This window comes from Hypomesus transpacificus, chromosome 11 (genome assembly GCF_021917145.1).
Source record: "Hypomesus transpacificus isolate Combined female chromosome 11, fHypTra1, whole genome shotgun sequence".
NCBI classification, from domain to species: domain Eukaryota; kingdom Metazoa; phylum Chordata; class Actinopteri; order Osmeriformes; family Osmeridae; genus Hypomesus; species Hypomesus transpacificus.
In genome coordinates this window covers 4,567,827-4,639,915 of record NC_061070.1, presented here as the reverse complement: position 1 = coordinate 4,639,915, position 72,089 = coordinate 4,567,827, and the positions used below count along the sequence as shown (strand labels likewise).

At 44.6% G+C, this 72,089-nt stretch overlaps 2 protein-coding genes across 2 annotated transcripts; both read left to right on the top strand.

Moving 5' to 3' along the window:
- The first annotated feature begins 30,171 nt into the window (after nucleotides 1–30,171).
- Nucleotides 30,172–52,029, top strand: ercc6 (excision repair cross-complementation group 6). Its single transcript, XM_047029544.1, has 22 exons — nucleotides 30,172–30,612; nucleotides 31,005–31,193; nucleotides 31,382–31,610; nucleotides 33,047–33,167; nucleotides 33,880–33,994; nucleotides 34,783–35,527; nucleotides 36,781–36,912; nucleotides 37,446–37,604; nucleotides 38,791–38,926; nucleotides 40,307–40,477; nucleotides 41,685–41,861; nucleotides 45,478–45,594; nucleotides 46,154–46,249; nucleotides 48,029–48,247; nucleotides 48,722–48,832; nucleotides 49,275–49,394; nucleotides 49,485–49,579; nucleotides 49,785–49,930; nucleotides 50,040–50,657; nucleotides 50,849–51,017; nucleotides 51,230–51,308; nucleotides 51,547–52,029. The coding sequence occupies exons 2-22, from the start codon at nucleotides 31,019–31,021 to the stop codon at nucleotides 51,994–51,996; spliced, it is 4,380 nt and encodes a 1,459-aa protein (XP_046885500.1). The 5' UTR covers nucleotides 30,172–30,612; nucleotides 31,005–31,018; the 3' UTR covers nucleotides 51,997–52,029.
- Nucleotides 52,030–54,332: 2,303 nt separating this feature from the next.
- drgx (dorsal root ganglia homeobox) lies at nucleotides 54,333–58,931 on the top strand. Its single transcript, XM_047029445.1, has 6 exons — nucleotides 54,333–54,390; nucleotides 55,130–55,230; nucleotides 55,785–55,886; nucleotides 57,563–57,738; nucleotides 57,990–58,102; nucleotides 58,546–58,931. The coding sequence occupies exons 1-6, from the start codon at nucleotides 54,333–54,335 to the stop codon at nucleotides 58,929–58,931; spliced, it is 936 nt and encodes a 311-aa protein (XP_046885401.1).
- The last annotated feature ends 13,158 nt before the right edge of the window (nucleotides 58,932–72,089 follow it).

The window sequence follows — 72,089 nt, the reverse complement described above, 5'->3', positions numbered from 1 at the left end:
CTGTTCATATTTTAAAAAGAAGATTAGTGTAGCTTCCATGGGCATCAACGCTGTCAAGGCCGCCGTTGGCCGCAGAGAGCAGCCGCAGCTGTCCATTGCCAGTTTCTGGGCTATGGTTGGCACAGCAACGTTTGCGCGGACGTTATCAGGTGTCTCAATACTGCGGTGAATCCCCGCTCACTGAACTCAAACATTCAAATATTTCTATAAACCTTGCCTTTAACTCTTTAATTTATTATTTTGAGCTTTGTTTCTTCCGAGTTTATCTAAGTTCTGTTGTATGGTTGTGCTCTATAGATTTATTTGTAAGCTAGAACTGTTTATTAAGTTTAAGGTTTTTTGCAGATAAGAACTTGAAGTGGCAATGAGGTCTTAAAATATGTTGAGAAGGTCTTCAAAAAGTATTTAAAAGGTATTGAAATTAACTTCAGGATTCCTGCATATACCCTGTTGTTGACGACACAACTGCACAGTCTAGATATCTCAGATTTACAATGTGTTCCCGGTCTTGTAGAAGTGCTCTGCTATGCCTGACTGTCACAATTCACTGGGTAAGAAGGCCATCCGATGTGGACTACGTGGGCTCCTGCGATGGGTCTCTCCAGATTATCAGGTCCTCTGTGAACGTGTCCATGAGGACACAGAGAACATCAGGGCCATGGATGAGGAGATGAGGAGAGGGTCAGAGAGACTTGTGAAGATGTGAGCAGGAAGAAGGGAAAGGGGGATGGAGGCTAGGGGAAGACTGTTATGCAGTCAGGATGAATAATGAACTCATATAGTGTTTGCTTATAAGTAGGGGTGGAACGGTACATGTATTCGTACCGAACCGAACGGTACGGGCGTCACGGTTCGGTGCATGAAATTATATGGAGAATACACGGTATAAAAATAAACAAAACTTGCGTGCATTTAATTAATGTAATGCGGAACTATTGTTAGATACTCGTGTTCTTTAGGAACACCTAATCTGTAGCCCTGCCTTAGCTCTGATTGTCGCCGCCACCTGTGTAGCAGCAGCACTAAAGACGAAATGGCGAGTGGTGGCGACACACGAGCTAGAGGACCCGCCAACTTCGGTTTCCCAGTCACTTAACGCTACTCTCGTACAGGCGAGAGAGTAGTGGATAGGAAGGACTTCGTGAGGAGGTATTCTATGTACTTATTAAATAAGAGATGCTGTATTTTCAGTTGTATAACTCTTATTTCGTTTACAAGTTACATATGGAGTCTCGAGATTATGTGGGGTACTTACTATTTACTACTTTACACACTTCATGCTGTTGCAGCTAGCTCAGGGAAGAGACTGTAGGTGATACAGCCTGAGACATACACAATAAAAAAAATTGGCTTCAAGTTTCAGTGCTCCAGACATTTTTTTGAGACAGTGCAAGACTTTTTTACTCGTACTCGCGCATGTGCAACCTTCAAATTTGGAATGTATTGGGTGTGCACAACATCAGCACACGTTAGCAACGACTCATAGATACGACGATCTGGATAAGAGCATCTGCTAAATAGGACTAATACACGTTCTAGTAAGAAAGCGATATCAGCAAGCCCTCAGCATTGGTACCGCAGCTAAGTAAATAGTAAAGTTGAACATGTCTTTATACTTATTTAGCACTAGCATTGCTGCTACTGTATCCCTGCCTGTGTTTGTGCTGTTGCTCAGCAAGTAGCCTATCGTGTCATGGCGTAGGAGGACTGATCAACAAGCGCATCATACATTTAAGACATTTAGCTAAGACTCTCATGTACAGTAGTTAGTCTGGAGACATGTTTTGCTTTTCCCTCCATTGTACCGAGCTCGTACCGAACCGTGACTTAGTGTACCGTTCCACCCCTACTTATAAGTAAGGAGTGGAAGTAAGGCAAGCGAAAGACAAGTGTCCTCTGAAGAGTGTGTGTGGTAGAAATACAAATTTAATGACAAGACAACTTCACGTTTATTTTCAGCGTTGCTGAAAAGCCTTGTGTAATGCCTGTCCTACGTGGGCGGTAGTTCAGTGTGCCCAGAGAAAATATGTTGTTTTCATTTCCAGTGAAGAAGACACAGAAGGAGAAATGAAAGGAGAGATTTTAAGGGAAGCGAGGAAGCCTCCGTCATCGCTGACTCTCTGGAGAGCTGCAGAGAAAACGGACCACCTGACCCGACACTTCACGTACTGAAGCGAGCGGCTCATAAGGTCCCGTTCTTATCCACTGCCGCTCGGACGGACTCATACTCAGCCGAACTGGCCTCATCCTCAGCGGAGCTGGGCTCATCCTCACCGGAGCTGGGCGACCTGTTAATGGACGGCATTCTCAACCAGCTGAGGGAGTCCTCTCCCTCTGAAAGCCAGCTCACGTCTGACTCTCACCAGACGGAGCCCGTCGTCTCCCAGCATTCCCGCGGATCCCCACTTCAAAATCGGCCGCTGAAGCACTGCCGCCTGTTCCACAGGGTTCCCGGTAAGTGAGAACTTCCAAAAAGGAGGCGATTCGGGCGGCGATCGAGATCCGCGAACCCTCCGCAACCTCCGGGGATGGCGATGCCGGCTTTACCCGCCAGGATGTGAAACGGGAGGCTACAGCGATTGTCCAGGCCTTTCTGAACGACATCCAGGCCCTTTCTGAAACAGCAGGAGGGCCCGGCGCGAAGCCCCAGGCTCTGATGTTCGCCTTCAGGTTGAAATGTATTGGGTGTGCACAACATCAGCACACGTTAGCAACGACTCATAGATACGACGATCTGGATAAGAGCATCTGCTAAATAGGACTAATACACGTTCTAGTAAGAAAGCGATATCAGCAAGCCCTCAGCATTGGTACCGCAGCTAAGTAAATAGTAAAGTTGAACATGTCTTTATACTTATTTAGCACTAGCATTGCTGCTACTGTATCCCTGCCTGTGTTTGTGCTGTTGCTCAGCAAGTAGCCTATCGTGTCATGGCGTAGGAGGACTGATCAACAAGCGCATCATACATTTAAGACATTTAGCTAAGACTCTCATGTACAGTAGTTAGTCTGGAGACATGTTTTGCTTTTCCCTCCATTGTACCGAGCTCGTACCGAACCGTGACTTAGTGTACCGTTCCACCCCTACTTATAAGTAAGGAGTGGAAGTAAGGCAAGCGAAAGACAAGTGTCCTCTGAAGAGTGTGTGTGGTAGAAATACAAATTTAATGACAAGACAACTTCACGTTTATTTTCAGCGTTGCTGAAAAGCCTTGTGTAATGCCTGTCCTACGTGGGCGGTAGTTCAGTGTGCCCAGAGAAAATATGTTGTTTTCATTTCCAGTGAAGAAGACACAGAAGGAGAAATGAAAGGAGAGATTTTAAGGGAAGCGAGGAAGCCTCCGTCATCGCTGACTCTCTGGAGAGCTGCAGAGAAAACGGACCACCTGACCCGACACTTCACGTACTGAAGCGAGCGGCTCATAAGGTCCCGTTCTTATCCACTGCCGCTCGGACGGACTCATACTCAGCCGAACTGGCCTCATCCTCAGCGGAGCTGGGCTCATCCTCACCGGAGCTGGGCGACCTGTTAATGGACGGCATTCTCAACCAGCTGAGGGAGTCCTCTCCCTCTGAAAGCCAGCTCACGTCTGACTCTCACCAGACGGAGCCCGTCGTCTCCCAGCATTCCCGCGGATCCCCACTTCAAAATCGGCCGCTGAAGCACTGCCGCCTGTTCCACAGGGTTCCCGGTAAGTGAGAACTTCCAAAAAGGAGGCGATTCGGGCGGCGATCGAGATCCGCGAACCCTCCGCAACCTCCGGGGATGGCGATGCCGGCTTTACCCGCCAGGATGTGAAACGGGAGGCTACAGCGATTGTCCAGGCCTTTCTGAACGACATCCAGGCCCTTTCTGAAACAGCAGGAGGGCCCGGCGCGAAGCCCCAGGCTCTGATGTTCGCCTTCAGGTTGATCGATGAATTACCAAGAAAGATCAGTCGTTTTTTATGTCCAGTCGTCTCCAGACGAAGCCCGTCATAGGGGGAGGCGAGCCCAGAACGGACGGACTCTTATGCCTCTGTGGCCACGAGGAGAGGATCGAGCAGCCTGACTCAGGCCAAGAAGAAGAGTCCAATTCTGGAGCTCATTGAGGGTCAGAGGTCGACCCCTGTCAAAACCCAAAGGTCGAAGGCCTTTGAGTTTGAACAGGTCACGCTGCCAAGGACTCCGATGGACAACAACGTCGTTTTCGACAGTTGTCCGATCGTCAGACGCACGACTATCAACACGGGGGACGACGACGTCCTTCCGGAAGAGTCCATTGACGGAAGCAGTGAGACCATAAGTCGGGTGGTCGACTCACTCCTGGGCAGCGTGAAGTCGGACCATTGTCTGCTAGCACCCTCAGATCCCAGTGTTAGGTATATTTAATTATTAAGAAGCTCACAGAGTCGTCGGGATCAAAGGTTTATTTCTTGCAAGGAAACAAGTCTGCGTCGATACAGAGTTGCTTAAAGCTTTACAGTAATAGGCAGTTCTTACATACATGGTTCAAAACATGTTACAGGATGGAGACAAGACTTTTCACCTCCCACATGTGGAGGTGAGAGTCTGTGACCCTTGGATGACATTCTGCTACACCAGCTCTTAATACATGCATTTGCAAGACATCAAAGGCTCAACTTTTTAGGAAAGCATAAAGTTTAAAGGAGACATGACATGAAAACTTATGAGGTTATTTAACATTAATATGAGTTCCCCTAGCCTGCCTTTGGTCCCCCAGTGGCTAGAATTTTCGTTAAGTGTAAACAAAGCCCTGCGTGTTCTTCTCCACCTTTGACAAAATGAAGGCTCAATTGCTCTGTTTAAAAATCTCCCCCTAGTGACGTAGATAGGGGGAAGGTTACCTCCCCTCTCTCTGCTTAGCCCGTCCAGATCATCTGGCCCGCCCATGAAAAAGTGAGCTCGGCGAAATCGTTTTTTCCTGGAGAGACATCATGGCTAGCAAACAAACAAAGCATAACAGTTGCTCAGTGTTTGGATGTACAAATCAAAACAAAAGTTTTATTTTTTTCCTTCATCCAAGCCTCTGCACAACCAGTATCTTAATTTTATTTTCGCTGGAAATGCGCCGACACAACTTCCCAAAGTTTTGTATGTCTGCGCCAAACATTTCAGCCTCTACTGTTTCCTCAACTTGAGCCAACACAAAGCTGGCCTTGCTGAAATTAAATTCTGGATCATTACTAAATCTCCTTGGTCAAGCTACAAACCTTGGACAAGTAAGTTAACTAACGCTATATAATTTTGTTGCTTTACTGTATATGGTTACTTAACTTGCTACCCTTAGAATGTGGCTGTAACATTAGCTCTGCAGCTAACCAGTTACTGTTGCTAATGTAAAGATAGATGGCATCAAGTATGTGTGTGAATACAAACACTGTGCCAGTGTTGTACACTTCTTTGTTATTTGGATAAGCGTTATGCTGTTGGTGTTATGGCACAGGCGATATCCGCCTTTCTCCTCATTGAAATTATTTATAAGTGTGCACCTCTGCAAACCAGGGTGATCAGATGAGAATGGCTAAATTCGAGGCATCTTACAGCAACGGGGGCTATGAGCCATTGCGATACATCTGTTGTAAACATTAGCGCATGTTGCCGCCCCTCTCCTCCTCATTAGCATTTAAAGCTACAGACACCAAAACAGCGCGTTGTGGGACTACTCATAGTGGCTATAATTCTGCACCATGGCTGATTTTCGGGAAAGAGACTTCAGATACAGTATTAAGGGACCACTAAGGCCTATATAAAAGCATCCAAAAACAGCATTTCATGTCTCCTTTAAGACGAACAGAAACGTTCCTTGGGTGTCTCTCTTAAGGCCGTTATATGGTACTCCGTACTTCACGATTACGGACACATGGGAAGGGCCTACACATAGATGGAACGCCCTCTCCGTTGTCTCCGGGGCCGTCGGAGAGCTCTCCCAAGCACCGTTGAAATTCCTGTCGATCCGTCATGCCGTGCTGTACAGCGACGGATACCCCTTGGCCGTGATTGGTCCGCTACGACATCATTTCCGACTTCGACAGAAAGGCGTCCAGAAAGGATGAGAACTTCTTGGAGAGAAAGTTTATTGTGAGCTAGTTTATGCTCTACTCTAGCGAATTCAGAAACGTGAGTTTGTTGTCTATACACTGACTGCCACAGTTTACTGACCTAGAGTGGTACATTGTAGTTTTGACTGTACATACAGTTTGTATGGATCTTTTTGTTTCCAATTATATCAGTCTTTTTGTTTATCATTTTTCACATTGGATTATACACTTGGTGGTGGAGAAATGAATTCACAAAACCAGAGCCTTGTCTATATCGCAGGGGTGTCAAACTCATTTTCACCGAGGGACACATCAGCATTATGGTTGCCGTCAAAGGGCCAGTTGTAACTACGATGTAACGTCAGTAACGATGTAAAAACATTGTTTTTTTGTTGTAGCTTTTGTGAACATAGGGCCTATTATGCTGCAATTGAAGTCCGCCTTTTAATTCTTGGACAATCTGCTGTTTTTCTTGGAGGATAAATTTGCACATTTTTCTCAGTGTTTGGTGACAAAATGCAAGCGCGCATAGCGCAAGAGCAAAAACTTTTTTTGCCCTTCATTTGAACGCAAAATAGCTTTTTGAGCTTTATGTAAAATAAACATTGCCGTTTTCCAATTGGTAAAACCTTGTCTAATGAAGGTGATGTCTTCATCATTTATGGCTCCAAATTGTCGACAAGGGAAGGAGAAACATGCTATCTTGGCTGAGTACTCTAACCAAGTTCGAGAGCGATACCAACTTGGGTTGAATGCCCGAGGACCTTGGCTGATAATGCACATGGGGTACGTTCGCAGAACCAGCTGCATTGGAGTGCTGTCATTCAAACCATGCTCGCCTTCACCCAGTTAAACATTGCGTTTAACACTGATGTGCATACACTGCTTTCTAGAGGCGGGATGTCGTCACTTTGCCGTAACACAATCGAAATGCATGGTGAGAGATGTCGTTTATGGTCAATGCACGCTGTTAAGCAGCGTAGACTTATTTCAGCCCATTAAGCTTCCGCGGGCCACATAAAATGGCGTGACACCTGTGCTATATTGTATCGTCTCGTCACATGATCAAATAGAGACTTGCCATTGCACAACAACATACATATTACCCAGCAATCATCATTGCTAATCACAAAAATACCAAAGAAAATAAGAGCGTATTCATTTCATGGAATCGTTTTTTAATAGTTTCTATAGTGCATATAAGATAAGCATATCATTTTTTTATAGAGTGCTACTATTTTCCCCACAAATAATACCTACCATGATAGAGATAAGTTTGCTGTTTCAGGTGGTTATAATGCATTAGACACAGTCTTTAACATAATATTATGTGACTGCACCGGCTGCACTCATCGTCTGACTAGTGACAGCTGGTAGGAGGGTCACACGTGTGATTAGAGGTGGGAGATAAACAACGTCGATTTCTAACTTACAAAGACGCAACAAAGCGTGTTTTCGACAAAAAAACGCTTCTCCACCTATTGTTCTGGCGGTGAATTGTTTTCAGCACCCCCAGCCTTCAGAGAACCATAAAGGCAACAGAAATGCTAATTAACCCGTCTTATCCGGCGGCCCGCCCATCCGTAACGGAGTCTGAGTACCATACTGGCACCTTTACGCTTATCCGTATTGGGGTGCAGAGCCAAACATGACAAACATATCATACACAGCAATATTATTTTCAGACTGCATAACAATGTTGCTCAAACATTTCCAACACCCAGGCTCAACCCAGCCAGGGTCGGGGACTTACGTGGAGCAGGATGGTTGTTTCTCTATCGAAGTTTACGTTTAACACACAATTTATACTTTTGCATAAGTAGCCTACTACTTGCTACATGCTTCGATAGCCAAACTAATGTCCTGATGCACGTAACTCTGTCAAGCTATTGCATTTTGTACTTCTGTCGATCAATTTCTTATTTCTTGTTAGTTACTGCATCCAACCAGTGACAAAGTGTAGTACCAACCATTTCCGTTTTGAGTTAATGTTGTGTTTTTGAGTTAATGTAATGTCGTTTCCCATTTGGGGGAGTTTGTATTCGTATTGGGGGGAGGTGAGCAAGTCAATCTGTGTAAATCCGTGTATCATTCGTTCTTTCATTTTTCAATTGACAAACCAAAATCGAATAACCAAATCGAAAAACAGGGCACTAACCAAAAATGATGTTGACATTTTGTTTTTGGTGACCCGGAAGTTGTTACTCATACGCCCGTTGGCTGCGCGCAGTTTGCAGTGTAACCAGTGAAACCATGGAAACGAACGGAGCGTCCACCAGTGTTTCATGGCAACAATGTTACTAAAATGATCAAATGCATTCAGTGACACTCAATTTCTCTTATTTTCTCCGAAAAATTTTGGTTAGTGGAAATTCTGATTGTTACGATAGCCACATTGGCTGGTGATCTAAAACGTTGTAGCGAATGGCTGTACTTTTCAAACAGACGGGCCAACTTATGGCCGCAAATTCATGACTGGCTATTTATCTTCAATGGAAGTGCATGCAGGAGAATGTCGAGTTGGAAAAATCCTAAGAGAGATTCATCAGCCATACCATGAATTCCAACGTCAGGTAACTATTCTACTATTTCAGTTGATTGTTATTCAGGCTTATACAAATATATAACCATCTTGATGTAGGCTACATTACCTTTAGGAATAGCTTAAATATATTTAGGAGTTGAACTTAAAACAACTAGAATGTTATAACCAGCCAATGCAATATTGTGAGCTAATGTGACAGATGGGAACCTGCATTATCTGGCATATTGTCATAATAATTATATCTTTCTTAGGGTGCCCGTAATCTAAATCCAGTCCCATATGCTGAATATATTGGCCACAAACTTCATCTGGATCAAAATGAGAAGCTTGGGATTGTTCGGTGTGACACGTTTTGGCAGTTGATGGCTACAGCAGCAAAATTGTTGCCAATGCCACCATGCCAGTAAAAAACAACCTTGTGATTTATGATGAAGTTTAAAGGTGAGTACATTTAAAACCAGTGGCGAACCGTGAGTACTACAGCTGGGCCTTCACCTCGGCCATCACCGCAGAGAAAAAAATTAATCGCGGAAAAAAGCAACAATACGATTAATTGAAAGGGTTAAACAAGTGCAATCCTTTAATTAACGATGACAAGGATGTAAACAAATAGACCATAACGTCAATAACATTCTCCGCAAATCCAACCACACACTTATGATACGTTTGATATATTGATTGATTTACTGATTAGACTACATATTGAATTAAAGGCAATTTGCGCTAGGACAACCTCCGCAATGAATACAAATTCCTGAATGTCGATTTAGCCAGTAATCTTAATCCCTTGAAATAATAATCAAGGTGATTTATAACACAGGCCTACTTTACACGAAAACGAAGTCCATTCGTCGGTCTTTCTTTGCGAAGTGGGCGATGGCGCGTCAAAAAATTTGCCCTTTGATTTGAGCTCCAAAAGAAGTCCTTTCTCTATGGACATGAGTGCCAAAGCTCCCAGGCGATCCTGTCCAGTACTGTTCCTGGCGTGCGTCTTGATGCGCTTCAGAGCCGAGAAAGACCGCTCCACGGAGGAGGTGGACACGGGGATGGTCAGCACCAGGCAGGTGAAGTGATACAGTTGCGGCATGCTCTCAGTCAGCTCTTTAAGAGTCAGAAAGCGCAGCAGGTCTGATGGGCTCCTTGCCTCAAAGTTTGTCATGTTGTACATGACCGTCAGTTCAGTTTTGAGCCTGGAGAGGTAAATGCAGCCCGTAGTTTTCTCAACTCAAACTCAAAACTCAAGAGTTGGGGAAGTTTTCTTTGTATGAGGAAAACTTCTTGGGGTCCAGAAGGGCAAGGAACATGAGTTTTTCATGATCCTTAAACCTGTTCCTCAGCTGAGTGAGAATGTTGTCCAGGATTTCACTGTGTAGCTCACTGTGTAGCTGCTGGTACGCTGCGCGCACATCTCCAACTCTCCGTGCCCTGCGCCCGCTGGGAACCCCGACTTCGCGCTCAGTGTCCTCATATATGGAGTCAAATTTTGCCTTTTCTCTCTCTGTGGTGCTGCAAAAGTCCTCGATGCTGGACAAACAGAACTGCATGTCATACTCCTTATTCTGCAAGATCCCAAAGAGCACGTCGGAGTATGCGAACACGGAGTTGAATGTGGCGAGGAGAAAGCAGAACTCGAAGCCCGTCAGCAGTGCAATGTATCCATCAGCGCTGTGAACAGCATCATCATCAAAATCATTGTGGTTGTCAACAATTAATTCAAAAACCTCTAATAGTTCTTCTCTCCGCTCATACACAGTGCAAACTAAACGTGATGAAAAGTTCCACCGTGATGGAGTCACTCTGGGCAGTCTTCGCTGGCATATTTCATCCAGTAGTTTTGTGCGTTTGGCTGACTTTGAGAAAAAGGCTGCGAGGCCACTTACGTGGGAGAAAAATATTTTGCACTCTTTGATTTTAGCAGCACTTTGAGACATGACGAGGTTCAGAGAGTGCGCATAACAGTGAACGAAGAGAGCTTGTGGTATTTTTTGCTTTATTTTAGCTTGGACCCCATTCAGTCCAGAAGCCATGACTGCAGCGCCATCGTAACACTGGGCAATTACCTTATTGGTGCAGGCACAGTCCGCCAGAAACTCCAAAACTTGACCAGCTATGGCTTCTGCGCGCTTATCACCACTGACATCACCAAACTGAAAAAAACGCTCCTTAAGACCACCGTCAGTGGTGTAACGCAGGACATATGACATCTGAGCGGTGTTACTTACATCAGTTGTCTCGTCTACCATAACGGAGACAAAAGGCGTGTTCCTCACTTCCTCCCTCATTGCTTCGGTCATTACATGTGCCACCGATTGAATCAGGTCATTCTGAATTTGGCTGGAGGTGCCGATGAAAACAGTGGCAGAATCCAGATGACAGCGCAGAGGGCTGTCATACCCCGCCAAAAACTCCAGCAACTCCAAGTAGTTCCCCTTGTTTTCCGAATCTTTACTCTCATCATGTCCTCGAAATGCCAGCTCTTGCTTTCCAAGAAATGTGACGACATCGATGAGACGTTTCAGGATCTTTCTGTTCTGCCTGACCCCGTTGTTGTGGGCCGTAGTATGATTACGGCGCTGCTGGTCTAGCTGAAGATCAACTCTTGTGTCCCCAAAAGTTTTCAAACTGACCGTAGCTTAAAGGTGTGCCACAGAATTTTGTTGTCGGTGTGCTGACTTCGTCAGATTTGTCAGGCTGACAAATCCGCCACTGACCCAGGTGGATGACTTGTCAGTTGTAAAAAGTAAACAACTCCAGCAGTACAGCTTGTTTGTTTTCTTACAGCCAGTCATCCATGGATATCTCAGATAATTGTCAGTCTTGAAATGCCTTTCTACTTTCTTAACCTTTTCTTTTAATTCCAGTTCTGGATTTGGTCTTCCGTTTTTTATTATTTCAAGTTTTTCTGTGAAAGGCCGCCTTGAAAAAGGCAATGCTATCAAGCTAGCCACAACGTCACTCTCGTCTTCTGTAATTTATCTCTGTGTCTCAACCGCTGTCACCACTCTGCAGAGATTCGGACTTCATGAAGGCCTAAGATCGTTTTTTTCTTCCCGCCAACTTGAACTCAAAGCGTGATTGGTCGATTTGCTCTCTTCACACCAAAACACATAGCTTGGCCTTCCCCGGGATTCGTGAAGTCCTAACCAATGAATGAGCCAGCTAACTGGGCCTTAATAGAGACGGACGATTCTGATTGAATAACATGTTTTCAGGACATGAACTTGACAGTAAGCTAAACTTTAGAACATAGATGAGAGAAAATGTATTAAATGTATTGTATTAAATTAAATGAGATAGAAAAAATATATATATATTGAATACTTTATTATTAGTATTATTAGCATTAAATGTATTATTATTTATTATTTGTTTAGGCCTTCTCTGAAGGCGTAGAAGGCCCTGAAGGTTCCCCACTGTTTAAAACCAAGGTTATTAGCAAAATCTTGTCTGTGCTATATTGTCTTTTCAGTGAATGTAATGCCTTTTTCTTATTGGCTCAGTTAAGTTCAGTGCAGCTTTGAGCAGATGTACACATTACTTTACTTCAGATCTGCAGTGGTCAACCATGGGATCTGGGACCAAGTCAGAGTCGACCATGGCAGGAAGTTTTACATGTGCAAGTACATGCAAGACAAGCTGTCAAGACACAGACACAACCTCAGCAGGCCACAATACCTCCAAACAACATCAACAAGGGCAAGTGTTTTGTAGAACTATAATCAAACAGAACTGACCGATTGACCGATTTCTTCAGAAAAAAAATGATTGAAAGCATTTAAAATGGGAATTAATTTTACTTGCTTAAGAAACCCCTTGCGCTTTGATCGACAATTACATGTTTTAACGTCAACAGAATCTTAGAGTGGAAAGGATGCGGCCTGAGGTGAACAATCGAGTGAACTACCCGTTGAAACAGGCCCTGGTACACCTGCTGGACCAAGAAGTAATACACATGGAGGACAATTTGACTAAATTCTGCATCTCAAACCTAACATGTCAATTAAGTCAAATTGAAATAGGCAGAGTGGTGCAATCATGGAATGCACACAGGATCCCAGGTATGCTAAACTTAGGCCTAATATCCAAAACACTTCAGAAGCAGTGGTTACGTTTAACAGTCCAGCCACACACAACCTAAACGGTTTGTTAGTTATTTGTTACCATGTTTCCTGTTTTTAGGCCGTGGAATACCCAATGAACTTGCAGCTGTTGTGGCTGTCCAGCTACAATTTCTAAGGAGCGGCTGCCCAGTGCTAGCCTGGTCCTAACCAGACCCTTGTACGTTTCATTTGTACAGAGGGTCTGGGATCTCTCAATTGACAAACGTTAACTTCCTTGAAGGCGGGTCCTCTGTTGAAGTTTAAAACTATTGGATCCGCCCAGAGCCACTCTGATTTGCCATAACCAATCGCAAGCGTTCGCCTTAGCCAACTCCTTCACCACTACTGTAACGGAGCTAGCTGCCGTTGCTGGAAAATCAAACTTTTCCCGAACCCCGTGGGGAGGAGGGCCACAACATCATGGCCACCAACAAAACTCAGCAAGGAATGTTCTTGCTCCGGCTTTAACATTTAGTCATTTAGCAGACGCTCTTATCCAGAGCGACTTACAGTACGTACAGGGACATTCCCCGAGGCAAGTAGGGTGAAGTGCCTTGCCCAAGGACACAACGTCATTTGGCACGACGGGGAATCGATCCGGTGACCTTCTGATTACTAGCCCGACTCCTTCACCGCTCAGCCATCTGACTCCCATCTGACTTTAACCTATATTCAGCAGCGTTGCCACAACCGCAGAATAGTTTCGCTCGCATCTTTCTCCGCCGCCATTACTGAACTACTCAAACAAGTGCACGACATTAACGTTATCGTTCTCAGCCACTCCCTCTGTTCGCTGATTGGACCTACAAAAAATGTGTTTCTGGAAACCGACTTCAGAACCGACATCCCAGACCTAGTACAGAAGCAAAATCTAAATTGAGCGGAAGTACGTAGGAGGGCAGAGCCAGGCTAGCCCAGTGCCTCTGTTGTGGCAAACATGTATAAGCAAGAGTTAAGATCCACGCTGACTTTGGTGTCAGTTTTTGGAACTGATCCCTTTGTATCTGAGGAGGATAGATGTTGTGCAGAGCAGAACTTTGCAGAGAACTTCCCTGACATCTCTCTTCTTTTTAATCATGTGGTAAACAATGACTATACTCCTTTCCAAGATGCCTTGTTGTACCTCATAAATGTAACCCAAAGATATGTCTGAAAAAGTAACAGAATGTGGTGTGTGCTTTTTTGCTGCATAGTTCTGCTATGTGGTTTTGCTCTTAAAGAAATCTAAGCATAAATATTGATCTCAAAGTATTATGTAGCTGCCACTTTGCCCCCAAATTGTCAGTTGAGTAATCTGGCAAATAAACTTGTATTGCTTTGAACTCTGTACTTAAATTTTGTTGATTTAAAATCTGGAATACAAACACATAACACTTATCACCAGTATTGTCAGACAGTTTTACATTAAACTTTAAATAAAACTTAACAAAAATATATACATAAAAGTGCAAATTTAAGCTTAGCTTTCACAGTATTGAAATCTGGATACAAATGTTTGAATCTCAACTATGCAATTCAAAGACTGTGCTTGAACTGTAGACTTGTTAATAGAAAACCAGAACAATTCAACTTACAACTATGCAAGCCTGCATGCTTGCATACTGCACAATGTTACTCCTGAAATCTGGATACAAATGTTTTGTTTGAATCTCAACTATGCACTTCAAAGTCTGTGCTTGAACTGTAGACTTGTTAACCAGGTGCGCACTTCACACATGAATGCATCGTTTGCAACCCTTTTAACATGAAACCAGGCCTCTTGTGTTTGGATTTCGTCCATGGGCAAATTAAAAACCTTTAATACAACTCCCTTAACACTTCATGACCCCAACCTAAGGTTTTGTACGAAATAGTTTTCTTTAATTTGAGGTTTATACAATAAGTTTCATGCACTGTCCATGCATCCATAATTGATTTGTGGATTTGCCAATATGATAAAGAGTCAAAGTGCACACCCATACACTTATCTTTCACTATCCCCATGCTGTCTTACCCATTCTGATTGTGGCATCATCCTTTGTCCAAGTTGTTCGGAATTTTGGAAGAAGAATCGCAGCTGCCATCAACTCAGGGTCTACTGACATGTGGCCAAAATGATTTTCCAGTCCCACCTGGAGAGCATCCACCAAAGACTTGCAGTACTTCAGTGGCAACTTGACTCTGTCAAGTTTGGCGGTCAGCAGGTTGACTGTTGGAAGTAGCCACCCCATCTGGGCATTTGCCTCTGCTTGCAAGATGTTGGTTGCCTGGGCGACTGGGCTCATGACAGTGGCATACTCTTCAAGGAATGCGAGTTCAGCTGGATTGAACCTGTAATGAAAAAAAAACATTATAACACAGTCTTATAACACTATATAACAATTTCATCAGATTCAACAAAAAGGTTCAATTATGATGAAATAATAAAACACATAATTCTTACTTAAATCGGAACCTTTAGGTCTGTGCAGATGACTCTGATGGCCCCCCTCCCTTGTCTTTGATTATCCTCAACAGTCTTTCCACTGCCAGGAACAAGGAGTTCCACCTGGTAGCATTCGGGCGCAGCAGTTGCAGGGAGCAAGCATTTTCAACAGTTTCGGCTGCAAGTGCGGATCTTCCACATTTGTTCCAAAGTGCATTACACTTGCCATATGTTGAACGGTACACTTTCTTGTATGTCTCATTGAAGGTTGCTTTCTGGGTATCAACCGTAGCTATAAGGTTGAGTAGGTGACAAGCACATCGCTGGTGCTTTGGGTGCTGGAACTCCAAACCATCATCTTCATTCAGAAGCGCCGACACATCAACTCCACTTCTTCACCCCCCTCTTGATCCTCTCCTGGTGGGGATGCATTTTTGTTCTCATCATCTCATCTCATTTTGCTCTCATCTCATCGGCGTCATCAATCATGGAGCGCAGGGTCAGCCGTGTCATAATTTTTGCATTAGGCTGCAGTTCCTTCACAACATCTCTAAATGGTTCTTGTTCAACCACACAGAATGGCTGGAGCCCTTGGACCACATACTTCACAACAGCTTTGTCAATGGACCTCTGAGACACAGTCATGGTGTTCACTAATGTGGTCTGCTTGCTGGTGGACTTTAGCTAGCCCCACTTGCTACACACACTTGCATGCATCTCCAACTCGGTTCAAATCGTAACCGTCCGTTTCCACATGTGGTATTCCGCCTAGGACTTGTAGTAAGAAAATTAATGTTTGGCTGTCAAGTAGCAAGTTCAGTTGCAGTGCAGCGCTTATATAGCAGATTAGCTTGTGACATCTCTAACACTTTAATATCTCATCCATATGACATTTTTTTGAGCGAGCCTATAACAGTTAAATCACGATCCCCACATAGAGGCTACTTGGCGCTTGTTTCGAGTTCTATTTTAACTTATTAGCAGCTAGCTAGCTACCTATGTGTTCTCTATGGATTTTCCGTTTGTGTTAGCAGCAAACTACTAGTAAAGCTAACTAACAATAATGGTCGAGAGCTTCAGTTAAGACCCCACTACAATATTCTGTTTGCCCTGACAGTGTTCGTGTAGCATATAAACAACAACCCGAGTTGATGTAAACACCTTTAGAATCACCAACTTTGAAAGGGCGGCAGAGGCGGTTTCTTGCACAACAGGCGGGATGTGTCTCCATTAATTCCCAATGGGAGCGGGAAGAATAAGAGCGGGAAGAAGCTTATGTGGAAATGGCCAGTAGGCTAATGCTGCGCTCTTGCGGCTCCTATCAATCCTATGGTGGGGTGGCTAGGTAACATTGAATTAGCTCACGTTAGCCAACTAGTGCTGCAATAATTATAGCTAAGATGACTCAAATCAACAACATTTCAAGATCAACAACTGTCAACTCAACACTTCCTCTACACTAACTTGCTGGCGATCTGTCTACTACACTAATTGTCTCATTTGATTTATGATAGCTAGTGAACTACTTTAGCCTAACATACACCATGTATAGATAAATTAGAAGATCAGACACCAGTCCCCCGTCCCCGACCAAAGATATACTCCAATCCTGTGGGGAAACTGCTAGATACATGTGTTCTACCACAGTTCCCGACGTTGGACTCATTGCTCTCATACAAAAACATTTTTCTAAAGATGATTTGATTTTGTAACGAGTAACAAAGGTTTCAGGGGAAATGTATCGGAGTAAAAGTATCAGTTTTCTTAGCAAAATGTAGTAAAGTAAAAGTAAACAGAAATATAAGTAGTGAAGTACAGATATCCAAAAAAACTACTTAAGTACAGTAACAAAGTATTTCTACTTCGTTACGATACAACACTGGTTGACGATCATAAACTTTCCACCGCCATGCTGAAAATAATTCCTCAATTGCACTTAGAAAGGGGCTGTAAGGGGGAAAGTATAAAGGTGTGAAGTAATTATGGTTGTAAAGTACAGTAATACTGTAATATGATACAGAATCATGTGACACCTACATTAGGTACAGTCTGGAGTAGAAACTTGAAGATATACCTGTTCTCCAGTCGGAATGTCCTTATTATCGATGCTACTGTGTAGCGACCGAGGTTAGGGTGGACTCTTTGCCCAGCGTCCCTCATGGACAGGCCATGATTTATCACATGGTGAGGATGCTGTTCATTGACTACAGCTCAGCATTCAACACCATCATCCCCTCCAGACTGGTCTCCAAGCTTGTGGACCTGGGACTAAGCATCTCCCTCTGCAAGTGGATCTTCCACTTCCTGACGGGGAGGCCACAGGTGGTGAGAATCGGTGACCACACCTCATCCGTACTGATCACCAACACAGGCACCCCCCAGGGATGTTTGCTCAGCCCTCTCCTGTTCTCCTTGTTAAGTTTGCTGACGACACAACCATCGTGGGCCTCATCTCTGACAGTGACGAGTCAGCCTACAGAGAGGAGGTTGACTCCCTGACATCATAGTGCCAGGACAATAACCTCTCTCTCAACATCAGCAAGACCAAGGAGATGGTTGTGGACTATAGGAGGTAGCAGGAGGAGGAGCATGCACCCCTACTCATCAACGGATCTGAAGTGGAGAAGGTCACCTGCTTCAAGTTCCTCGGGGTGAACATCAGCAACGACCTCACCTGGTCTGTTCACACGGACAAGGTGGTCAAAGTGGCCCGTAAACGCCTCTTCTTCCTGAGGATGGTATGGACTCAGTCATTCTCACTAACTTTTACAGATGCACTATAGAGAGCATTCTGACTGGTTGCATTACAGTGTGGTATGGGAGCTGCACAGACAGGGACCGCAAGGCCGTACGAAGTGTGGTCCGTTCTGCTGAGTACATCATCGGCAGGAAGCTCCCAGCCCTACAGGACACCTACCACACACGTTGCCTCAGGAAATCCGGCAGGATTCTAAGAGACTGTTACCACCCATCCTTCAGTCTCTTTACCCCGTTGCCTTCGGCAGGCGTTACCGCAGCATCCGGTCGCGCACACGCAGACTAGACAACATCTATGATGGTCTCCCCCAGTCCTCAATCGCTCGTCTTCAGATGGTGCAGAATGCTGCTGCAAGAATGTTATCGTCCACTAGAAAGTTTGACCACATTACCCCAGTCTTGGCCTCTTTGCACTGGCTTCCTGTCCAGTTTAGAAAACGTTTTAAAATGTTATTGTTTGTTTTTAAAGCTCTTAATGGACAGGCCCCTTCATACATCTCGGACCTTTTAAAATTGCACGCACCCATTAGGTCACTGAGGTCTGCGGGCAAGCTTCTTTTATATTTTTATATATTCCCCGATCACGCTGTGTACGTACAGTTGATAGGGCCTTTTCAGTTGCTGGTCCTAAGCTCTGGAATGAGCTTCCCCTATCTATTAGGCAGGCTCCTTCATTGACTGTTTTTAAATCCAGGCTTAAGACCCACCTTTATGTTCTGGCGTTTCAGACCACTTGACTTGTGCTGTTTCTTGTTTTCTGTTGTTGACTGTTTTGTATTTTGTTTTACTGTGTTTTTTAGTGTTTTAAAAATGTATTTGGATTCTGTTTTTGTGCTTTGTTCGGCACCTCGGTCAGCCTTGCTGTGTTTTGAGTGTGCTTTATAAATAAAATTTACTTACTTACTTACAACAGTTTCTACCCAAGGGCCATCAGGCTTCTGAATGGACACTGATATGGACATTGATTCACTGCACACTAGTCACTTATATACTGTCACTTTCAGTACTGGTTGCACTATCAGTAACATTGCACTGCTGTACCTCACTGTACTTCGCCATCAGGCTCCTGTATGGTCATTGACATAGTCACTGATCTGCAATTTTGCACTATTGTACTGTAATCCACCTAGGTTAGAATAGGTTATAGGGTTGTTATAGGTGTTGTGTGCATTTAGGGTTAGTATAGTGTATTATTTATTGTTGTCTGTATATTTAGGGAGTTTTAGTATTAGGGTTAGTGTAGGAGCCATTAATGTGCATTTATGGGGTTAATGGGGCTTGTTTCATTTGGGTGTGGTTTATTTGGGTGTGGTTTGTGGTGGCTGGGTTATATAAGGTCACAGGCACCATTTGACAGGAGGCCAGGGTGACGGGAGGTCATACTGTTTTTACCGCTTTTATATTTAATAAACGGGAACACCCCAAACAAACGCAATTCCGTCTGGACATTGGTTCTGTACACAGCGCTTCATCAACTGGATCCCCCGCACCCAGAAGCGACTACAGAACTGGCTAGTGAAGGATTTAAATTTACTGTGTCTAATCCAATATGTAATGATGGTAATCAATGACACAAATATGTGTTCTAGAAAGAGTGGTCTGGAGTCGCAGAGGTCCGATAATATCAGCTTTAATGCAGCAGTTGGAAATCAACAGTACAGAGCTCCGGGGTTGTCTACGTTTCCCTACCCGCAACAGAGTTTGGGCTGGTTCACGAAGTCCAACTGGCTATCCGTCCCTGCCCCAGCATATATTATACAGTGCAATTGAAACAGAAATTTAAAAAAAAGGGTTGAGCTTGTTCTCTCGTGTATCAGGGAGTTTGTTCTTCCCCACGCATCCCACCTGCTTGGGTGCTCTCTCAGCCCGGTTTCAAGGTTGCTTCTGAAATGGAGAGATAACAACACAAAATACAGCCTGTTTCCCACACCCTGTGTGAGACACAATGTTTTAAGCCTGAGCACAGTTCTAAGTTCATAAGACATACATTTAATAAGCACAATACATAACTTTAATACATGCATCCTTTATAAAGTTTTCCGAGCATTGTTCCCGTTGCTATATAGTGCACAGTGCCCGTGATGCATTTGGTGATTAAGTTGCCACAAATATTAATAACTGGAATTATAGATAGTGCCATGCCCGGGAAACAGCTAATGATTATAGTTCTAGAATTGTACTGTAATGTATTATAAATTCTTTAATCCCTCTTTTGATCTCTGAAAACACCCGGGGCCGGTTTTTCAAAAGTAATCTGATCGGATTACGGTTATCGGATTGGATCAAATCTTGAAAATGGGTATTTCAAAGAAAAAAAAGGATTCAGAAATTGGATTGGATCACGTAATCTAATCTTGTTGTTGATCCGGATCAAACCCTGAGTTTGGGTTTTTCAAAACGTTTTGGTAGGATTAGGATCATTTTGATCCCAAACATCAGGATTAAATTGATCCCAGCAGGAGGGTGGATTCATGGTACATATCAGTAATAAAACTAGGTAACTAAAATTGGTTAGTTAAATAATACAACATTTATATCATGCATTTTACAGTATTTATATGTATTTATCAATTTAAACACTTGAATTGTTTAACAGAAGGTACATAAAGTAAGTAGGCTATGTAAGATAGCATCCTTTCAGTAAAGCAAACTATAAATTATAAATATTTCGGCCCCATAAAATAATCCCCCAAACAGCTGTCAATATTGAACTCAAATTATAAATGATGTCTTTGTTCATTAACCACACTGACACAATCATCAGTCATGGACTTATCAAAAATAGTGTCTAACAATTGCATCTCTTATTGCTTGTCCAGTCGGGCCCTCGTTCTGACAGAATGCCGGAGGTTGGACAGTGTCTCCAATGGGCTCAGGTGCATCAGGGACGTCATCACAGAGAGGGACTTTGCACCTGGTCGCGATGTTGTGTTGGACAATGCAAGCAAGTATTATGTTGCATGCCTTCTGTGGTTCCAATCTCAAGTAGTTAAGGCATGCAAAGCGCCTCTTCAGAACTCCAATTAAGCGCTCAATGGTGCATCTTGTTTTGCAATGAGCAGTGTTGAAGCGTGCCTGCTTAGGCGTGTTTGCAGCCAGAAAAGGGGTCATCAGCCATGGTAGAAGAGGGTAGGCACTGTCTCCTAATATGATGCCATTTGGTCGGGTGGTTTGGAGCTCTCTGTATAGAGCACTCTCCCTCAGGATGCGCGCATCATGGACAGACCCAGCCCACTTCACAACACAGTTTGTGATGAGGAGCTCAGCGTTGCCCACAATTTGAACATTGATGCTGTGTCTCCCCTTTCGGTTTACAAACTCCCACTCATTATCATGAGGTGCTTGTACGTGCACATGGGTGCAGTCGATTGCTCCAATAGTATTGGGCATATTCCCCAAAAGAAAAAAATTCTGCTTGGCCTGGATGATCTGGTCATTTCCTTCGGAAATGAAACAAATTCATTAATCAGGCTGGCCAATGCAGTTGACACACTTCAAAACATAACAAACAGTTGATTTTTCCACACCCATGTAGTCACCCACAACTTGGTAGAAAGTCCCACAAGCATAGAAACTAAGAGCAATGAGGACCTGTTCCTCCACAGACAGACCATGACTCCTTTGGGTTCTGCGTTGGAGGTTGGGCCTGAGAAAGTCCACAATATACTGAATTTCAGGTCTTCCGAAGCGAAACCGAGCATACAGCTCCTCATTGGTATATTTCTACAGTGGATCTATACGCTCAACATACACCCTTTGACGGTATATTCTCCTGTGGTGGCGATGGACAACACCTGCCATGTCATGACCTTCTCTCTGAGTCCTCTGAGAAAGGCTGGATATATATATGGCTGTGTAAAGTGGTCTTCCCAAACACACCCGTTAGCATAATTGCTTTGGCTTGTGTTCAATTAATCGAATCATACCCAAGGCCTGTAAAATGATGCTTGCTACATCAAAGCGGTGGAACCATGGACTCAAAAAGCCAGAATTTCTCTGCTGCTGAAACCCACGCCCTACTGGAGGGTGTTAGGTGCCGTTATATGTCGTTGGTAGGATCTTTTAGTTCTGCCAAGGGTGGTGTAGTGAGCAGTAAAACGAAGAAGGAAATTTGGGCTGGAATCACACAACATGTGAATGCCATGGGGTTTGGCCTGAAGAGGACAACAGAGCAACTAAGATTTTGGTGGAAGAATCTTAAGGCCAGGGCAACAAAAGACCACACTGAAGCCAAGAACAGCCAAATAGGCAACAAACCATATAAGAGGGGTGAATACACAGACATAGTCCTTAATATTATTGGAGGTGAAAAGTTGGAAGCTTTGCATAGGATCCAACATGTTACAGAAGATGGTGAGCCTGTGATGACAGCAGAAAGTAAGCCTTCTTCAGAAACATTTTATTCTGAATTTCAGCCCTGTAATCGAGGGAGAAGGTCAATCACAGGTGGAGCCTGAAGGCCTAGTTCCCACAGGACCCCCAGAGAGAGGCTCAAAGCACCCAAAGAAAGATGACGCCTATACGGTACTTCTGCAAAAAGAGACTGAAAGGGCAGAAGTACAGATCCATCTAGCAGAGGAACAGCTTGTTCTTGCCCGACTGCAGCAAACCAAGGCCAGACTTGAGATCCGCCTCCTAAAGGCCAAGCTTGGTCAAGCTGGTCTCTCCACAGCAGACAAAGCAGATGATGATGATGAAGGAGAACTCATAAGAATAACTACTCATAACAAGAACTAAGAAGTACATTTATTTTGTTAAGTATTGGACATTTAAGCCTTTTTTATGTTTGAAACCTGTTCAAAACATCCATAATGTATTTGTGAGTAAAGTATGTATTTATTTATTTGTTGTAGGTCTCAGATGAGTGGACTGCCTGTTTCCAAGAAATGGACAATGGAGGGGGGATGTTTATATTGTTTGTTTGCTGTTCCGTTCAGTCCTATTTTCTGTTCAAATATAGCATATTGGAGTGACCCCACACTATTCTACCTGTTGTTCTTTACATAGCTAAATTGTGATAGTCCCATGTAGACCACAGCTAATCCAGATTTGGTAATCCTGAAAAGTTAAAATCCAGATCAGAGTAATCCAATCCCAAATTGCTTTGAAAAACCAGCATGAAAATCAAATGGATTACATGATCCTGGATAGCAGAAAAAGAGATTTCCAAATCTGGATCAGTTGGATCAAGATTAAAACTTTTGAAAAACCGGCCCCAGAGATCAATCAACATAGCCCGGACCAACCACCGCCTCCTCGTCCTGGTCAGCCACCCCCAGCAACGGCATTTGGAACCCCTTCATTGGGTTCTCCACTGCCGAGACAATGATCTGGTTGCACAGGGACCTGATACACGGGATAGAGCAACAATTATGTTGATATTGATATAGCACACACAAAGCAAATAGCGGAAACCTTCTTAGTCCAGTACAACTTTAGTATGGTCAAGCAGTAACACTCTTGACCTAGTCGTAACCCTCTTTTCCGGACTCTCACATTCGTAGCAATAGCAAAAGGTTCACTGGCCGTCCTGGCACTTCTCCACCAACTCATGCACAGCACAACACATGCTCCAGTGGTACCACATACTCCCTTTCCCCAACACCCTTAGGGCGTGCAAGGTTTACTCGATGACCTGGAATGGTCCTGTTCGTAAATGTACAACAGGCTTTCCCGAACATCTAATGATGTATGGGGGCAGGCTCTTCAAGGAGAAGGGGGGTGGGCAGACCACTCCTAGGTGTGATGAGGCATAGGGGCAAATAGGGCAGGGTCTGCAAGTGGAAGGGGTAGATCATCCTGTGAGAAAGGGGGGGACAGGGTCTCCAAGGGGAATGGGGCCTTAGAACAGGGGTTGTATATCCAAAGGTAGTCAGACCCGCCGCTCTGACTCGTCCTGAAGCAGAAAAGAGTTACAGTCCCAGTATCACTTTATCTCCCATGATCAAGCAGTAACTGAGTCAAATGAGATGCAAACAGTCGGACACCAATGATTAAACACAGATATTGAAATCAAGAACCCATTTGAGGATTTAAAGTGGATATTTTTAGGGTGGGACAACAAACACAGATTTAAAAATATCACATTACTGATTATACAATGTTAACATACAATTGTATTATAATGTATTGTAAATTCTTTACTAGTCGCTACAAAGTAAAAACAACGACCTTTTGGACAAAGTAAAATCTCAACCTGTTGGAAGGTAGAATGGATTACTCACCTGGAAAAGTTCGAAGCGCAGGACAGCTGGGACTAGCTCAGCTGCATGACGAGGCAAAGGACTTCATTCAATCATGGATCTCTCGCTGTCAGCAAAATAAGCTCTGCAAATGAGGTATGAAACACGACGACGATGCAGGGCGCCTTAGGTGAGTGCTGTCATCCTTGTGGAATATTCTAACACCGCAGTTCAATGCGAGGAGGCCTCCTGCCCACTCCAGGAGTTTGCGCTTGCCGCGCACGGCCAATGATCTTGTAGTGGCTTTCGTTCATTCACAGTCGAAAGTGTCTGATATCGATATAGATAACCCTGAAACGGAGCCTGCTGGCATACAAGCCGAAAAGAGAAGGACACTGTTGACCAAGGGTATTGTTTTAGCCATGGAACGGTTACAAAAGGAAAGAAGTGCCGGTTCAGGCAGGAGGACTGAGTAGTTTTATTGACCGATACGTTATTCCACATGATACAATACATCATTGTAATATTTGATTTGGCATATGGTTGTGCTCGCAGCGGCTCCCTGCTGAGGTGGAGGCCGCAGGAGGCCAAGAGAGTTTGAGTCGCACTAGCAATGCAGGAGCTTGGATCCCTGCTATATACCCCGCCCTATTAGGAGGGTGTGCCTGACGCGTGATGACAATTTGCTAGTCTCGCTAGGTCTCGCGTCCCCCTGCATGAACCTGCTTCGCTTGTTTTTAAACGTGCAAGCAAAATAAAGGAGAAAATAAGAGTTATGGTCATCAAATGCAAATGTTTCTCTAGTTCAACAACAACTGATATGGTTCAATACATTGTGTGAAAATGCATCATCTCTACATGACACATTGTTAATCCTATCATTTATTGTTTCACCCTCACTATATTTCAGGAATGGACTACATCAAGCAGCACATGAAAGAACCCTCCCTGCAGCTAGGTGATGCCACCGGGTCCAGTTCATCTGATGAAGATGACTTCTTCTCTGCCCTGCAGTCGTCTCAAGCACAAGACAGCACCAAACAACTGGATGGATACTTGGCCTGTTCAGCAGATCACATGAACTTACTGAAATCCTTCCCAGCTGTGCTCAAGCTGTCTGTGAAGCAGAACACACCTCTACCTTCATCAGCGGCCTGTGAAAGGCTATTTAGCATTGCAGGACTATTCTTCAGCCCAAGAAGAGCGAGACTGAATTCTCGCAATTTCGAAAACCAACTTCTTTTGAAAATGAACCAAAAAAAATAATGTTTGAAGTAATCACTGTGTTGTTTCGGTGCTGCTTTAGTATTGCCTATTGTGTTCAAACAAGTTTATAATTAGTGTGAATATTACTGTGTGTGGGAGGGGGAGGGGGGGTTCAGAAAGGAAAGGCGATGGAGAGGGGGGAACAAAACATTTTTCAGTTTCAAGTAGGGCTGTGAAAAATAACGCGTTAACGCGTTATGATTAAATTACAGGATTAATTCGTTATTTTTGTTTAACGCATTTAACGTAATATAGGCTACCCACAATTCCACCCAATCTGCAACTTCTGGATGAGAAGTTCGTGTTCCAAAAAAACTGTCTGCTAAATGACTGAATGCTAAATGACTGAATGTTATCGTTTCACCGAAGCAATACCAGCCTAAAGTAACTTATACCACCTCAACGCGAAGCATGCGTTGGTCGGCGAGGGGAGTTCAAGTAGAATGCGCCAAACCACCCTCACTGAACAGCGTAGGGTCTTCACTAAGTCCGCCTGTGACAAGGTGACTAGCACAGTTGCCAAATGTATTGCAAAAAGCTGTAGACCAATTGATATTGTTGAGGACGAGGGGTTCACCAAAGTTTTGCGAATGGCAACGGGTGACTCGAGCATCAAGGTACCGCAAAATCAAAGACGCACACTAATGACAACAATTCGGAAAATTGTTCGCCGGGATCTTCTCATAGACAACAGCAGCCATGCCTGTCAAATGTTTGGCTCCTTGGGAAGACTGTGATTATTAGCCTTCCCTGTACAGCCTGGAACACAGCATTTACGACCGTGGTCCATTTTCAATATCCTTGTTATAATTCAAAACGTTCTTTGTAATTCCTTATAAGTAGCCTACACAGAGCAGCGCACAGCTAAACTAGTTACGGAGATAGACGCAACCTCGGGCTGGTCTGGATGTACATTTTGGGTCGTGACAAAGATACAGACCAGACCAAAAAGGGCGGTCCCCCGTTGTTACATTAATATGTAATTAATCATGATTAATCCACAGAAACCTGTGATTAATTTGATTAAAAATGTTAATCATTTCACAGCCCTAGTTTCAAGTAATGATACTGAAGGGTTGTTACTTTCGGTGCTGCTTTAGTATTGCCTATTGTGTTCAAATAAGGCCAGGTTTATAATTAGTGTGAATATTACTGTGTGTGTGTGTGTGTGTGTGTGTGGGGGGGGGGTTCAGAAAGGAAAGGGGATGGAGAGGAGGAACAAAACATTTTTCAGTTTCAAGTAATGATATTGAAGGGTTGTTACTTTTGGTGCTGCTTTAGTTACTGCCTATTGTGTATGCCTATGCTCATTCTAGTCGGAATAAACTTCATCATTCTCTAAATGTTGACCCTTTGCTTTTTTTTTAACAGCACTTGTACTTTTACTTTCAATCCTTAAGTACATTTAATATCAGAAAATTACTTTTGATACTTAAGTACAGAAAAGTTCAGATACTTAAAGACTTTTACTCAAGTAGTTTTGTAAAAGGTTACTTTTACTTTTGTCATTTTACAGTAAGGTATTTTTACTTTTACTAAAGTATGGCTTTTGGGTACTTTATACAGCACTGTCGGCAACCACACTCCCACAAAAGGCGGGATCCATAAGCCCCCGCCCCTCACCACACACACACCCACACTCAACCATTATGTTTTTTTTTCTCAATAGCAATCCATCCAGTAATTATTATTTGTTTTCTTTTGTTTTGTTGCTAAATTTGATGATTTGTGATTATATTTTTCTTAATTTCTGTAAGAATGTTTGTTTTTTGTAAAAACGTATTTGATTACTGCATACATTCTACTTTTGAGTTTTACAGAAGACTGAGTCTGAGAAAATGACAATAAAAATAGAAACACAAAGACTGCACTGTTTATATAGCGCCCATCAGCAGGGACGTGCACAGGAATTTAGAAGGGCAGTTGCTCTGGCCTGAAAAAAGGGAACCCCCCCACACACACATACACAAAAAAAAGATACAAATATTTTAATAATTCATGTAATGCATTACTTCCATCATTGATTCTTCTTGTTAAAACAAAATGTTATAAACTAACCATCAGCAGACATGTAGCTTGGTTTTCCTACCCCAAAATGTGCATGTGATAACAGGCTGGTTGTCTGGTAGGCAAGCTAGCCATCTGATTATTTAGGCTAAACGTGGCAAACTGAGCCCTGGATTTAGAGTTATGAAGATTTTAATTGATTTCATAAAACTTGATGATGATTGTTCGTTTGTTATACATTTCTACAACTTAAAACTCACATTTTCTGACAACGTCAAAGCAGTTTTTATCGACACAGAATAAAACAACCGAGACCGTCTCTTAAGTGCAAGAAAATGCAGGCTCAGGTGGCAGTCGTGTGCAGTACCACAGAGTAAACAGAGTAGGGGGCATACCCCCTCCTCCTTGTGACTTCCACTCTTGTTGCCCATAAGCTTATCGATTGGAAGTGATTATGAAATGTTTCCAGTGGCGATTTTTAAAGGCTGTTTATCAATCCACGTTTTTTTCCGTTCTTGTGTTCTTGCGAACTCGTTTGACGTCATCTTTTATTGCCCAAGTACGATTCCAATCCAAAGAACACAAGTCACCAAGAATCTAGGGCTGTGTCTACTACCGCGCACTTTATGAAGTACACTGCAATACAGTGCCCTGCAAAACAGTGCACTTACATATTCAGTGCACTCCGTCGCTGATAAGTGCTGTCTCAAATGGAACACTTCCGTTAAACACTTGGTAGAAGTGAAAGACGCAAATCTGCTCGCGACACCCGCAATACCTGCCAAAATGAACACGCACTCAAGTGGAAAAAGCTGCCGAAAGGGCTCCTCCTACGTAGCCAAGATGGCGCCCGTTTAGGGCGAGTAGTGTCCATCGTTGTACCAGAGCCTGTTTAAGGAGAGCCTGCCCACTCCCTATTAAGCCCCATTGTACCGAATTTTGTTGCAGTTCCACCAGAGTTCCACTGGGAGTGATCGCGGTCGAGTGCAAAATGAATGGGAGTCTATGGAGCTAAACGGCTAAATTTGTCTCTTTCGTCTGATTGTCGTTGATAAATCTCAGATTTGATTATAGTTTTTGTATGTTCAACATGGAGTACAGGTCAAAAGTTGAATGAACGAGTACTTATGTCCTTTCGATTTCTTACAGGGTAAGTCGTTGTTGCCCATAACACGCTAGCATTCTGCTAACGAATGTTGACGAATGTTGATTGGTTAGTGAAGGACTGACTACGACCAGAGATCCCGCTTGATGGCATCCGAAGCAGAACCAGAATGTCAGAGCATTAGCAACATTAGCAACAACATTAGCAAGCCAAAACCTTTTCTAGCATGTGTATTGACAGTGAGAGCCTAACCTGTCAGCTGTGTTGTCGATGCCTCGAGAGTAAAGTGGAAGTAACCAGAGCTTGCCGTCAAGCAGTATCTCTGGTCGTACGATGTGTATGACATCAATGCCATTTTCAAAGGCTTTTTAGAACAGAAAGGCGACTTTAAAAAAAATCTAACACCCAGTGGTGTGTATTTTTTTTGCCTCCCCTTTCGATTTCAGAATTCAAATTACTAGACAAAAAATTATATCCTGGGAAACTTGCGTTCTCAGCGTTTTTCGGATTGATAAACAGCCAATGGCTGCAATCTTGCAATGACTTCTGGGAAATCAGAAGCGCATTGAGATGGTTAGGGTTTTCCTGGACTCGCAGCATTATGATAACACTGACTAACTACAAAGACTTGATAACAAAGCTAAAAAATGGTCCGTCTACCTGTAATTTTACGTTTTCTGGAGCCCTTGCTAACTTACAGTGCCTAATGTCTGCATTGAACTGAGATGCTAGGTTATCGACAAGTAGGAGCAAATTTACAAATTAGTCGTTTCATCAATAAAATAAGAACATTTTCAGCGACTGTACTGCTTATTTTCTCGTCACATTTTAATTCAGATGCTGATTTACACGTACCGTTTAGCTGAAATATGAAAATTAAAAAATTACAGTTGGGAGGTTTGTCCGCCTCGCTTGACATCTTGCAATGACTTCTGGGAAATCAGAAGCGTTCTCGCTGGTCAAGTCACCATCCGATGCATCCTCGATAAAAGGGGCGGATCAGGAACATTTCCGGGTATTTTTGGCGTTCTTGACTTGTGTTCTTTGGATTGGAACCGTACTTGGGCAATAAAAGATGACGTCAAACGAGTTTGCAAGAACACAAGAACGGAAAAAAATGTGGATTGATAAACCGCCACTGTTTTTTTGGACCGTTTGCAGTGCGCCATCCGGGTACTTTCAGTGCACTGAATTCTTCTGGTTTTGTGAGTGAAGCGCCCTAAGCACTGAAAGTCAGTACTCGAAGTGCACAAGTGCGCGGTAGTAGACACATCTCTTGTCTACATGAAATTCTGCAGCTGTTTAAATACACTATTATTTATTTATTTTCCTCGGAGGGGCACTTTGACTCGAGGAGGGCTAACGGGCATTTGCCCGGGCAACCTTAGCCATAGCCTGTGCACGTCCCTGCCCATCAGTGGCTGTGTCTACTACCGTGCACTTTATGAAGTACACTGCAATACAGTGCCCTGCAAAACAGTGCACTTACATATTCAGTGCACTCTGTCGCTGATAAGTGCTGTCTCAAATGGAACACTGCTACGTAAAACACTTGGTGGAAGTGACGGACGCAAATCTGCTTGCCACACCCGCAAAACCTGCCTAAATGAGCGCGCTTCTCCACTTACGTGGAAAAAGCTGCCGAAAGGGTTCCTCCTTTTCCGCTACGTAGCCAAGATGGCGCCCGTTTTTTTTGGACCGTTTGCAGTGCGCCATCCTGGTACTTTCAGTGGACTGAATTATTCTGGTTTTGTGAGTGAATCGCCCAAGCACTGAAAGTCAGTGCTCGAAGTGCACAAGTGCGCGGTAGTAGACACAGCCAGTGTGTTGCTGCTTAATTGCTGGTGATATGAAAGAGTAATTCAAATGGTGCTTGTGTGTATGGTTTTGTTGCAAGAATTTAATTTTTTAGAAAGGAGTGTTGCAGCGTTTCATTGGGCATAGATGTGAGTTGTTAATTTCCAAGTGCTATCTGATTGGCTTGTGTGTAGAGTTTTGACATAACGAGCCAAATTCTGCAAAAAGTGTGTGAGCAATAGGAAAAAACTGTAACTGCGCAATGTATTTACACATTGGTTCCACTAGAAGGAGCCATGCAAACACTGTGCAGAGTAGACCGCGTCTGTCTTCTTTGGTTGTCTCCGAAACACGGTAGTACAGAAATGGATGGAGTCTGTCCTGACATGTTTTGTAACTGAGATTTTGGTAAGCATCTTGCCACGTAGTATTACTGTATATCAGAGATACAAATGACAAGTGTGGGAACTGTTTGTGAAGCTTTGCTGGTGTTGCTATGCCACTGTCAACTCGTGACAAAAACTTAGTTTTCTGTTACATTTGTGTCAGAATCAATTATTAGCTAGCACGCTAGAGAGCTTTATTAGCACAATGACCAACGGTGGCTTGAGAGTTAGCATGATGCTACTGCTATCCCAGATAGCTACAGACAGTCAAACATACACAATCATAGCCTACATAGTCTCAAGCAATGCAAGCTATCATTTCCAATGACGCCTGTGTAATACTTAACGTTTATATTCGTTTATACACGTGATTTGTCTTTTGTGTGTCTGTATGTCAAACTGTCGCGTTACTAGCTATACTAGCTAGCATGCCCATAGATGGTAGCGAGGATCAGGTGCCCCCATCCAAATACAGCGCTGCATTCACCCGGGGAGATGCAAAGGAGGATGGGGCTGCCCAGGTCTCCATCCAGGGGACCAGCGGGGATTCTGAGCCTTCAGAAACCTGCCCAAACGACACTGGACCGAGCGATCGCAGCAGTGGTATGTTTCTGGTATGAAGGGCTAGCTAGACATCTGGTTCTGATGCCACTGTGGAAAAATGACACCCTACATAATAAATGTTTAACAAACAATACTATGAGAGTGGCATTATTAAATAGTACTGTTTATTTTCTATTAATTGTTTATGATCTCAATCAGTGTGTAAACCCTCTTTCTTTGTTCCTCAGGTTGTAAAAGATCCAAGGCCCTGCTCCAGATTAACCGTCAGTGTATCCAGGCGGCAAGTGCCAGTTCTGGGGCTGCGGAACTGCAGGGCCTTGGCGTGGCGGTGTACGACCAGGATGTTCTGGAACAGGGCGTGCTGCAGCAAGTGGACCAGGCCATCCAGGAGGCTGGCCAGGCTGCAGCCAAGGCAGAGGCCGAGAAGGAGTACCAGTCAGTCCTGGATGATGTCAGGTGAGGAGGAGAAGGTGGGAGGCTGAGGGTGGAGGCCATGTGGCTGAAGAGGATGGACAAAGGGCCTGAGGGTGGAGGCTTGGGGGCTGAGAACTGAGGCTTGAACTTGAAATAGGGGGTATCCCAGAAAGCGGGTTCAACAAACTGTGAATCTAACCCTGAACTCTGAGTTGATTTACCCTAAAATGGGAAACTCCGACTTTACGGTTCCAGAAAAGTTTATTTAAATTTAATTTAACTCAGAGTATGTCCACTCTGAGTTAAGCGTGGGCATGAGGACTATTGAAAACCAACATCAATGGAGCTCTGATACTAGGATTCACCATGGCACTTCACAACAAAAAAAGTTGTCTTACTTCACCACACTTCAGTGTTAATACGTGTTTACATTTACATTTAGTCATTCTAGCAGATGCAATGAAGAAGACTAAATTAAATTTCAATGATTTGTTTTTATTTCAGTGCCAAAAGGCATTTTGTGGATTCTGAGTGCCGTCCACGGTGTGTAACATTAGCGATGTAGGGTAGGGTGACCAGACGTCCTGACCTTTTACCTAGACATGTCCTCTTTTCGAGACCTAAAAAAATGCATTCGGCAAGGATTCCAAAATTGTCCAGGATTTTGCCTCGTCGGATATTTTTGTTTCTCTGGGTCTTTCACAAAGTAGTTATTACGCCCTTACAAGTTTTGGAAAGGGTATCTCCCTTACCTACTCTGCCCCCCCCCCCCCCCGCCGCCGCCGCAACGAAGTGTCCTCTTTTTCACAAACTAAAATCTGGTCACCCTATGTAAGGGCGGACAATGTTGATAAAATAAATCACGAGTCACAAGTGTGACGGGAAACGTTAACTTAGGTATTCATCAGGGAATTAAAGCACATTGAATCGCGATTTTACAATCCTCCCGAAGTATAACTAAGCAAATTAAATTGTGTTCGAGATCGGTAGGCTGAACCAGGAAAGGACACCCCATATCTGTCAACTGTATCAGGCTCAGAAAGTGGGAGGGGATAGGTAGAAATGCAGAGTTTGTTGTGGAAAACCTGATAGCTAGTAGGTTAGATTCACAGAGTAAGTTATCATGGACACTTACCAAAAGTTTTCGTTACCTCTCTTTCTTGAACGGAAAACCCAGAGTTTGCCTCATTTTAGGGTAATCCAACTCAGGGTTTTCACTAAACCCGCTTTCGAGAATACGCCCCTGGACACGAGTCTGGGGCTGGTGGGTGATGCTGACAGTAGGAACAAAGCAGTGTTGAGATGGACACTCAGAGGTCTCATAAAGCTTAGGCTTCACTTTACATGTTTAAAGTTAATCTATTTAATGCATGGATTAAATCAATATCCTTACGGTACATGGTTATAACAAGGTTAGATGTGGTTTATAACATGCTCATAACTTCTGCCTCTCTTGCTGCCTGGTGTGTGTTTCTCAGGTCATGCACTGCTGCTCTAAAGCACATCAACAAGATCATAGACCAGCTGACTCCCTTCTCTGCCTCCAGCAAGGACATCAGCAGGAAGGTGGAGTCCGTCAGACGCCAGAAAGAGAACAAGGTCAGAGGAGAATCACATAGTTATAGACTGATAATAAAAGTGGTGGTTAAATAAATGTCTTGTCAACGTTATCGTCTATATATGCAGCGATCAAATTGCAACCATTTTGGTTGCATATGCTCCAGAAATGGTGTCTGTGCGACCTCAAATATATTTGGGAGCATTTGTGCTAGGGCAAATAATCGTTATGGTGCAACCTGTTTTATTTTCTTTACAAAATGCTCGCAAATTAGCCAATACACGTGCCTGCTATGAGCTGATACGGTGACCGGTCCACCGTTACATAACCAATTAAACATCATATTTTAGTTCTAAACTTGTTCGCAGATTTTTAATTGGTAAATAGTAGCTGTCAGTCACTACTTGTCACTACGCCCCATTGTCACGTGAGCTAACTAGCGCGCAAAATAAATCTATAACATCAAAATTGTATTTGTGCTGTTCCTTAATATTTGTTGGGTGCTCCTAAATAAAAATGTTGGGAGCACCAGTGCCACCAAGTAAAAAAGTAAATTTCAAGCCCTGTCTTTGTAGATAAATAGTTGTTACAGAGATACTGTAAGGCGGATGTCAATAACAGCGATGGTGAAGATAATGATGTCGATGATGATAGTGGTAATGATAATGATGTTGGTAGTGATAATATTGATGGTAATGACCATGATATGATGATGATGATGATGATGAAGAGAACACGTCTTCCCCGCTCTAGGAGAAGCAGCTGAGGAAGATCAGGGCCAAGCAGCGGAGGCTGCAGGCGGTGCTGGGAGGAGAGGATGCCCTCCGGGTGGAGACTGAGCTACTGGCTGAGGACGATGGGGAGGAAGGTGACAGTGTGTTTGTGTACATAGAAGTGTGTCTGTGTACATAGAAGTGTGTGTGTACATAAAAGGGCGTGTGTATATGTAGCCGGTGTGTGGTGAAACTCACTCCTCAAGTATTTAACAGGCCACCCGCGTCAACGAATGGCTAGCTCGTTGGCGTAGTTGGTAGTGGTGGCGCTTGGGAAGTCAGAGGTGGTGAGTTCGACTCCCGTTCGGAGCGGACAGTGGCCCGTATACCTCTGACGGAACTTGCAAGACCACGTCTGTTACACTGGTGCCGTGACCCGGATCACTAGGTTTGCATCAGCTAGCCGGCCGGAGTGAGTTTGAGGGGTGAATATAGCCTGTGTGTGGTGAAACTCACTCCTTAAGTATGTAACAGGCCACCCGCATCAACGAATGGCTAGCTTTTTGTTGGCGTAGTTGGTAGTGGTGGCGCTTGGGAAGTCAGAGGTGGTGAGTTCGACTCCCGTTTGGAGCGGACAGTGGCCCATATACCTCTGACGGAACTTGCAATAACACGTCTGTTACATATACATAGAAGTGCGGGTCTGTGTACATAGAAGTATGTGTACATAGAAGTGTGTGTGTGTACATAGACAAGCATGGGTTTATTTTAAAAGAAGTCGTAGCAGTGACTTGTGTGTGGGTGTTTGCCACTGTGTTGTTGGGTAAGCATGAGGCTGACATAATCTAGTTGTGATGGAGCCCAAATACCTGGGTTTCAAGTAGTGAATTTAGAGTAAACCTGCTGTGTGTGTGTGTGTGTGTGTGCTTGCTTGTCCATCCAGAGCCAGGCCCCTCCACCCTGGGAAGCATGCTGATGCCCTCCCAGGAGACCGAGTGGGAGGAGCTTATCCGGACCGGTCACATGACCCCGTTCGGGACCAGGATCCCTCCAAAGGAGGAGAAGAAGAAGGAACCCAGGAAGCTGATGCTGTCCGAGAACACCGGGTTCGACCTCTACCTGGCTGACCAAGCTCAGCTGGCCGGAAGAGGAAGAGAAGAGAAGAGGAAGAGACACACACCTCTGAAGAGAAAGAAGATGGCAGTTGAGGGCGATGGGAGGAAGAGCAGCGGGCAGTCAGTGTCCTCCTCTTCCTCTTCGCTAAAGGACAAGCTTCAGAACCGCATTCGCAAGCTCCAGAGAAGTGCCTTAAGGGCCCAACCTAAGGCCAGGGCCAAGGGGGAGCCCCAGGCGCCCAAGCCCAGGAGGAAGCAGCGTGTCGGAGGAGAGGAGACGGACAGCGAGGGGTCTGAGTACCTGCCCAGTGATGAGGGGATGGACCTTGAGAAAGAGGAAAGGGAGGCCGCGGAGGAAGGTTGGGGAGGGGAGGATGAGGAGGGGTACAGCCTGAAGCCCTACAGGACAAAGAGCGATGGAAAAGGGACGAAGAAGGGGAAGAATAAGAAGGAGGAGAGCGAGGAGGAGTATTGCCCCAGCAGCTCCGAGGAAGAGGAGGAAAATGGAAAAAAGGGACAGGAGAAGAAATTCAAAGATGACGGCGATATAGAGTTCTACAAACAGAGGATACGGTAACATACTGGCTTCTCTCTACCATCTCGCTTTCTGCCTGTCCAGCTGTATGCCTGTCCCTCTCTCTGTTTGGCCTTCTCTGCATCTGTCCCTCTCTCTTTGTCTTTGTCTGTCTCTTTCTGTTCTTATTTTTCTAGTACTCATTGGTAACTTTTAGTCCTGACTAGGCAATTTCTCTGATCAACAGCCCAGCACTGGGCTGGGGAATGAGAGGGAGAAAGGGGACAGACAGAAGTGTGTCGAGAGAGAACGGGCGGTAATGGGGGGGGGGGGGGTTAAGTCTGTGAATTGCAGGTTAAGTCTGTGAATGAGAAGTAAAAGAGAAGAAAAAGACTGAGACTGAGAAGATGGAGAAGACTCTATGAGAAGAGAGAATGTTGAGGGGAGAGGACAATAAGTGGAGGTGGATGGTGGATAGGGACAGAGAGAGAGGTGTGTGTGTGTGTGTGTGTGTGTGTGTGTGTGTGTGTGTGTGTGTGTGTGTGTGTGTGTGTGTGTGTGTGTGTGTGTGTGTGTGTGTGTGTGTGTGTGTGTGTGTGTGTGTGTGTGTGTGTGTGTGTGTGTGTGTGTGTGTAGAAACAGGGGAGGGGCAGGGGGAGGTGGGCCGAAAAGCGTAATTAACTGAACCAATGCTTAGTCTTGACTTAATTAGAGGCAGTGGTCTCTCAGGCCTTCCGGAGGACTAGTTTCAGCACAGGGTGACAGGACCGGCCCCAAATGAAGATGGATTCTTATCCGTTCCTCTCCACACCTTTCCTGGGAGCTCACACGACTAATTGTCTGTATCAATCTTCATTTGCTGTGTGACGACGTTGTTTCTAACTGCCCTCTCTACCCCTCTCCATTAAAACTGCTCTTAGATCCCACTCCTATCAAACACAATCTGCCCTATATCTCCAACTGCTCTCAGAGAGCACTCAACCTGTCTATAGTTACTCTTCCCCTCGACTAGTCTAAAGCTGCTCTACCAGTCTGTAACTCAGCAGTCTATAGCTACTCTTCCAGTCTACCAGTCGATGGCTGTTCCACCTGTCTACCGCTCTAAAGCTAAACCTGTTGACCGCTCTACCAGTCTGTAGTCACTATTCCAGTCTACCAGTCAATAGCTGCTCTACCAGTCTACTTCTCTACCAGTCTATAGTTACTTTACAAGGCTACCAAACTAGAGCAAATCTACTCGTTTATAGCTGTTCTATCTGTGTAGTCCTGGTCTGCCAGTTGTGTGTACTGATTGTGTTGTGTTTTTGTACAGGAAATGGAAGAGGCAGCGGTTAAGAGAGAGGGAGGAGAGGAGAGAGAGAGGAGAGGAGGAGGAGGATGACAGTGATGCAGAGTTTGATGAGGGGTTCAAAGTACCTGGTTTTCTCTGGAAAAAACTCTTCAAGTAAGCAACACACACCACACACACACACTCCAGTCATAATCATAAACACAAAGTTTTCCGAGCTGAAGGAACGTGTACAAAACTTTATTTAGACCCATTAATGTTTCCCATTCACCTACAAGGTTAGTGTTGTGAATAAGTCATAAATCATGCATATCTGGTCAGATAACAGTGCTACCTTTGCACTGTAGCACAATAGGATGGTTGATTTTCTTAAGGATTCCAGGTGTGTGTGAGTTTCTGTGTATGTATGTGTGTGTGTGTGTGTGTTTGTCCTGTACTGCGCTGTATGCCACTCCCACACCACTTAAGGCCCTTTACATCGAATCAATAGTGATAATGGCTTTATGATTAATTCATCACAACACACTGTAAAAAGGAGATAGGGGGGTGGAGGAAGTGGGATTGAGATGAGGGAGGGAGGCAGGTAGAGGGAGGGATTGGCGTGGAGGGAGGGGCTTTGGTGTTTGGATGAACATCCTAGAGCAGCAGATGTTTGTGTGTGTGTTCATATTTGTGTGCGTGTGTTTCAGGTACCAGCAGACAGGTGTGCGTTGGATGTGGGAGCTGCACTGTCAGCAGGCTGGAGGGATTCTGGGTGATGAGATGGGATTGGGTAAAACCATCCAGGCCATCGTTTTCCTCGCCGCGCTGAGCTATAGCAAGCTCAGAACACGAGGGTGCAACTACAGGTACACACACTCTTTCACACACAGACACACATGCGCAAACACACACAGAAACAAACACAGCTACACACACAGTCTCGTACACATGCACACACACACAGTCATACACAGAAACACACAGAAACAAACACACAGAAACCAATGCATACACATGACACTCGCACAGACACACACACTGTGTGTCAAGTTAGTGTTTCCCTGTGATGTCTGCAGTAAAAGTGAGACGAGTCTGATGAGTCTAATTGAAACATGTTTAATAATTCAGACAAAAACTCTCCAGCAGAAATCACCCTGATCAAATATTCATACAACACAGACACACAGTCTCCGCCCACACCCAGGGCAAGTGTGTGTGTGTCTAAGAGAGTGTGTGTGTGTGTGTGTTTGTGCGCATAAGAGGGGGAGGGAGAGGGAGAGATGTATGAGTGTGTGTCTGAAAGGACACATCAAAGGGGAGGATAGAGGAGATTGTACATGAAACCCAGCAGTAAACACGTGTTAGGGCCAGGGCCTTCTTGTTTTGAAAACACACACACACACTCAGGGGGATGGTCAATACTCTGTCTGCAGTCAACATCCACAAATTGATTGTTTTTAGACTCAATTATAGGCAAGTATCAATAGCTTTCACCAGCAAAGCTTCAAATCACCATATTAATGCTGTGAGTGATTCTGGGCAAATGCTCTCAAAGCAGTTTAAGACACACGCACACAAATGTTCATAGTATTTTCTTAAGTAGCCTAAAGACTCTTCGGACAGTTTTGAAAGAACAGAGGTTCTGACTCAATATCACACTCTTTAATCGTTAAATATTTTCCAGAAGGATTACTGTCAGAGACTACCTGAGGCCTGGTGGACAAATTGGGCTGAACAGGACTCCGTCTGGGTGGCCGAGGGAGGGCGGTATTAGAGAGTAGAGGGAAATGGGTGTTTGTTTATGTAACCCTGTGGTATTGTACAGCCTTGTAGCCTTTACCCCTCAGTTTCGAGACATAAAGGCTAGGGGTAAACTAAGGGCTAGGGTTAAGGGGTATGACAGAGTATCGGGATTCGGCCTTAGTGTGTGTGTGTTGTAGCTGCACATATTTGTGTCTACAGAATGTACAGTATGTGTGTGTTGTTGCTACACCTGTCCATGTCTACAGTTTACGTGAAGGTGTTAAATGGAGTTGACCTTGTGTGTCCCAGGTACACGGGCCTGGGTCCTACTGTCATCGTGTGCCCAGCTACGGTCATGCACCAGTGGGTCAGGGAGTTCCATACCTGGTGGCCCCCTTTCCGGGTGGCTGTCCTGCACGACACCGGCTCCTTCACCAGCAACAAGGTGTGTATTGCCCTACCCAGTGCCCCCACCCCTGTCTCTGGCATGGTGATTAATTAGCTGGCGTTTGTGTTTTTGTTGTGTGTGTGAGTGAGGGGTTTTCCTAAAAGAGATGATGGGCCTCCTCTGGGGGGCACCAGAGATCTGTTTGTGCAATGTTGGCACATAGACTTCCCTCCCCTCTACACACACACTTTTAATTGCCAGTCGCTAGGGACCAAATGTGTGCATGCAGGGTGCTGATCATGTCAGCTGGCTCTGAGTGTTTGTCCCTTCCTATGAAAGGGTGAATACTGCATTAGTATGGTGTGTATTTGTGAAAGGATGAATATGGAATGAATATGGTCTGTGTTTGTGAAAGGGTGAATACTGCATTAGTTTTTTTTGATTGCTTAGATGCATTGGTCATAACTAAAGCTACATTTTCCAAAGTCTTCACAGTCAGCAAAACAGAAGTGTACGTGAACCAAACTCAGAATCATTTTTCATTTCTTTCACACAATGCATTCAATGACCACATTCTCCAAAATCCATGAACTCGTTTCTCATTCATACTCTACTAACTGCAAAACACAATTTATTTGCAGCACATTTTTCAAATGCTAACACACTGTTTTCAAAACTCTCTAATAATTGGCAATGTTGTGCATTTCTGCAGTAACTAGATTAAAATATATAAGAAATCGATATTTTTACTTTATTGTATTAATAATTTAACACTTTTGAATCATTTGAAACACAGCTGATTGCAATTTCCGCAGTTTTTTGTCTCATAATCAAACAGACAAAAGGGGACAGCTTTGGAATGATTCACAATTTAGAAACATGGATCAAGGAAGACAGGTTAGTGGGGAAAAAAGAGACATTATTCACATTGATAAATATAAAATTGAAGATTTTTTTTTTTTTTCTAAATTCTGTAAATTACATACAATAAGAAGGTGTATAAAAAATAAATAAAGGAAACTGAAGCAAATTGCTGCATTTCTGACTCTTTCTTGTACAGACTTTTGTAGTCAATTTGAAAAGGTGTTATTTTTGTTCTATGATAAAATACTGAATAATTTTTGTACGTGTATAAAGTGGTTTAATTGAGTTTGGAGGAGAGTAACTGTTTGGCCCACCTGCATGTTGCTAATGCAGACTGTGTGAAGAGTTTTGAAAACGTTGTTTCAGTTTTGACCAAAGCATCTAAGAAATCGAAAAGAACTGTAATATGGTCTGTGTTCGTGAAAGGGAGATTTAACATCCACTGGTTAACAAATGTTACTGTGCTCTGAAGTTGCCAGTTACCACTAATGCTTCTTATGTTTGTGGTTTTGTGTGTGTGTTTTTGCGTCTGTATGAATGTGTGCGTGCATGTGTCTGTGTGTGCATGTGCAGGAGAAGCTGATCCCAGAGATCGCAGAGTGTCACGGCGTCCTCATCACTTCCTACTCAGCTGTGCGGATGATGCAAGACAGACTGCAGCGCCACAACTGGCACTACGTCATCCTGGATGAGGGACACAAGATACGCAACCCCAATGCTGGGGTCACCACTGCTGTCAAGCAGGTACACACACACACACACACACACACTATGACAATCTCACTGAGACCCGTAAATGTAGTGCGGGACGATCCGAGGAGTCAGACACAGGGAGCAAGTTGAGCACGTGATCGAGTTTTAATGTAAAAGGCAGAAAAAATTGAAAAGCTCCAGAGAAAATAAAACTAGCGTGGCTTTTGTCTTTCTGTTGTTCCCAGTTCTCTGAGTCAGGATGAATTTCAGATGACACAAGGCAGAACACTTTAGGTCAGGGGTGTCAAACTCGTTTTTACCGAGGGCCACATCAGCATTATGGTTGCCGTCAAAGGGCCAGTTGTAACTACGATGTAACGTCAGTAACGATGTAAAAACATGGTGTTTTTGTTGTAGCTTTTGTGAACATAGGGCCTATTATGCTGCAATTGAAGTCCGGCTTTTAATTCTCGGACAATCTGCTGTTTTTCTTGTAGGATAAATGTGCACATTTTTCTCAGTGTTTGGTGACAAAATGCAAGCGTGCATAGCGCAAGAGCAAAACTTTTTTTGCCCTTCATTTGAACGCAGAATAGCTTTTTGAGCTTTATGTAAAATAAACATTGCCGTTTTCCAATTGGTAAAACCTTGTCTAATGAACGTGATGTCTTCATCATTTCTGGCTCCAAATTGTCGACAAGGGAAGCAGAAACATGCTAGCTTGGCTGAGTACTCTAACCAAGTTCGAGAGCGATACCAACTTGGGTTGAATGCCCGAGGACCTTGGCTGAAAATGCACATGGGGTACGTTCGCAGAACCGGCTGCATTGGAGTGCTGTCCTTCAAACCATGCTCGCCTTTACCCAGTTAAACTTTGCGTTTAACACTGATGTGCATACACTGCTTTCTAGAGGCGGGATGTTGTCACTTTGCCGTAACACAATCGAAATGCATGGTGAGAGACGTCGTTTATGGTCAATGCACGCTGTAAAGCAGCGTAGACTTATTTCAATAGCCCATTAAGCTTCCGCCACATTTGGCCCGCGGGCCTTGAGTTTGACACCTGTGCTTTAGGTTATGAGACACTTTGTATGCCAGAATCCGGTTCTCACCCTTCACCGGTCGTCCCCTCTCTCCTGTGTTCTGCCTTGGCTCTGCTTTTGTAGCCGGGGAGGCTGGCGAGGAAACAATGTGCAGTAAGTCAGTTGAACTTAACTGCTTTCCCTCTCTGTCTATTCCTCCCCCCCTCCCCCCACAGTTCCGTACTCCCCACAGGTACATCCTGTCCGGCTCCCCCATGCAGAACAACCTGAAGGAACTCTGGTCCCTGTTTGACTTTGTCTTCCCTGGAAAGCTGGGCACGCTGCCAATCTTCATGGAGCAGTTCTCTGTACCCATCACCATGGGGGGCTACAGTAATGCCTCACCTGTGCAGGTACGCATGCAAACACACATAGGGTTGGGTGACAGTGTCAATTTTCAGGTGGAATACGACCTTCAGTTGAACAGTCCAGTATAAACCTTAAAATCCCAAGATTGATCTTTTAACCCAGGCTCAACTTTTTAGCAGACTTGCGAAACAACGCTGAACATTATTTGTAGTTCCCTCTCAACTTCTGCAGATGTTACAGAGTTCTACTAAGCAAATGTACTCAATTTACCAAATGCACTAAAAGTAACCTAACGACTGCAGTGCCATTTAGAAGCAAACATCTGTCTACATTCATTTCTCGCGAGATCCACGTCTCTATCGCTTTGTGCTCAACATGGCGACAAATACGATTAAATGTATTTGTTGTGAACCGCTCATCCAAACAACACAGATGTGTGTAAGTGCAACACTTAACAGTTGACACTGCACGTCCTTGGATCCTGACTAATGCACCTAGCAAATTTCTACTTACAGAGCACGGTTCTCGAGATAATAGAGCCTGCCTTTTTAGTTAGATAACTTATAAACAATGGCAGATCCTCCCCTTCTGATGCCAGCACCGTCGAGGCTAAAGATGTGTTGGAACAGTTCCGTGTGTTGGACATGCGACAGACATGGCCTGTCCATCAGAGTTGGTGCTGAATTATCGCGGGGGTGATACCGGTCATGTTGACCTTCTCCAGAATGCTGATGGCCTACCAGCTGGTCCTCAGAGTCTTTGTGAAGATCTTTGTTTCAGTCTTTTCAAACTCTTTTCTCGAGTCTGGTGTGGGCTACTCTCGCACAGCCCAGACGATGGTGGACCTCAGAGTCAATGTCAGCTTTTGAGGAAAGAAATCTGCCGAAGTAGGGGAAGTGATCAATGTTTTTAAGAGTGGTATTGTCCACTTTTATGGTGGACTGGGCAGATGGCTGCTTGACGCAAGGTAGAACCTGTGTCTTCTAGTTTGGCAAAATTGACATTGTCACGCAATTTGTATGATACAGTATAATGACATCCAAATAAATAAATGCAGAAATTGAATGGAATCGAGAGCTTTCGAATGCCTAAGACTGTAAGGCACACACACACACACATTGTCAGGCACACACACACACACACTCTCGCCCTCAGACACACACACACTACATTAATCATACCTGCAAACTTGTCGCTTTTCGGCGAAAATCGCCGTTTTGAATGGGAAAATGTCATCCACGTGAATCGTGAAGATCTGAAGAGTTTGTATTTGGGGGGGGGGGGGGGTACAATTTCCCATAAACGGGTGTTTCAAAAACCTATTGCGGTCGTCTTCACAATTAAACATCTTTGGTGATATGTCACATGAGTCATTTGGCCGGCCAATCACAATCAAGATAACGGCAGCGTCTTCTTTGAAAAGCCCCTGGCTGCAGCTTTCCTTGGCTGCAGCTTTCCTTGGCTGCAGCTTTCCCCCGGGTGAATTCAACTTTTCACGCTACCACTACCAGGCAGAGGCCATTTATGGTGAACGTTGTTGTTGACATGTTTAACATTATAATGGAAAGCAAGCTTGTCGGCAAGTCGGCTTGTCAGCTAACGTAAGATCAGCAAATTGTGTTATTAGCCTTGCCAAAATCCTTCACCTTGAACTAGGCTATCCTCCACTGCATTAGTTTTGTTATCTGATTTGTTTTGTATATCTTGTTGTAAGATATGAGCTAAATGAAAACGAACACATAATTAAAAATAGTGTGTCACCTTTTTCAGTCCGTCTGAGTTTGCAGGTATGATTAATGTGATCTATCATACTCAGAGTTGTGGGTATGGACCCTGGGAAGGAGAGAAGAGGGATGGATAAAGCAAGAGAGTAGTAAGAGAGAAGGGAAAACCTGTGTGAAAGAGAGGGGAAAGAAGCAGAGGGAGAGGAAAGAATCAGAGAAGAGAGAGAAGTAGTTTCTCGCCGTGTCATTAGTCTCCAGTCATTAATAACCCACTGACTGACTGTATAGAGTTAATTATTTAAGATGGCTATCGATTCAGCTTCCACTGTCGATAATAAAAACCTTTACTAATTATTGATGTTATTAAATGGCTGAAGAGAGATAAGCTGAGCAGTCTTATCCTCTTGCCCTTTTTACCTCTTGTGCTCCCTCTCTCTTTTACTCTTTCTCTCTTACTCTCTATTTTACTATTAAATCTCTCATTCTTTTTTCCACCTCTCTCTTTCCTTTCTGTCTGTCTTTCTTTGACTCTATCTTTTCCTCTCTTCCCCTGTCTCTCCCCTGGCAGTGCATGCCAGGAGGATGCCCAAAGACGATGCTGTGTTAGATAGGAATTTGGCACGCGTGTGTCCACAAAGTGCCTGTGGGATCCATTACTGAAGCATATGTATGTACCCCCCCGCCCCCCACCCCCTCCTGTGAATCCACTCAGCATCTTCCTAATAGATCACAGGATGCCCCAGTAGCCCCCCCCCTCCTCCTGCCCAGTGTTCTCAAGAGGGCTGTATTACTAGTGTGTTATTACCCCCCCCCCCCCCCCCCCCCCCCCCAGCTGTGTTGACCCTCTGCAGGTTTACTCTTTGATCCTAGGGGCTGGGGGGATGAACAGCTTTCAGCCCTGACTTAGGTCAACCTGTGTGTGTGTGTCTGTCTATGTGTGTGTAGACAGCATACACAGGGCTCGCAAAATTTTATGAATCTTTGGTAGGCATGCACTCTTCAGATTTTGGTAGCCCAAAATGAATTTAACATGGAATTTGACGGTTTTATACATGAAGCACAAATAAAATCCTGACTGTGTTCATTTTCTCATGGAATCATTCACTTCTTAGTGTGGCAATAAATGCAATAATAATACCAGAGTTGTTTGAGGCAAGTAAATGTTGCTCTAATATATTTCTCAGAGTATATGATGATGTGTGTTTTAGCACATGGATTCAACATGATCAAAAACGTCCACGATTGTATTTTTCCTTAAAATAACCAATCATGGTAGGAATTTGATTACGCTATTTCAGATAGCCCGCTGGTCGGTGATGCATTTTGGTGGCCCCGGGACGTTGGGCCAGCAATTTGCGAGCCCTGGTACATGTGTGCACCCGTATGTGTGGTTTATGGAGTGTGATAATCAACCACTAAAGAATGATCGTTTCCTGATAGAATGTTCAAAAAAGGGGCAATGTGGCCTGGTGACAGAAGCAGTTCCAGGAAGTTTAAACGGCAGTTGAAGCCACCATAGACGACCATCAGAGAGCTAACTCACTGACAGGGCTCTGGGGCGTACCATCTAGAGACCCCCCCTAACTCAGGTTGGGTGACACCAACCCTTCTACACCCCTGCTGTGTGGGCCGAATCAAACCAGCATCAGTGATGAAAGAGAGACCATCTCTCCGTCCTCCATGTCTCTCTATCTCTGTCCCTTGAGAACAACTACACTCTGATCAATCTTTAATGACTTACTCTGCTGAGACGGAGCGAGAATGGTGGGATGGAGGGAGGAGGAGAGAGAGATTAATCGACAAACTTGCCCCGGGGGTAACTGCTGACTGACAGGTGTCAGAACAATGGACAGATGGTCAGGTCAGCGCCTTTGTGTTGTTCTGTTGTTTGTTTGTTGTTATGTTATTGTGATTCCTTGTTGTTGTTGGCACCCAGGTCCAGACAGCCTACAAGTGTGCGTGCGTTCTGAGGGACACCATTAACCCTTACCTGCTCAGACGCATGAAGGCAGACGTCAAGGCAAACCTCAACCTGCCCGACAAGAACGAACAGGTGCGCTTCTCTTCCTCTTTTGCATATTTCATATCATGAGGCTGTACTGTGTCCACCTCGCCTAGCCCCCGTTTTTTTCAGTTCTATTATTTGCTTTAAACCATGTTAAACTGCCTGGCTAGCTGGCTTAACAGCTATCTGACTGGCTGGATGGACAGACAGACAGACAGACTGTTTAGATAACTTTAGTAGCTTTGTTGACTGCCTAGAAATAAAGCTAACTCACTCACTGCTTAGCTTTTGTTGACTGACTGGCTGGTGAGCTGTTTGGTTGACTGGCTGGATGTGTAGCTGACTAGTTGATTAGTTGACTTTGGTTGACAAGATGGCTGATGCTGGTTTGTTGGTTAGTTGACTGACTAACCAAGTCAGTTGCTTTTGCCAGCTCATTAACTGTTTCCCAGAGTACTGTCCAGCTGAAGCAGATAGCTAATCTCCACTAGTTGTCACACATTCTTATTTCATTTAAGGGCTTTTAAAGAACATGCTCTGTTCTCAATACCCGGATGGTGCTGTGTATGTGTGTGCTTGCGCTTGCTTGTGTGTGTGTGTGTTCTAGGTTCTGTTCTGCAGGCTGACCGAGGACCAGCGCCACGTGTATCAGAACTTCCTGGACTCCAAAGAAGTCTACCAGATGCTGAATGGAGATATGCAGGTGACTGTCTCCTTGACTTACAGTAGAACATCTCTACCAGTACAGTAGGTAGTTCAGTAACTCCTGCTAGTGGGTTTGACTAGTGCAGTAGGTGGTATAGTAATTTATGCTGGTTGGTAATAATAGTAAGACTTTATTTATATAGCTTATTTCATACAAGAATTGCATCTCAATTTGCTTTACATAAAATCAATAAAAACAATAATAATAAAAACAATAATACAAGTGATACAAGTAATACAAAATCTATAAATTAAACATTTAAATGTAACAAGGCAAAATACAAGCCGCAGTCTTTGCGGGAATCAAAAGCACATATGCCGTAGTCTTTGCGGTGTCTCGAGTCCTTCTTGGACCCGAGCTGCCTTTGCAGTCTCCAAAACATATAACAACCCAGACTAGCCGCACTCTATATGCGGTCTCTCGAATCCGTCTTGGACCCAAGCTGCCTTTGCAGTTTCCAAAACATAACAAACCAGACTGGCTGCACTCTAAGACTAGTACAGTAGGTAGGACAGTAACTATCCTACTGGTGGGTAAGACCAGGACAGTAACTGTCCTACGGCCTTGTGCCAGAGAGTGACCTGGATCTTCAAGTGAGGTCAGAAAGCTCTCTGAGAAGATGGCGAGGTCAGTAGTGGACTTCCTGGAACACTGCATAACATTCATTATTAAACAGAGGCTATCATCTACCCTTCTATCCCCCCTTCACCTATCTCTTTTATCTCTTTTTTCTTTTTCACTCTGTCAGGAGCCATTATTAAATTGAGCTTGTTTACTACAGCTAGGTTCCAATCACCTAAAGACATAAATTGCTAATTTACTTACCTACCTTTAATTATCTCTCAGTAAGGTGTGTGTGTGTGTGCGCGTGAGTGTGTGTGTGGATAAGGAGCTGTAGTTCCCATGTCCTCTCGCATTAACCCAGAAGAAGCTCTCTATCCCTTCACCGCATTCATCACCACTGGTCCAAATGGCCGCACGCACCCACTTAATCAGTTTCTCTTCCTCTCTGTTACGCACACACCTCTCTGCTTGCTGACACACACACACACACGTACACACAGCTTGAACGGTCACTCTTAGTCCATTAACCCCCATTACTAATGCAGTGACCACTGAGCCTTCAGCAGAAGCACAACACAACCTTTACCTTCCTCACAGATGCAGTTATACAAAGGCCGCTCATTAATACCCACTGAAGCAAATGTGTTTGTTTAACGTCACTACAGCCATGCAGACTGCAGCATGTTAGCGTCTAAAGTAAAGGACTGTTTTCTCCATCTCTTGGTAATCCTCTCTTAGACAGTTGCTGAGGGAAGTCTTGAGTTTTGAGCAACCTCAGAATCCAGTAGCAAGATAGGTAACTTGATATGAACGGATCTATGTACAGTAAAACGTTTGATCTATTTGACAAGAGAATTGTCATTTTTCTCTATCAAAACTAAATATCAATGGGTAGATGCATAACATCTGAAACACAGCCAGCACATCATACTATAAAATGTGGTTTTATGTTACGTGGAGTGTTGTGTTACAGTATGATTGTGTGTTGTGACTGTGTTCTGACTGTGGTGTGTTACTGTGTTGTGGCACTGTGGTGTTACGTGTCTTGGTGTTCTGGTTGTGTTGGGTTACAAAGTGATTGTGTTATCTTGTGACTGTGTGTTCTGGTGGTGTTTTAATGTAGCTAGCTGCATTGTGTGACTTTACTTTGCAACTGCGTGCTGTGGTGATGTTGTATTGTGGTACATTAAGCTGTGTGACTTTGTTGCACAGGTATTCTCGGGCCTCATCGCCATGCGTAAGATCTGTAACCACCCAGATCTGTTCTCCGGAGGCCCATGTATGCTGAGGAACATTCCGGAAGACCAGATGAAGGAAGAGGAGCACTTTGGCTACTGGAAACGCTCGGGCAAACTGATGGTGGTGGAGTCTCTCCTCAGGCTGTGGTTCAAACAGGGCCACCGTGTGCTGCTCTTCACCCAGTCCAGACAGGTCGGGAACACACACACAGACCCACTCATGTACAAATGCACAAACACACCCATACTCACACAAATGACCCCACACACGAACACACATACTGCATTTATGAATGTTTCCATTAGCTACTGGAATACCTCAAACACACTGAAAAATGCTGAGTCTGAATGACAAAAAGAGTCTTATTGAGAGAATCAAAGGGAGCAGAGAAAGAGACAGAAGGGAAAAGCGAGGAAAGGGAGAGAGAGACAGATGAGACGGTGTGTCTAGGCCCAGCTGTCTAGTCAATACCAATGAGATTAGAGATGGAGGGGAACCTGAGAGCCACGCAGTCTATGTATCTTTGTCCATGTAATATTAATCTGCTCTAATCCTGTTAGACATAATCCACGACCCCAGGCTCCTCTCTCTCTCTTTTTCTCACCTATTCATTTTTCCCTCCCTCCCATTTCCATCTCTCCCTCCCTCTGTCTTTCTACTGTCCAGATGTTGGAGATTTTGGAGGTGTTCCTAAGAAAGAACAGCTACACCTACCTGAAGATGGATGGTACCACCACAATAGCGTCCCGACAGCCTCTCATCGCCCGATACAACCAGGTGACCTCCTCCTCTCTTTCTCCCTCTCTCCGTCCTTGTCTGTCTCTACATTTCTGTCCCTCTCTCTCTCCCTTCTCCTTTCCCCTCCTTTCTCAGTACCAGTCTTTCTGTTGATATGTCTCCCTTTCTACCCTCCTTTCTCTGTATGTCTGTCTCTCCCTTTCTCTCTTACCCCTCCTCTCTCCATACCTGTCCATCTGTCTCTGTCAACCAAGTCAGTCAAACTTGAACTAAAATAACTTTTAAGAAGGGGTGCCACACAAACAATGTTATGGAAATTCTCTGTTGAAAGGGCTTCTGAAACCATTTCATTTTCTAACAGTTAAAGATAGATTTTATTCATCCCATGTTCCTTGTCTTGTCTCGCCTCTCCTTTTTCTTGTTTCTCCTGTTTCATCCCCCTTCCTCTAAACTCTCGTCATCCTTCTCTCTTCTCCTCCAGGACAAGTCGATTTTTGTCTTCCTGTTGACCACTAGAGTGGGGGGGCTGGGCGTCAACCTGACTGGAGCTAACAGAGTCATCATCTATGATCCTGACTGGAACCCCAGCACCGACACCCAGGTAGGCACACACACATACATACTCACAAAGACGCACAAAGACACACATGCAGAGACAGGTCTTCTTAACTGAGTTTGTGTGTGTGTGTAGGCTAGAGAGCGTGCGTGGAGGATTGGTCAGAAGCTGCAGGTGACTGTCTACAGACTGCTTACTGCTGGGACCATCGAGGAAAAGATCTACCACAGGTGAGGGATGGGGGAGAGGAGGAGGGAGAGGAAATGAGGAGGAGGGATATAATAATGGAGAGAACGATCATATCTACTATCTTCCTCAGGTAAGAAGGAGGAGCAGGAAAGGAAAGGAGGAAGAGGAGAAAGGAGGGAGTGGAGAAGAAAGAAGAGAGAGGGGATAACCTGCTCCAACACTTTGCTTTTTCTCCTTTTCCGTCAGGCAAATCTTCAAACAGTTCCTGACCAATCGGGTCCTAAAGGATCCCAAACAGAGGCGATTCTTCAAGTCTAACGACATCTATGAGCTCTTCACCTTGTCTAACCCAGACGGGTCACAGGGAACAGAGACCAGCGCCATCTTCGCAGGTGAGACACCTCTAACTCACCTTTATTAGCAGGGCCAACACCAGAGTAACATGCAAATAGTGCATATAGAAAGTAGTCAGAAGTGCATCTGATGGACTCCCCTGTGCAGGTACGGGTTCCGATGTTCAAGCTCCAAAGAAGCCTGTGAGGTCATCCTCACACAAGTCCAACCACTCCAGCCATGCTCTCAAAAGTTCTCCAGCCAGTCACTTTGCTGCATCTACTAGGAGCAAACACTCCTCTGCCAACCACATTCCTGAAGACGGTTCCACCCGTCTCCATAGTATTGACTCTCAGAACCAAACAAAAAGGTTGATTGACAGCCAAAGCCCCAATCAGAATGGGGCTATGTCAACGGATGGACAACACACACAGCACGCACACGCACATCCGGACCTGGCGCAGAAACATGGACCAAAACATACAGGCTTAGACCATGGTGCTAGTCCTGACACACACACACTCAGGGATAAACAGAGACCCAGGGACCACACCCTTGTCAGCTCTCAGAAGCGCAGAGAGAAGAGGAAGCACTGTGACCAGGCCGACTCTGACGGACGCAGACATGGGAAGCACAGGCGCCAGCGGGATGCCAAGTTCGAAGGTCACCGCATCCCTCATCTGGTGAAGAGGAGAACCTTCCAGAAGGAGGAGGAGGAACAGGCGGTGACAAAGGACCAGAGGAAGAGTGATGACTACGTCCTGGCTAAGCTGTTCAGGAAGTCAGGTGCGTTTACGCGCGCAACACAAAATGTTAAGAAGCTTCTAGCAACAGAGTGCTCATAATGTCCTAAGTGTATCCCCTCTTTCTTCCTTCTCTCCCATCGGTCTCTCCCCTTTTCCATCATCCCTTTCTCATCTCCATCTTGCCCCACCATCACTACTGTCCCCCCCTTCCCACATATCCATCCCCCCCAGGCATCCACAGTGTGATGCAGCATGACTCGATCATGGAGGCATCCAACCCAGACTTTGTCCTAGTGGAGGCGGAGGCTAACAGGGTGGCCAGGGACGCTCTCAGGGCCCTCAAGGTGTCACGGCAACAGTGCAGGCTGCCTTACAACAGACCTCCTCCACCACCTGCCAGGTACACACACACACACACACGGGTGCAAGGCATGTCATTTACAGACTAGCAAGCACACATGCAGGCACGCACGCACACATGTATAACATTTGATTTACACACACACACGGAAAGTACCTCAACTCCAGACACATACGCACATAACAATTCATTCAGATGTTTAATTTGCATTATGGTAAAGTGTGTGTCTGTGTGGGGGCTCTCTCTTGCAGGAAGCGTTTTGGTCAGAAGAAAAACTCTCTCCTGTCTGAGCATACTGCTGTAGCTGCTCCAGCTCCTGACAAGTGCAAGGTAACACCCCTTCACTTGCTACACCTCTACCTTCTGCTGGCCTGCACCTTCAATGTGTTCCATATTCTCTTGCTCAAACCTTACTCTCTCCCCCTTTGTCTTATCTGTTCCTCTCTCTTTTCTGTCTTTAAATCTTCCTCTCACTTTCTCTCTGTTTCGCTCCCTCCCTTTCTCTCTTATCCTTTCTGCTTTTCTGCCACACTGTCTCCATCTAATCTATGTCTCTCCCCTCATACAGGATGCTGCCATCATAAAGAAGTCCATCCTCAGAAAGACCACTCCAGGCTCCCTCTTCAGTGGGGAGAGTGGAGAGTCTACCTCCTCCCCCCTCTCCTCATCCTCCTTGCTGGCCAAGATGAAGGCCCGCAACCACCTCAGTCTGCCCGCCTGCCAAGAGGGAGATGGGGGTGGTGAGGAGGAGGGAGGGGGGGATGAAGGGGGTGCACGCAGCGCCACCCCCGCTCCCCCCACGGAGCACGACGAGCTGCTGGTGGACCTGCGTAACTTTGTGGCCTTCCAGGCCACTGTGGACGGGCAAGCCAGCACCCAGGAGGTCCTGGAGTACTTCACCCCCAGGCTGACCCAGCAGCAGACCCCCGTGTTCAGAGAGCTTTTACGCAACATCTGTGACTTCCACAGGACACCCGGACAGGAGGGCACCTGGAGGCTGAAGGAGAACTACCGCTGAGGAGGGGAGGAGTAAAGGGTGTGGGGGGGGGGGGGGGTGGGGGTAGTAGAGACAAGGACAGGACAGAACAATAGTTGAATTGCTAGATTTGGTCTTTATATAACACTGATATATCACTTGTTTATGTAATAATGGTTTTTGTTCCTGGGATCTACTTGAACACTATTGCTGCAGTTAAATGGGATTTTTCCATTGAACAGAATAATGTTTAACATAATTTAAACATTACTTTTTCTGTATCTGCTCACGATACTACTGTAGTCTGCCTCATATTGATGTTGCTATACTGTGAAATTATTATTGCTGTCTGAATTCTGTTATATTTTTGTACAAACATGTATTTGTTCTCAAATTGTGTCTCATTCTCCAAGCCTGGTTGCACCTTTTCCAAACATCTTAACACAAAACAAAAACATTTGAAGTATTTCAAAGTAATTTCCAAAGTTTCTGAAAGGACAAATAAAAGTGCTACCTCTTTAGCCAGTAGTTGTATAGAAATGTAGATGCCCAGTTCCAGGAGATGGAAGGAACAGCAAATAAATGTATTTGTACCTTTTGTAATGATGGAATAAATATTTCATTGAAAATAAATAGTTATTGGTTTTCTTTCTCCTTCCTTTACCCCCACCCCCAGCCAGTAGCTTTTGTGACTCTGACACAGCCATGCGCTCAGGTCAAGAGTTGTCTGATAAAGTTGTAGGCCTGTGTAGGACTCATATTGATCATTTTTGTCAGAATGAGGTTATGTTAGATAATACTATTCTAACGTACAGAAACACAGTTGGGTCTTATCATACAGCGTCCTGTATCAATCCATCACTTTGACAACTCAGCTTTGGGGGACACTTCTCTTATCATAAGCAGGGCTGTGTCTAATTGTCATTAATGGGCCGTTTCACTCATGACATAGGATAAAGTTATCAACACTTACTTGATTTCAATTTTCTCCACGCGTCTCGCCGAGGTCACAATAACAACTTTATTTTCAGCAGTGCATAAATTAATTACGCGCATTTAATAACCAAAATATCATTATATTCCCCCTTTAATATCGTAAACGCCGTACGCCAGGGAAGCTCCATAATAGCGGCGGGCCCCGTAACTGGCCATTATCCGCTTGTAATGATATTACAGAACCAATTACGCGCCATTAGAGTGGCTTTTCTGCGCTTTATGTGGTGTGATCCAATCCCGCCCTCCTCCTCCAAATTTCAGCTGTTACTCGCGTGCTCATTTCGCTCTCACCTCAGAGACGCGTGCGTCTGCGCTCTGTTGTCCCCCGTGCGCTTTAAAACTAATTGAAAGGGTCCCGCTGTAGATCATTTATCCGAAGCAGAGAAATAAATCGTAGGACCCCTCGCTGTGAACAAAATCAAAAATTTGGCCTTGTGATAGCTCCGCACGCACAGACCCTTGTAAAGTGGACCCACTAAACCACCAAACGAGCAATTATCCGGCCCGACTGTCAATCTAAAACCCAAAAGCAGTAATCTTCTTTTTTAATATAGGAAAGCACCAAACTAAAAAGTGCACCGGTTATGTGTATGCGTTTGTTTATGTTTTGGGAATAACTCAGGACTAATCACTTGGGATGCATATGGAGGAAACGTTGCAAAGTTATTGTTTCCTCATCGGGAGTAACCTACCATGGTTGTATATCCTCCCAACGCACGCACGCACACATAGTACACACACCACACAGTGGGGAGACAAGGCCACGATAATCCGATTAGGACCAATTAGGCGTGAGATTCTAAAGGCACTAGCAGGAGCTGAAAGCTTGAACATGATGTAGACAGTTACACAGTTATAGAGACATCTGGACACTCCCCAAGAGAGAGAGAGAGAAAGACAGAGAGCAAGAGGGAGAGAGAGAGAGAGAGAGAGAGAGAGAGAGAGAGAGAGAGAGAGAGAGAGAGAGAGAGAGAGAGAGAGAGAGAGAGAGAGAGAGAGAGAGAGAGAGAGAGAGAGAGAGAGAGAGAGAGAGAGAGAGATCGCAAATGCCGGTTGTGCCATATTGTAGCAGGTTGTCCTCCCTCCTCATCGCAGCATCATCTATTCGAGCAGACAACTCAAACTGAACACGCAGAAGAGCGGATACCCCTCGTTTTTTACGAGCTACATTTCACTGATATCGCCGAATTAACTAAATCTACACTGGATCTAGCGTTTCCTAAAATTGGTTCGTTACAAGAATTAGCTTTTCTTATTTAAATGTTGGTATAAGTTAAGTCTATATTACTTATTTATAGTTTTATTTTTAAAGTAAGCTATCATGCTGTTGAAGTAAACTTGTTTTGTATTAATTTTAGATTCGTGTCATCAAGACTACCAGCATGTTTTACTTCCACTGTCCCCCTCAACTGGATGGGGAGTGCTGTCGCACTAACACGTGTAAGTAGGCTATGACTTGACAATGTGTTGATGTTACGATTATTTTTGTAGCAAAATATAAAAAGCGTGTGCTGCCATGAAACGAAAAGTTATCTGAGCATAGTTGAAAATGATAAGTCGTATTGCGATGTTTTATAGCATATAGCCTAGTTTATAAAAAAAAAAGGTTTTAAAGTCCAATTTATTTGTCTGGAATTTGTAAACTAAAACCTGATGCAAACGAGGGATTTACCTTTTTTAGACATTGGCAAGATTTTCTACTTTATTTTGGACAAAAAACCTGAACGGTTTGTTTTACAACATAGTATCCGCATGGTTCATGAGGACCTAAAGCGGTTAAGCCCTCGGGCCAGTGTCGGCCGGGTGTTGTCCCGTCTGCGGGCACAGATGTTCGATGTCATGACGGTCACGGTTCTTCTCAGACCTGCAACATCGATGTGTCATGCTTTATTGAAATATAACGGATTACACCTGCTCTGAAAGGGTCCACAAATAATTTACTTATAGCCTACGTGTATTTAAAAAAAGGCATAAACTCCTTGGGTCAACTGATTCCATTTTAATTGTGTTATTAGCCTATTATTGTTTTCTGTTTGTGCTCTGGCCTAGGCTTACAATAAATACTGTTATCGTGCATTTTAAAGCAATGCGTTATCAATGTAGGCTGTAGGCTATACCATTTTAGCAACTCTTATGTAGGCCTATAGATTGTGTTAAGTTTTTTCAATTTAATTCTCAGTGAATTCCAGCGGGTTTGCCAATCACTCTGCCGGGGATTTCGACGACGGCTTTCTACGGAGAAAGCAACGCAGAAATAGAACAACATTTACTTTACAACAGGTGAAATTTAACTTGTCTTAATTATCTGTGTTACAAGCAAACAAAAGTCGAAAATATTTCCTACTGTGCATCAGTGTAAAACTATATGGAGAAAATGATTTGATCTGTAAATATGTTAGCAATGTCTCCAAGTGTAAATTAATTGCTTGTAGGCTACACCTTGTCATTAACTCGTATTTGGTTGGTTACCGATTTAGGCCATTTATAATCACTGGTTAACCCTTCGGCCGAGAATGAGCCAATTCTCTGAAAATTCACATCCTCCCATTTTATTGATAATAGTTAATATACAGGCAACTTTTACATTAGAAAGACATATGCCTACTTAAAAAAAATCGTTAATTCTAAGATTTGACAGGGGATAGGGCTATGCATTACTTACAGCTAGGACTAACAAAAAAGGTTCATATTTCAAATATAGGCCTAGTTTATGTGTCGACCCCTGACGTTAACCAATCCCATTGTAAAGAGCACTTTTAAACGTTGGCTAGCCTATATGACAAAGTATTTCGTTTTCGATAGGAATAGGTAGCCTAATAACATTCTTGTTTCAGTTGGAAGCTTTGGAGGCAGTCTTTGCCCAGACCCACTATCCGGACGTGTTCACGCGCGAGGAGCTAGCCATGAAGATCAACCTGACAGAGGCGCGTGTGCAGGTGAGAACCCGCGCGAGACTGCAGTTCTTCCACCTATCAATCCATCTGAGGCATCATAAAGCCTTCTGAGCACGTTTGACCAGGGTAAATTAAGCCACTCTGTCATTCTAGCGATGCACTTTAATAACATCAACATAATGGTGAATATTAGATTAGCTTGATTAATCGGTCATTCATAATTAACCAGCGATAATGTTCTTCACTAATTTGTCCACGTCTCAATGGTAGAAAAAATACATCATCCGCTCGGACCCATTTCCGCCGGTCAAAGAGGGTATAGAGGATGCTTTTAGAGAAGGCAGAGAATGTTTAAGTCACACACAATCTCTCTCTCTCTCTCTCTGTCTCTCTCTCTCTCTCTCTCTCTCTCTCTCTCTCTCTCTCTCTCTCTCTCTCTCTCTCTCTCTCTCTCACACACACACACACACACACACACCTTAAATTTAGCAATTTATATTCCTCTCCTGCCCTGCATACACCCGGTTATAAACTTTGGCCAGATGTAATTAAATTCTATGTGTCCTGTATGCAATTTCACATTCTACATTTGCTTTTGGGTTTTGTTGTGAGAGCAGATCTAATTGTGGGAAATATAATAGTTTGCCTTTTGTTCCCCTGGGTCATCTTACTATCGCTTGGCAGGGCGTGATAATGGAATCCAGCGCTGTAAATTAGGGATTGTAAACAAATTATTCCCATCTAATCCGATTACAACATTCCTATTATTAAATCTGAACATGAATCGGTCGCTGTATGCAGGGATATTAAACTTACATAATTATTAGAAAATAAATGTTCTTTTCTGTTGTGGAGTTGTTGCCCCCCCCCCCCCCACTTCTCCTTTTTTTGTGTCAATGGGCCTCCCTGCATTAAGAGCACGCAGCAAATTGAGATTAATGGAGCAATTATAGACCATTCAGAAAGGCGGGGCGTGACTTCTAGCTAGAAGGTGCAAGGGTGAGATAAGTCCCTTCTCTATATTGTTGTCCTGCCATTAAACTGTTGTCCTTTCTTTATGCCGAATGAATGCCAGCATTTTGTTTGGCTGTTGACATCATTGTACCTCGCGCACAATAGGACGGTTGCTCGCTGCGTGTACCCCCCACTCAACATCCAGCGCGCACCGCCCAGGCGCGCATGCAGACGTCCTGATTCCAACCTCCATTCACACGTCGTGATTAATGCGTGCGCGAGCGCAGTCTTAATCAAATCTGATGTTGTCAAACAATCACTAAATAGGGAAATAAACGACTTCATCACAGCTCTCTCTCTCTCAGGCAGCGCAACTGTCAGTGGGAAGTCATTAAAATATGATAATGAAAAATTGCTCAATTAAATGTTGTTATAGGCAACGACCTTCATTCAATTAAGATACTAGAACTTGGCCTTATGTGTTCAGCTGTGTGTTTGGTGAAGTTCGGGAGAAGTCACAGTGGAAAGTCATTGAAACAGATTTTTTCAGTCTGTTTCACGCACAGGGCCATCTTTCTTTTCTAACAATACTTTTATTTGGGCGAATATCAAGTTCCAATTATATCCTGGTCTACAGCATGATGTAAAGTTTTACAGGAAACTTTTGGTTTTCTTTCTCATCTTGGCCTCCTTTGCTCTTTCTCCTCCTATTCCTCCTCCTCCTCTTTGGTTACTTACTGGTCCTCCTCTTCTCTCCTCTCCAGGTGTGGTTCCAGAACCGCAGAGCTAAGTGGAGAAAGACAGAGCGAGGGAGTGGAGACCCTGATGGAGGAAAAGAGCAGATGAACGAGGGAGGCACTCCTCCGTCCCGCAGTCTGAATTCCCAGTCTCCAGTGGACCACAACAGAAAGCACAAGGAGCCAATGGAAATGCAGCAGAGGTGGGGTCAGGGGTCAGAGCTCAACATAAATAGTACCAAATTAGCTTTATTCTTTATACCTTTTTTATATGTACTTTTTACTTTTTATTAAGTTGTGTGGAAAGTTATCAAACAACAGATGCAAAACACACAAAAGCATATTTTCATAATTTTCTCTCTCTCTCTCTCTCTCTCTCTCTCTGTCTCTCTCTCTCTCTCTCTCTCTCTCTCTCTCTCTCTCTCTTTCTCTTCCCTCCCTTTCACTCTTTCAGTATGAACCGTCCGGTGGGTCCTGGTGGTCCGTTCTTTCCATCCTGTTTGCCAGGGACTCTCCTCAACTCTGCTACCTACGCACAAGCACTGTCTCAAGTCGCCACCCTTAAAGGTAAGAGGACTAGTATGATCATCATGATCATCATTGCTGCACTGTAGTTGAGATCCTATTATTGTTGCACTGTGCCTGGTAGTGGAGATTGTTTTGTTTGTCTGTTTTGTTTGCACTGTGCCTGGCAATGATAGAATGTTATTTGATTCAGACCACTGAAACTCTGTTCGAACAATACATTTCTGATGACATTTTCTGCTGTACTTTCTATATGAGCTATTTTTTGGACACTTTGTATATAAGCGTCTGATAAATGAATACATTGTAAAATGTTTATGAGGATGATAAGAAAAGTTATGTCAACCACGAGGAGCAAACTGTCAATGATACAAATGTATAATTTATTTTGAGTGATTAAGACAATGGTGATGAAGACGATACGAATGACGATATATTGATTTTCAAAAACTTCGCTCATTCAGTGATTTGGTTGTGTCTTTCAGGTGGAGGCCTGTGCTCCTGCTGCGTTCCTGACCCCATGGGTCTCTCCTTCTTACCTCCGTACGGTTGTCAGGGCAACCGCACTGCTAGCGTGGCCGCCCTACGTATGAAGGCCCGGGAGCACTCTGAGGCTGTTCTGCAGTCTGCCAATCTGCTGGGGGCCGCACCCGGACCTGGGGCTGGAGCCCTGACCGGGGTCGGGGTGGTGGGGGCTGGGGTCGGCAGGCCCACGGTGGGCTCTGGCATGGGGGTTACTTCTGGAGGCTCAGGGAGAGGAGGCGGAGGAGGGGGAAGCTCCAGTCCAAGCCCTGCTACCAAGGCCCCGACGCTGGGCAGCAGCCCGGAGAAACACCCTCACTGTCCCAAGGAGCCCCTGGAGAAGAAGTGAACGGGTAGACAGACAGACACATGTACAGACACGTGTATTGGACAGGAACGGAAATACTGAGATTGTAATGACTGCTCTCTCCCACCTGCTTTCTTGAAGCACAGATGGATTCCCAACACTTCTACTGGACTCCGACAGTACTCACAAAAATATTTATACTTTTTGACAATACTCCCACAACGCAGCAATATCACTCCCACAATACTCCTACTGTACTCATACCGCACTCTGATAGTGCTCCCACAATACTGCTAATGTACTCCGACAGTACTCCCAAAAATACTTATTCTGTACTCCGCAATACTCCCTCAATACCGCTACTCCCACAATGCTCCTGCTGTGCTCATACTATACTCCCACAATACTGCTTCAATACTCCTACTGTGCTTTTACAGTACTTCCACAGTACTCCCACAATACTTTGACAGTACTGTTGTGTGCTCCTGTGGAAGCGGAGAGGAGAGGCATCTAACCAGACATCCCAGTGTTTGGATCAAACTTTCTAAGATATTTCTTTCATTTTTATTAATTTGATTGTAATTTATGGTTGCTATGAGAAATATTGAATGTTGTGGGGTTATGGACCCCTCTATTAGCTGACGTATTGTATTGTCCCAGCACTGTATTGTTGCTATTGGACTCTAACTCATGGACTTTGTCATGGATAAAGACTTGTGTCATATATGTGAAGCAAAGACTTTCAACCTGACTGATGATGTGAATTTGAAATATTTTCCTGCTGTTTCCTTGTGAACTGACGCTCAGAGATTTGATGTTGTGTTATAGAACTTTACAGGTCACATTCATCTGTTTATTAAGGCATGCTTAACTGTAAAATATAACACTGGAAGTGTAACATTTCAAGTTTTTCTTTTAAAAGATTGAGACTCAATATTAAGACCATCTCAATAATTCTTTACAATGTCATTTGATTTACTCTTTTATTTGACAATGACGATGCACTTTGTTATAAGTCAAGTTAACCCTCCAGTTCTGAACATCAGTATACAAGTGTGTACTGTGTTACTGATACATGAGCCAGTGTGTGTGTGTGTGTTAGTCATAGTGAATTGAGGCTGAGGCTGAGGCTGTGACAGAGCAGCGGTGCCGCACTCCATCAGCATCAGTCTGTTAGCGCGTCTGAAGTGTGAACGGACACTGAACATTCAAGTCCTGTTGTGACACGTTCTTTAAAACAATTAAAGATGTAGTCACTCATGTACCTCTGCTGTTGCCTGGATCTCCAGCCATCTGCTGCTCTACATTATTAATCAGCTTCCCTCAGAGCCTGCCGGGAGAAGAGAGGAGAGGAGAGCAATCGTTGAGCTTATCATTTATTTACTTTTTAGGAACGCTCCTGTCTCAATCTCTCAATCTCTCAATCTCTCTCTCTCTCTTTATTTATTATCTCTCTTATTCCCTTTTGTCCTTGCTCTCTCTCCTTCTTACACTCTATGTGTCTCACTCTCCCCATTCGAAAGCATTGCCAGGTCACTGTTTAAAAATGTTCAAATTTACAAAATAATACATGTTCATTCACACCTGGAGGCAGCTTCACTGTTCATTAGAGGTTAAATATTTATTAATTTATTAATTCATTTGTCTCAGAATATCTCCTTCTCTGTAGTCTTGCCTAGCTAAGCCTTTAACTTCAGGCCCATCTGTAGAATACTTAACAGCAGAGCACACAGCCCCAGAGTTAGTCTGATTCAATTTGCTCCCCTGAGGATTTTCAGGGAATTACTTTTGATAGTCAATAACACAATTAAGTAAACTACACACACATTAGCATGAATAATTGATCAGAAATTATGTATTACCACGAAGTACTGCCTCAATTATAGATGAGGCGACACCCTGGTGACACAGAGGAGAGAGAGAAAGTCAGAAGTCCTGCCTTATGATGCCGAGAACCCCCATCCTCCAACCCTTTTTCATGTCTTTCTCTCATTCTCTTGCTCTCTCCTTTTACCCTCCCCCCCTCTTTCTCTCTCTCTCCCCCTCTCTATGCGTTAATAAAGATGCTTTGTTCATGTTGTAAATACTCTATTAATTAAAATACATTTAATTGCGTCAGAAACTTCTTGATTCCTTTTTGATGATCTATTTTAAAAATGGTTCTGCTCATCTACTTATAATGCCCTTTAGCCGTCCTGTGGGATCTTGACTTTAAAAACTCAAGTTGTCTTTTGATTGTTTGCATTGAGTTTCATAAAGTGTTTCTGCTCATTTAAACTGAATTTGTAATTTACAGCAAGTATATGAAGAGCTCATAAGAAAAGTAGCTAAACACCAAGTGACATGGCAGATAGTGATAACACTGTGTATACTTATACCAAATATACTCCATGTCCCAAAAACGGAACAATGCACCAATATGGCTGACATTGACATTCACTCAAATCACACAAAGGCGGTTGACAGCACATTCAATTCCTCCAAATGGAATACAGTAGTTTAGGAATTTAATCATTAGTAAAAACAAAAGATGCAGTGGTTGTAATGACTCCGATCATCATTATGCATTTTGCTTGACGGCGCCCCATCATTTACAGCTTTAATATTTCATAAACAAGTCAAGTTGTTGGAGACATTCAGCGTGGGCATGTGGCATCATTGATAATTCTTTGTCACCTAAAAAAAGTCCTGAGGCAGTTTGGAGCTGCATTGTTGTATTAAATTAGCTGGAGAGGCGCCAGAGACACAGACAAACAGTGTCGGTGAATATGGAGAAGCAGTGCTCAACTCAGTTCTCCCAGGAAAAGTTAATGGACTTCTTTTGTTGCAGTAATGAAGTTGTATAGAAGCCTGTGGAAGGACATGACCGGAACCAGAACCTGGAAGTACTGTAGGAAGACCTGATACACACACACACATTCACACACACACACGGGCGCACGCACACATACACACACAAACACGCACACATATAAGATAGACACATAGGCATGTAGGCAGTTTGTTTGTAGGTATGACACTTAGGCCTGGAACCAGAAAGAAGTCTGAACATCCATAGGCATCATCACTGCTCATTTTAATTCCTGCATCTGAAACGATCAATAATCCAATCAATTTGAATCAGTTAGGTTCTGTGATGGTTCTGGTAAGAGACCAGCATATTGTCATGCAGCAATCTGCTGTCTGGCCCTAAACCCACAGACTGGCTCTGCCTTACTCAGCATGAACAGAGACCATCTACACACATTCTGATCAATGCTAGGAGTTCTGAATGGATGGACTGCCTCACTTACAACTGCACAAACACACACACATACACGCGCTGACTCCGTGTTGATCCTGTCCACTAGAGGGTCCTAGTGAGCAGAGTGGAAGAATAAATCACTGCCAGGCTTAGAAAACGTATTGCCTCTTGTTTCAGTCAACATAATGCATTTTCCTCATCTCTCCATTTAGAAAAATAAACTTAAATCATTTAAACAATTTGTATGAAATAAAATTTTCATACAATTTTAACACTGTTTAAAGGCGGAATATGTATTTTACACAATTGAGAGGTCTGTGGTATGGTAGGGTGGTAAGTTGGGGGAGACAGGAGGCAGGTGAAAGGGGAGGTCAGGGTGGGGGGCAGTTGGAGGGTTGTATGTGTATGTGATGCGCATTTGACTGTGTGTGTGTGTGTGCATATTTGTAGCTGTGTTTGAGCCTGTATGTGTAAATGCGTGTGTGTATATGTATGTGTGTGAGTATACGTGTATGTGTATTAGTGTCTGTCATGTGTATGTGTGTAAAAATGTGTGTGTATCTCAGAGTTTCCTAGGCCCAGTAACTGGGCAGTACAGAAATGACAGGCCGGGTGGGGGGGCCTCATGTTTCACTGGTTGACAGAACTCAGTCCATGTGTGAGTGTTCATTACTGAGCATAATATGTGTGTGTGTTACAGAGAGAGAGAGAGCCAATTAGAGCCCAGCCCATGTGTGTATGTCCATCATTTGAACAAGCCAGCCCTGCACCCGCCAAGACTCCTGGGAAACGATCCACTGTAGCCATCTCCTATTATAGCAGTGAGCTGGGGGGGAGGGGGGTGGGGGTGGGGTGGGGGATGGGGGAGACAGGGGTGGAAAAGGGGGGCAGAGGGCAAGGGAGGCAATGAGGAGGGGAAAAAAGACGGTGACGAAAGGTAGGAGCTTAACATGGGTGAAAGGGGGAGGGCTCAGAAAACTCCCTCTCACCTTCTTCAGAGGCTACAGTCAGATTGCATACTGAATGACTTGCAGAACAATTTTGACTGAGCTACAGAACCTTCCCATAGTTCTGACTGACCTGCAAAACCTTCTCACAGTTCTGACTGGACTGCAGAACTTCCCCACAGGTCTGAAAGGGGTTCAGAATCTCCCTTCAGCTCAGACTGGGTTGAGCTCAGAGGCCTCTAACACAATTCCTTCTACATTTGCTATACACCACTTGCACACCACCTCTACACCACCTCTACACCTCTTCTGAACCATGTCAACACCTCCCTCTACATCTCCCTGTACACCCTGGATGGTTCAGAGTTCAGAGGTCATAGAGCAATGCTTTGGTAGAGCAAAACTGTTCATCCAGCAACACAAAATTCCTTGATAATCCAGAATTATCTAAAATGATGCAAACTCAAAATCTTGTTTATCTAATCTGTTGGGAACGAGAAACGATTTGTTGACACTTGGTAGAAGTGCTTGTCTCTTTGCACACATGTGAAGAGGAAGGTCCTGTACTGTGTCAGGCAGTAGGCTATTTATGTCTCCCTGAGGGGCACATGCGCCCCAAACCCCCCACCCCCAAGCCCTACACAAACACACACACACACACACACACACACACACCACAACAATAGGTCTATAGGAAATAGCTTCCCCCACCAAATCTCATGCAGGGGTCTCAACAAGTGGTTTCAAAGTGCTGATAGTTACTGTCGGTCACTAGTTGTTAGCAGATAGCCGTTCCAGATTTAAAAATAGTGGAGGGGTCTGTTTGTTTCATCTGTCTGACACACGACACCGCTCTGACGGCTGCCTCTCACTGCCTTGCGCGTCTCTCAGCCCCCAATCCCCAGCACGGTCGCTGGTCACTCTCTCTTGGACGACACCTTCGTTTTGTCTGGTCTCTGACCTGGGGTTGTGCAGGGAGCTGAGGCTGTCTGACCGTGAGCTCAGAGGCCTGGAGGTGGACCTACTATATGGATGTGTCTGATGCTGATCCCTGATAAGAGAGAAACAAAGAGAGAGAGAGAGACAGACAGACACCGGAAGAGAAAAACAGAGACACACAGAGAGCAAGACAGACAGAGCTGCTTGTGTGAGGCCTGTGAGGGAGGAATTCTGTCAGAGGGACAAAGAACTCTGTCTTCAGTGATTAGAGGCTGCAAAGCCAAGGCCCCTCTGTACTGGAAGAGATCTTGGAGGATTTACTGAACAACACAAATATGGATTCCAGGAATGGAAGGTACTGATATGTTCTCTCCTCTAAAGATCTTATGTTGTGTGTCATGTGCTCTATTGCAATGTGTAGAGTGTTTAGCAAGCCCATGTGGACAGGGTACCCTCAAAAGTGCATTGTGTTAAATAAATAATGAAAAACTAGCTGCGCAACATACTTCTGTGTGAACATGGACACACTGGCACATTTATCACAGACAAGCAACATAGTTGGACTTGCCTGTTTCACATTCCAGATAGCTGACTGTCACTGGCATTCATAAACATAACTTAGCAGCATCACTTTTTTGAATTTTTTATCCTGTGATGGTGCCATCCCTGTTGAACTGCAGCATGGCTTCTACATAACACATAGCTCATCACTGAGGCCTCCCTGGTGTCAAGTTGTAGCTTTCAGAGGCCCCTCATTGGGTAAAAATAAACCTGCCACATGCAATGATGAACAGAAATCTCCCTGACCAAATGAGAGGGAAGATTTTGTGTGCGTAAAAAAGTGAGAGAAAGAAGATGGAGAGAGAGGAGGGGGAAGAGAGAACAGAGAGATAGGGAGAGGAGAGATAGGGAGAGACAGAAAGAGAACATGTCAGGTAGAGAGCAAATGAGAGTGTGGAGAGACAGAATGAGAGAAAGAGATATCAGATTATTGGCACAAGAAGAAAAAGATGTTGCTAAAACGATAGGGCTAAAAGGCATTGCTGTAATTTCTGTCGTCACGTGTAGCTATAATGATGGATTGGAGATTGGAGAGCTGACATCAAGCGACATGTCTATATTTACAAGGAGACAGATATACATCCACGGTAATCACACTCATTCCCTAGTACCAACACAAGTGTTGTCAATGTCTACATACTGTACTCTTACATACTGTAATTGATCAAATACATGCTGTAAAAATGACTCACATACAGTGTTATACCACACACATAAACCTTCATCCTTTCTTTTGTTTGATGCTAAATGTTCATGTGAGTGTCTTTATTGTGTTGTCAACTTGTCATTATAGTAAGAAGATTGTATTTAGCAGACACTTTTATTCAACTGTACAGGGGATTCAAATCTACAATTTCTTAATCTGTCAAAAACTCTACCACTGTGCAATACCAATCCCATGAAATAAATACCATTAGTGTACCGTAGACATAAAGACCAAACTGAAACAAACTCCCTGGGATTAAGGCAGAAATCTACCCAGGCCACCCTGAGGGCCTCATTTACTAACATTGCTACCGCAGCTTAATCTGCGCCTTTGCCCAACTGCAAATAGCGCACGGTGTATTTCCGCATTTTGCGTGGTATTTATCAAACCAGATCCTCGTCGGGCAATCAGCGCCTTACTCCGTGTTAATTAGCGCGCCGTTAAAAGACGGGAGAAATCGCCTGCATGTTACTGCCACCAGGGGTGATTCGGGGAAAAGAAAAGGAAGGTTCAGCGAACAGATAAAAATATTGGTTCACGAAGTTACAGCTAACATTAACATGTTACAAGAAAGAAATACACCTCTCCTCCCATCTCTTTGCGGCACACATCCACTTTCCCTTAAACCCTTCCAGCAGCGGTTATCTGCGTTTTTATTCAAAAAAAAAAAAAAACGCCTTTATAAATACGGTTTTATGTCTTTACCCGCTATGTTACGCCTGAAATGCCCGCAATCCTGTTAGTAAATGAGGCCCTGAGCCAGTGTCTGTATAAGACATCTGCAACCATGGTTTTAACCCAAGTGTCTGTCAGTCTTTCTCATTATGCACACTGGCATATAGACCTCTCCTCCAGGGTTATCAAGCAATTCCTTGATTGTTGTCCAATAAACTCATTTTTCCTGGCATCAGTCCCACATTGTTGCGGCTCTTCAGTGGATGTGACTCTGCCTGTACTGACCACACAAACAGTTATCACACCAGTGTTGATGATACGTAAGAGTCAATAGAGGAAAGATAGAGCATGAAGGATGGAGTATGTGTGTGTGTTTTGGGTATGTAGGTACTGTTCCCCATGTCATGAGGTATTAATGGGCCACCAGATATTCCGGGCTGGGTAAAGACTGCCTGGCAGCTGTAGTAAAATTAACCACACACACACATACACACCCACACATGTACACACATGCATATTCCATCTTTCATGCTCTATCCTTCTTCTCCAGTTGACTTCTGTTGACATACTGTGTACATACTGACATACACACACAGTTTTACCTAACTCCTTTCCACTGGGTTCACCCAGGCTGTCCTCTCAGTGTTCTAACAAGAGTTTGCTTTGCCATGGTTTACCCTCACCTAAAAGTAGTAGCATATCAGCACACAGCATATTCTGTCCAACATTAATTATAAACACTGCTAAAGCGAGGACATGATGTCAAATGTAAGCTGTAGCTCAGTGCTTACTAATGATGACCACCTGCTGATGGTCTATGGGATACTGTGGGACTCCATTTTAGGCACACACTTGACAGTAAGGAGTATTGGTCACTACAGAACTGGTGGTGACGGGGAGGGGTTTGGGTAGGGGGCCAGATCATCAAGGTTGGTAAGGGAAACGTCGTCCTACTTTCCTAAAATAACTCACGTGAGCCTCAGGGTCTGTCTCTCTCTCTCTCTCTCTCTCTCTCTCTCTCTCTCTCTCTCTCTCTCTCTCTCTCTCTCTCTCTCTCTTTCTGCTGTGCCTAGCAACTGGGTGGCTCAGGTCACCACATGGCTGTGAAGGTCAGAGCGATTGACTGGGAGGATTTACAGTGCTGTTTTCAGCTCCGCATACAGAACATCACTGCTTCATTCAGGGAAAAGTAGTCTCTTTAAAAGGCTGACCTATCAATCAAATCATTAACAACTACCAGTACTGTCACTGCTGTACTCTTGGAGCATTTTAGATTTGTGAATGTTTGCTGTATATTGCGTTTCCCACAGAGTAGACAAAAAAGCAATTTTACTTCTATAATGTGCTACTGTTTCCAAAAAGGAATGAATACATATGCCCTACAGAATATTCAATAACTAGTCTTAGAAAATAGGCTGCATTTCTTCTGCAGATGATTCTAATCCAGCACCCCTGTCTTTCTCTCTTTGTTTTAACAGACGGCATTCACACAGACAACTGCTCAGATGCACATTGTCTTAGCGGAATACCCTACAACCCCCCACCCAGCCTACCTGGGCCCTTTTGGGCCCCAAACACAGGACACTCGGACACTCCTGACCGTGTGTGTGTGTGTAAAAGAGAGAAAAATAATTCAAGACATGATTTTTGGCACGTGTGAGTGAGCAAGCCTTCATCATGACTACGGTGGAAAAGCGTCACTCCGGTCGCCGTGGCAGTAGCCACCGGAAACACAGCGATGGTGGCTACAGTGACACATCCAGCGGAAGCTCCTTCCTGGACGAGACGGACCGCGAGGTCAGCAGTCTGACCGACCGCGCCTTCAGGAGCCTCTGCATCGGTGAGGAGGCAGTTTACAATGACTTAGACCTCTGCTCCTCCTCACCCTCCTCTCAGAGGGAGAGAATGCAGGCATTCAGCCAGGAAAGGCCAGGCCAGGAGTGGGGCAGGGAGGAGGAGAGGCAGGACAGGGAGGAGAGGGACAGAGAGATGCTGAAGAGAGCTGCCCAGGAGAGCTTCAGTCTCAGCCTTGAGCAGTATGGCCAGGAGGGGTCCTGGGTCCAGGGAGGGGGGGCTGAGACACTGCAGAAGGACCTGCAGCAGTGGGGGGGCTATGGGGAAGGGGGGTTGTCTTCCACATTCCAGCGCACCTCCACAAACGTATCTCAGCAGGAGAATATTCTGACAGAGGAACGCCTGTCCTTACTTAGCAATGGAGCCATAGACCTTTGCGCACAACAGCGTCGAAGTCGCTCCAGGGTCTCATCTCTCATCAAAGCCTTTAGCTCAGAAGGTTACAGAGACAAAGATGCTGGTGGGTTACCAGAGGGAAAACTCAGGGACTGGAACAACAGTGAGCCCAGCTGGGACAAATCAGCTCTGATAAGTATCCAACGAGAGCTGTCAGAGTTCTCAACAGCATACCACAACAACTTTAACACAGGCCCATTCCCTTCCTCTTCCTTGTCTGGTCCCTTTCCCACCCCTGGCCCTTTTGGCCCTTTCTCTGGAGGTCCAATCCCCAACCCTACTACCCTCCCATTTCCCCCCAGGGAGACCAGCCTCTACTCCTCAGAGGTGGCTGGTGCTGTGGCCCATATGGACACTTCAGGCTCCTCCTGCATGAGGGCTGCCCACAGCAAACACAGCAGCATGTTCTCCCAGCTCAACTCCACATCTAACTTCTTCATGCACAGTGAGCTCAGCCCCTTCAGGGTGTGGAGGAACCAGGCCCGTTTCCCCTTCCAGCATGGGGACCAGGTCTCTGGGTTTATGTCACCCATGGAGTTCCCCAGATGGTACGAGACGCCCATGTATAAGGAGCTAACTATGGGCCACCAAATGCAGAGCCATGCCATGTTCTATGAGCAGAGGGGGGTTCGCCCCCAGAGGAAACACCTGGAAGCTGTAGCCCCCCCGCCTCCCCACCGCTCAACCTCAACTTCCACGGTGCTCCACAAGTCCCTTGCCCTGGAGAAGCTCTCAGACTCTGAGCTGACTCAATACCCACCGTGGAAACGCAGCCGGAGTGTAGGATCCAAACACCTCTCCTCACATCGCCCCTCCACAGTCTCGCCCACTAACGACTGGTCCCGGCGTAGCAGCCATGAGGGCGTCCACTCCGTCACCGAGCTCCGTCAGAAGGTCACCATGGTGACCGCAGAGCAGAGCATCGCCATGGGAACTAGCAGCAGCAGCAGCACCACACCTTTCAACATCAGCCAGCTGCTGACGCCCATCATCCACACACGTCAGGATACCGAGACCTCCGAAGTCTTCCCTCCCACCCTGTCACCCCCCCTTACAGTCGAGTATCCCCCAGCCCGGGGCGAAAGTCGGGGCGCCACTCCAGACACCAGGATGGCTAACTACAAGTCCAGGGCCTCCAGCCTCCTCTTCAACCTAAAGGACAACAGAAAGAGAGTGAAGAGCACTTACAGCCCCACCAAGTTCAAAGGCCTGGAGGTGACTGACAGGAGCAAGCAGCCGTCCACCTTGGACAGTTTCGAGCCAAGAGACACAATCATAGACATACCCTCTACCCCAGACCTACAAATCCCTCAGGTGATTGTACAGGAAGAGCCTGCCATGATAGATTATTCAGCACGCTCGCAACACCCACAGTCATACCAACACCACAGTAATCCAGGACAGATGCCTACCATCTCGCCAACACACCCACATTATCACCCACATCACAGCCCTGCACTGCTTCCTCCAATGGCATTTGCTGGGCAGCCCTCATCCCCTAATGCAGCTTATACTGGCCAACAACGTACCTCCAGACCAGAGGACTATCTGACTGTTGGGTCAGCTATAAATCCAGGGTACCATGAGTACAATACCATTACACAGGAGGGCTACGCAGGAAAAGAGCACCTGTCTAACGGACAGGCTTGTCTGGGAGGTCTAACACCATTAAACACTGCCAGGCCAGGGCCTGAGAAAACTAGGACAGATAGCCTGGTCATGTCCAAGCAAACCAGTCCCAATAAACTAGGTGTGCACGACACACAGCCTATGATGAGATCTCCTCTTCTCAACCTAAACCTTAACACTACTCTAGACCCACCCTCGCCCTTCAGGGACACTCAGAAAACAAATTCTATGACCCCCAACCAAGCAAGAGAGAAGCAAGTTTCTGCGCAGAGGTTGGAGCCCAGTCCCTATACAGTGGCAGGCCAGAGGTCCACCGGAACAGACGGATATGAGCAAGAGAGAGAGAACATATTCAGTTACAGCGATGCCTCCTCACAGGACAGTTGCAGACATCAGGTTTTTGTTAACAACACTAACAACCATGACGCAGATCAATTAGGATTGAATGACAGAGTTAAGCCAGTGGTGCCCCCTTGGAAAGGAGATATAGCTACTCTTATAGAGAGAGATAGTTTCTCACAGTCGACTCAAAGAACTGCTGGTGCACAGAAACAAAACCTTATCTCTGCAAGACAGCAATATGAAGCAAAGAGTGAGTGGGATTTGAAGAAAGAACAGGGGAGGAATGAACAGATGGATCCTTTGGATACAGGAATATCATATCCAAAAGGAGAATTCTCAAAAGTGAACAATAAATCCCCAAAGAAAGACATGTTTCCTGTTTCAGATCAAACACTGGCCAATCACTATGCTCCAATCACTGATGCCCCACTCAGAGACAATGCTGTTTATGGGAAACAAATACCTGGGAGGATAACTGATATGTATGGAAGTCAGGAGCAACAACAGTTCCATAAGGGCTCTCTGGTGAAAGATAGTTATCAGATGCCGAAGGATAAGCTCAGTCGAGATTACAGTCAGAAGATGGCCTATTCTGAGGCCAATGCTAAGCAGGAATTTCTTCAGAAAAAAGCACAGTCGTGGATGGAGGACAACATTGGGCCCAAATATCAAGGGTATGAGATTAAACAGTTTGGTGACCTGAACCCTCAAAATAATTCATCATTCGTCCATCCAGATCAAGCCAAGGAAGACCTGGATAGGGCAGAACAGGCTAAAGCAGAACAGGCTAAAGCAGAGCTAGCTAAAGCAGGGCTAGCTAAAACAGAGCTAGCTAAAGCAGAACAAGCTAAAGCAGAACAAGCTAATGCAGAACAAGATAAAGTAGAGCTAGCTAAAAAAGAACAAGCTAAAGCAGAGCTAGCTAAAGCAGAACAAGCTAAAGCAGAACTGGCTAAAGCAGAGCTAGCTAAAGCAGAGCTAGCTAAAGCAGAAAGAACAAAATCAGAACAGTTGAAGGCAGAGCAATCTAAAGAGGACCTGGCACAAATAGAGCAAGCCGAAGCAACAATGGAGGAAACAGAAAAGGCTCAAATGCAAGTCTCGAGTATAGCTGTGGACAAATCTGATCAAAGTGATGTGATCAAAGATCTGTCAGTCAGAAAGAGTTTGCAGAAAGGGAGTGCTACAGTCGGCAAATATGATTGTCTACCTGTGGACAGAGCTGATGAATATGCAAAAGTAAGAGAGAAGTATGGTTTCAGTAACACTCTCACAGCCAACAGAAACATCCAGTCTGATGCCACCTCAACCGATGAGGGTAAAAAGCCAGCAACGGAAGAGGATAAGGCAGCATCACGAAAGGACAAGGATGAAATAAACTCTGTCATTGTGAATGAAACTGCTGAGGTGGAGGAACAAGGGAAGACAGGTCAGAGTTCAAAATACGGGGAAGTCAGAGAGAACCAGTATATTTACAGTGAGTCCTCAAAAGAATTCAAACTGTTCAGTGCAAATGAATCAGCAACAGTGGAGAGTAAAACAGCAGAATCTATTAAATCAATCACAAATGACCCCAATGCATCCAAACCTAAAGCAGATCAACAAGATTGTAGTGAGACTCCAGCACATAAAGACTACTACACTCCCAAGTCTCAGCTCCTTGAGAGGAAACCCAACAAGCAGACTGAGCAGAGTGGAACACTGATTAAAGCTCCAACTCCTTCTATGTCATTTAGAGCCTTGTCTTACAAAGAAAGAGGCCAGACCAAACAGGAGATCCTGACCTCTAAACTTAAGGCCCATGCAGAAAAGGAGATATCAGCAATCAAAGAAAAAGGTTATGCTATACGAGATGGGTTTTTAACCAGAAACCCTACCAAACACCTGTCTTTAAGTGCCAACATACG

What these genes read in the sequence shown, in the direction of transcription:
- ercc6 (XM_047029544.1), top strand. Translation starts at nt 31,019, where the DNA reads ATGCCCATAGATGGTAGCGAGGATCAGGTGCCCCCATCCAAATACAGC. An exon ending in GACGCCAGAAAGAGAACAAG is followed by an intron (nt 33,168 to 33,879) that starts GTCAGAGGAGAA and finishes TCCCCGCTCTAG; the next exon opens with GAGAAGCAGCTGAGGAAGAT. An exon ending in TCTTCACCCAGTCCAGACAG is followed by an intron (nt 48,248 to 48,721) that starts GTCGGGAACACA and finishes TCTACTGTCCAG; the next exon opens with ATGTTGGAGATTTTGGAGGT.
- drgx (XM_047029445.1), top strand. Translation starts at nt 54,333, where the DNA reads ATGTTTTACTTCCACTGTCCCCCTCAACTGGATGGGGAGTGCTGTCGC. An exon ending in GTGCTGTCGCACTAACACGT is followed by an intron (nt 54,391 to 55,129) that starts GTAAGTAGGCTA and finishes TTTAATTCTCAG; the next exon opens with TGAATTCCAGCGGGTTTGCC. An exon ending in CAACATTTACTTTACAACAG is followed by an intron (nt 55,231 to 55,784) that starts GTGAAATTTAAC and finishes TTCTTGTTTCAG; the next exon opens with TTGGAAGCTTTGGAGGCAGT.